Source organism: Impatiens glandulifera, chromosome 1 (assembly GCF_907164915.1).
Source record: "Impatiens glandulifera chromosome 1, dImpGla2.1, whole genome shotgun sequence".
NCBI classification, from domain to species: domain Eukaryota; kingdom Viridiplantae; phylum Streptophyta; class Magnoliopsida; order Ericales; family Balsaminaceae; genus Impatiens; species Impatiens glandulifera.
Window position 1 is genome coordinate 160,676,973 of NC_061862.1, and position 72,089 is coordinate 160,749,061.

The 72,089-nt window shown below is 31.9% G+C and overlaps 4 protein-coding genes, 1 long non-coding RNA gene and 1 pseudogene across 6 annotated transcripts; 1 reads left to right on the plus strand and 5 right to left on the minus strand.

Annotated features, from left to right (window-relative positions):
• The first annotated feature begins 15,631 nt into the window (after positions 1–15,631).
• On the plus strand, positions 15,632–17,966 carry LOC124913786 (annotated as a pseudogene).
• Positions 17,967–19,016: 1,050 nt separating this feature from the next.
• Positions 19,017–31,800, minus strand: LOC124920494 (N-terminal acetyltransferase A complex auxiliary subunit NAA15-like). 2 transcript variants are annotated; one of them, XM_047460991.1, is made up of 27 exons: positions 31,682–31,800; positions 31,510–31,572; positions 29,556–29,634; positions 28,524–28,606; positions 28,235–28,384; positions 27,632–27,747; positions 27,257–27,362; positions 25,820–25,891; positions 25,625–25,740; positions 24,627–24,759; positions 23,846–23,923; positions 23,724–23,777; positions 23,518–23,588; positions 23,330–23,384; positions 23,094–23,189; positions 22,809–22,937; positions 22,543–22,625; positions 22,224–22,454; positions 21,891–22,023; positions 21,358–21,465; positions 21,150–21,281; positions 20,944–21,000; positions 20,636–20,733; positions 20,502–20,560; positions 20,242–20,353; positions 20,040–20,140; positions 19,017–19,621 (listed from the first exon to the last, which is right to left on the minus strand). In XM_047460991.1, the coding sequence occupies exons 2-27, from the start codon at positions 31,558–31,560 to the stop codon at positions 19,428–19,430; spliced, it is 2,697 nt and encodes an 898-aa protein (XP_047316947.1). In that variant the 5' UTR covers positions 31,561–31,572; positions 31,682–31,800; the 3' UTR covers positions 19,017–19,427. The 2 variants fall into 2 exon arrangements, with proteins under 2 accessions (XP_047316947.1, XP_047316946.1); XM_047460990.1 differs by lacking the exon at positions 31,682–31,800 and having other exon boundaries at positions 31,510–31,663.
• A 657-nt stretch (positions 31,801–32,457) lies between these two features.
• LOC124918712 lies at positions 32,458–33,359 on the minus strand. Its single transcript, XR_007097506.1, has 3 exons — positions 33,075–33,359; positions 32,791–32,855; positions 32,458–32,697 (listed from the first exon to the last, which is right to left on the minus strand). It is a non-coding gene; the product is annotated as an uncharacterized LOC124918712 (long non-coding RNA).
• Positions 33,360–33,565: 206 nt separating this feature from the next.
• LOC124913798 (protein MLN51 homolog) lies at positions 33,566–37,150 on the minus strand. The gene is made up of 7 exons (XM_047454214.1): positions 36,480–37,150; positions 36,214–36,322; positions 35,918–36,112; positions 35,102–35,882; positions 34,781–34,895; positions 33,878–34,000; positions 33,566–33,774 (listed from the first exon to the last, which is right to left on the minus strand). The coding sequence occupies exons 1-7, from the start codon at positions 36,986–36,988 to the stop codon at positions 33,708–33,710; spliced, it is 1,899 nt and encodes a 632-aa protein (XP_047310170.1). The 5' UTR covers positions 36,989–37,150; the 3' UTR covers positions 33,566–33,707.
• Positions 37,151–51,113: 13,963 nt separating this feature from the next.
• LOC124920495 (cytochrome P450 CYP749A22-like) lies at positions 51,114–53,200 on the minus strand. Its single transcript, XM_047460992.1, has 4 exons — positions 52,594–53,200; positions 52,279–52,520; positions 51,826–52,207; positions 51,114–51,747 (listed from the first exon to the last, which is right to left on the minus strand). The coding sequence occupies exons 1-4, from the start codon at positions 53,098–53,100 to the stop codon at positions 51,307–51,309; spliced, it is 1,572 nt and encodes a 523-aa protein (XP_047316948.1). The 5' UTR covers positions 53,101–53,200; the 3' UTR covers positions 51,114–51,306.
• A 15,638-nt stretch (positions 53,201–68,838) lies between these two features.
• LOC124918715 lies at positions 68,839–71,415 on the minus strand. The gene is made up of 4 exons (XM_047458763.1): positions 71,255–71,415; positions 70,142–70,264; positions 69,464–69,566; positions 68,839–69,344 (listed from the first exon to the last, which is right to left on the minus strand). The coding sequence occupies exons 1-4, from the start codon at positions 71,347–71,349 to the stop codon at positions 69,093–69,095; spliced, it is 573 nt and encodes a 190-aa protein (XP_047314719.1). The 5' UTR covers positions 71,350–71,415; the 3' UTR covers positions 68,839–69,092.
• Between the last annotated feature and the right edge of the window lie 674 nt (positions 71,416–72,089).

Consider the following 72,089-nt stretch of genomic DNA (forward strand, 5'->3'; position numbering starts at 1 on the left):
AATGCAAGAAATGCATACCTCAGTATTGTGTTCCCCATCTTGAACTGTCTTCTCCATTTCCAACAACGGCCCATCCTACAAAAACCAGAAAAACCCTTCAATTAGTCCAAATGCAAGAAATAGGCAAAGTGCGCGAATTGCACCAAATGCAAGAAATGCATACCTCAGTATTGTGTTCCCCATCTTGAACTGTCTTCTCCATTTCCAACAACGGCCCATCCTACAAAAACCAGAAAAACCCTTCAATTAGTCCAAATGCAAGAAATAGGCAAAGTGCGCGAATTGCACCAAATGCAAGAAATGCATACCTCAGTATTGTGTTCCCCATCTTCAACTGTCTTCTCCATTTCCAACAACGGCCCATCCTACAAAAACCAGAAAAACCCTTCAATTAGTCCAAATGCAAGAAATAGGCAAAGTGCGCGAATTGCACCAAATGCAAGAAATGCATACCTCAGTATTGTGTTCCCCATCTTGAACTGTCTTCTCCATTTCCAAATTCCCAACATTCTTCATTTCCTACAAAAACCAGAAAAGCCCTTCAATTAGTCCAAAAGCAAGAAATAGGCAAAGTGCGCGAATTGCACCAAATGCAAGAAATGCATACCTCGAAATTTTTTTCCCCATCTTCAACTGTCTTCTCCATCTCCATCAAAAGCCCATCCTACAAAAACCAGAAAAGCACTTCAATTAGTCCAAATGCAAGAAATAGGAAAAGTGCGCGAATTGCACCAAATGCAAGAAATGCATACCTCGAAATTTTTTTGCCCATCTTCAACTGTCTTCTCCTCCAAATTCCCAACATTCTCCATCTCCAACAACGGCCCATCCTACAAAAACCATAAAAACCCTTCAATTAGTCCAAATGCAAGAAATAGGCAAAGTGCGCGAATTGCACCAAATGCAAGAAATGCATACCTCGAAATTTTTTTCCCCATCTTCAACTGTCTGCTCTTCATTTTCATTGTCCTCCCCAACAGTGGTTTTCTCCAAGAGCCCAACAATGTCTTTTTCCTGTCCATCCTACAATAAACAGAAAAGCCCTTCAATTAGTCCAAATGCAAGAATTAGGAAAAGTGCGCGAAATGCAAGAAATGCAAGAAATGCTTACCTCAGTATTTTTAACACCATCTTCAACTGTCTTCTCTTCATTTTCATTGTCCTCCTCAACATTATTTTTCTCCACAAGCCCAACATTGTCTTCCTCCTGTCCATCCTACAATAAACAGAAAAGCCTTCAATAAGTCGAAATGCAAGAAATGCACCAATTATACAAATGCAAGGAAATGCAAGAAATACATACCTCAACTTCATTATCCTCCACAACCACAAGCCCAACATTGTCTTTCTCCAAAATCAGCACATCATTGTCTTCCTCTTGTCCATCCTACAATAAACAGAAAAGCCTTCAATTAGTCGAAATGCAAGAAATGCACCAATTATCCAAATTCAAGGAAATACAAGAAATACATACCTCAACTTCATTCTCCTCCACAAGCACAGCATTGTCTTTCTCCAAAATCACCACATCATTGTCCTCAGTGTTCACCTCAAAATCCCCCTCGTCCTTTTCTTCTTCATTCTCCTTCTTTTTCTCCCCTTGCTGTAGTTGCTTTAACATCCGTTTAATGAGAATTATGTCATCTCTCATTTCGGTTTTGATGAGACTTATTTCATTTCTCATTTCAGTTTTGAAGAGAGTCATTTCGTTTCTCATTACAGTTTTGAATTCTTTTAGCTCCTTCGAAAGTTGATCCAATCTACATCTATCGTGGGGAGTTGTTGCTGTTGGAGTTGGGGGAGAGGATTCTTCGTCTTCGTCTTCTTCTTCTTCGTCTTTTCTACTCGTGGCGCTCTCGACAGAATAAGAGCTGCTGGTGCTGGTGCTGGTGCTGGGGGTAGGGTTGCGGGTTCTTCTTCTTGTGGAAGGTTTGGCTTTGGCTGGAGTAATTTGTCTTTTCTTCCTCATGACAGTTTTTTTATGAGGAACTCCATCGTCAATATCTCCAAATTTCCTCTTTCTGCAGTCAAGATCAAAAAAGACATCATAAACATTACCTCCCATATCTTCAAAGTCATCCCCAGCATATAAGATCTTCTCTTCTTCAGACAATTCCATTTTCTTAACAATCGTGCCTTGCAGGGCAGTTTGAAGATCAGAGGCAGTGCTCTTCCTCTTTGATTTGTACTGTATTATTCTTGGGCAGACAGGCTCTTCAGTTTGAAGCGTCGTTTTAATTGCAAGATTGGGGACAAACGTTTGGATCACCTCATAAGTCCACACTTGTAAGGCTAGTGCGAACCCATATACGGTATAAGAAACATCGACATCTTTGTCTTTGTCTTTGTTCTTCTTCCCCGAGGCGGCATCCTTCTTCTGCAGATACAGCTTCCTGTAGCGATCAAGGTCTCTGGTCAAACCCTTCATGGTTGCTCTAAAGGCCACCTTTCCCCATGGAAAATTGAGGAAGGTGTCGATGTCATCGACCATGCTGAAGAGTTTCATATTTATTATCCTCCTCGGGTCAAGGGCAAAGAGATAATGGGAAACAAGGTATACCAGCCCCAATTTCCATGCATCTTCCCTATCAGAGCAGGACAGGAATTTTGAATGAAGGTCTCCTATTCTAATAAGTGGAATACGTTTAAAATATTTAAGAACCAAAGTTGGAGATTCTTCAACCTGGTTGAAAATTGTTTGCTCAGTAGGGAATCTCCCAAAATTGAGACCTGTAACCAATGCAAACTCCCTCATCCCGAAGCACAGCTCTTCTCCATTCACAAGGAACTTCATCTCCATAGAATTTGAGCTGGACTTCCTGAGGAGCATGTGGTGTATAATCATTCCTGAGAAACGCAGTAACGGGTGCCCTTTGAATAAGAATCTGAATTGGGTTTCCTCTACCCTTTCAGTTAGATTCATCTTGGCAAACTTGGCAGCAATATTTCCCATATTGGTTTTTCAGGATACCCTCCCAGCAAACTCGGGTATTGTAGTGGACTCCATCTACAAAACAATGAACAAGATGGGAATAAGCAAATCGAATTAACCATTGAGAGATGCTTGCAAATTTCTTAATACATTAAGGTGCAGTAAAGGTGCAGTAATACATTAAGGTGCAGTAATGGACAGTTCTAAATACATTAAGCATATGATGTGTCATTTCTTAAATCAACAACTCATCCTGTCTCATTGGCATTCTATTAAACGTAAAGCAGTAAAGCAGAATAAGAACAGACGAAAATTAAGCAGTGTATTATGCAGTAAAGCAGCAAAAGTTAAACCCTAAGCCTACACAGTCAAAGAAAACACAAAAAAACCATTTCTTCACAAGAACATAACAAACACGAAAATGCCATTTCTTAAACGAGAAATGAATGAATAAACGTGAAATGCATGCATGCAGAATAAGAACATTGATACAATACTCGTCATATACACTAAAAGCATTTACACACATAAACGAAACCAGAACCAAACCCTAAACCCTAAATACATCAATATAAATCAATATAAACGGCATAATGCACTTCCAAAACCTAACCCTAACCCTTAAAGCCCTAAACTTACCGGAATATGTCGAATAGACGGCGGAAAAAGACGATGATGTCGAATAGAGTGGAAAGTCGATGACGTTGAAAGAGGAACGATGTTGAGTGAACGATGATCTTGATCGATGTTGAAGGAAGTCGGCAGTTGAGAAGACGTGGTTTTGGAAGTCGGAGTGGGAGGGAGAATCGGGGTGGTTTTGTTTAAAATTAGGGCCGAAAAATTATATATAAGACTAAAGACGCGATTTACCATGCACGCGATTTAATCTAAATCGCGTGAGTTCATCACCGCGATTTAGATTAAATCGCGTGCATGGTAAATCGCGTACATTTAAAAACGCGAATTACGAATCACGCGTTTCATCTAAATCGCGGTGATGAACTCACGCGATTTAGATTAAATCGCGTGATTGGTAATTCGCGTCTTTGAGCGTAAGAAATGGCGCCGAAGGGGTATTTCCGACATTTCGCAGGGCAAAAGGGCCCTTTTTGCCAACTTTAGTAGGCGGGGGCCCTTTTTGGAATTTCCCCTGTTATGGGGGCCATTTCATCAAATTTCCCGTTTAGACATCCTAAACCCGAACCACAGAACCCAACACACTCAAACTCATTCAATTTTAAATACCATTATTATTATTATTATTATTATTATTATTATTATTATTATTATTATTATTATTATTATTATTATTAACGACAGAGAACGAGAATTTTGTGTAAGGAATGGTGTCGGGAATGATGTATCAATACGTGATTGAACTTAAAAAATTTAATTTTTCTCTTTTATTATATTTTGTTTAATTACTTGTTCTCACATCATTCCCGACATCATTCATAATATTAAACTAGTAAAATACCCTACGTTGTACGGGAAAAAATATAAATGAAGTTTTTATATGATATTTAATTCAATATGTTTATATAAAATAAAAAAATATTTATATAAAATTAATATATATTTATATTAAAAGAAAATATATATGAACTTACAATATTTTAATTTTTTATAAACGAACTTATATGAACTAAATATTCTTATATAAATATAAACATGAACTTACACTATTTTAATTTCTTTATTAATTTTATAAGTTTTGTTCTTTTTAATGTTAAAGAATGAAATTTTTTAATGTAAATTTATTGGTGTTCTGCAAAATGTGTTCATAATAATCATTAAGAAATACTAAATCGTTGGAATAAGCTAAATTTAACATCTTCAACAAAAACGGTGTCACCCTCCATTACACCAAGTTTAGACAAAGACTTCTATACCAACTTGCTTCTAAGATGTGCTAAAATCTTCTTTTTAAATCTATGTAATTGTAATGAAAAGTGATCAGTTATGTTTACATGTTGTGTAGATGAAAGTTAAGATTTTAATTCTATTTAGGTCATCTGGTCCATTAGAGTCATTCCATGTCATCTCCATCTACAAAATGTGTTTTCATAACTCAATCATTAAGAAGATACAAAATCGTTGGAAGAAGAAAAACCTAAATTTAACATCTCCAACAAAAACGGTGTCACCTCCTTTACACCAAAATTTAGACAAAGACTTGTATACTCCACATACTTCCAACACGTGCTGAAATCTGATACAACTAAAATCATTTCATAACACATTCTTCACAATTAACTACATTATAACTGTCACTTTATTCTCGTCACTATATTTAACCATAATATTTTTCTCTCTTGTATCAAAATCTTCTTTCTGAATCTATGCAACTGTAATGAAAAGTGGTCAGTTATACAATTATCAATTCAAGTTTAGTAATAAAAAGAGAATCCAACATAAAAAATAAAGGGTTTATGTTTTGTATCATCATCACAACCAAAAATATGTTTATAGGTTCATTCATAAACACTTTTGCATTATATTTCTGAAAAAACGTTAATAAATTTATGGATACAAAAAGATGTATTTGGCTGAGATACAATGAAATAGAAATCTCCCACTCTGAAAGAGAGTAATATTTGAAAACAAATTTGTATCTAAACATTAATATGATACTTCAAATATTTTAGAGACATTAAGATTTCTTTTTAAAAAAGGTAAGATCTTGATTTATATTGTTTCTCTTTGAGCCAATATGAGTTTATAAGCTGCATATATCACTTCTAGTGTACCATTTCTCGTGACAACACTCATACAAAAACATTTAATACCACGCCCTTCAAAATTTCCTTGAATGATACCCATTTTTCATGTGCTTCTGGATGATCCATTTTGTTATAAACTACCAAACATCTTTCTGAATCTATATAACTGAAATGAAAAGTTGTCAGTTATATAATTATCAATTCATGTTTAGTAATGAAAAGAGAATCTAACATAAAAAATAAAGAGTTTATGCTTTGTATCATCATCACAAACAAAAATATGTTTATAGGTTCATTCATAAACACGTGTGTAATATACTTCTGTAAAACTGTTAATAAATTTATAGATAGAGAAAGATGTCCATAGTTGAGATACAATGAAAATTGAGACATCCCACTCTAAAAGAGAGCAATATTTGGAAATAATTTTGTATCTAAACATTAATATAAGATTTTAAATATTCTAGAGATATTAAGATTTCTTTTAAATAAAGAGTAAGAACTTTATTTATACTGTCTTCTCTTTGAGCCAGTATGAGTTCATAAGCTACAAGTATCACTTTGTGGGTACCCTTTCCAGTGGCAGCACTAATACAAAAAACATATAATGTCACGTCCTTTAATATTTTCCTTGAATGATGCCCATTTCTCATATGCTTCGGGAAGATCAATTTATTTATAATCTACGCAACATGGTTTTTCAGAAAGCTCTAGAATAAACAATTATATTTTAAGCCGAACTGAATCATATTCGTATTCTGGCTGTTCATATGAACCATCAATAACTTGTACCTGATTTTCATAATGGTTATAAATAAGCAGCAACACAGTATGATGACATTAATGAATATATAGTTTCATTTTACCAAAACAAAACATCTTTCTATGTGACTAAGAAATTCATGGATTAAACCAAAACCTTGCTGAGCTCCCTCGAGTAAACCAGACAAATCTGTGACAACAATTGTTATGTCATAATCGAATTAAACAATGCCTAGAGTTGGAAGTAAAGTGATGATTTTTTATATAATCTCATAATTAACCCTAGATTCAATTATAAAAAAGTTTAAAATTGGCTCAAACTTTAAGCAATTAGGAAGAATAAAATTTATTTAGACAACTTTTAGAAATCAAAAGTTGAGAAAATGGTGGAAGGTGGACTCTCCTCTGAAAATTATATAAAAGTTTTATTTATTAAAGGAGATGAGAAAGTAAGAATCTCTCTTTGTCATTTCGTCGAACACTTGGTATCCTACAACTATCACGTCACTCCTCCGATTCTTCTCATCTCTCCTCTTCCTCGTCGTCTTCATCGCCATCGTCGTCTCATCAGGGGAAGAAGACGATGCACTCACCATTTACGATGTCCTGCAACAAAACAATTTTCTGGTATGTCGTCTACCAAAAAGTGTAACAGAATACAAGATCAATCGAAACTCAGAAAAATCAATGTGTAACTTAAAGATATATGTAGTTACAGCGTGGAAGGTTAGTAGAAGACGACGCGATGAACGTCACATCCTCTTGTGCATCAATCTCATCTGGATTGAATTAAACATTAAAAATAATTGGAGCCCCGAGAAATCTATCCAATAAAATAAAGAGAAAATAAAATATAAATTAATTATTAAAGTTATAAAAAGAAAATAAAAAATATTAATTAGGAAGAAAAAATTAATATATATAAAAATAATTATGATAATAATAATAATTCTCAAATTTTCTCTTATATAATTACTAATTTAGTATATATATATATATATATATATATATATATATATATATATATATATATATATATATATATATATATAAATATAAAGATGAGAGAGAAAAAAAATTAGGAAAGTAAATTAATATATATAAATTATAGGTGAGAGAAATGTTATTTGTTTTTAAAATATTTAATTTTTAAATAAATAAAAAACACATATAATTTTTTATTTTATTAAAACAAAATATAAAATTTATTTGTGTGAAAATATAAAAAAATTAAGGTTTTTATTGGATAACAGGTAGTTTTGAATTTCAGGATTTATTCGAAATATTCAATATTTTGAATAATGAGGTTGATGTTTTATTGGTTATTTTGTGTGTTGTTCTATTATTTGTCGGTGCAGTTGCTAAATCTGCACAATTCCCTCTTCATGTGTGGTTACTCGATGCTATGGAGGGATCTACTCCTATTTCAACGCTTATCCATGCTGCTAGCAGCGGGCATTTTTCTTGTAGCTCGTATTCTTCCTCTTTTCATAACCATACCTTATATAATGAATTTAATCTCGTTAATTGGTATAATAACATTATTTTTAGGAGTCACTTTAGCTCTGGCTCAAAAAGACATTAAGAGGGGTTTAGCATATTCTACAATGTCTCAATTGGGTTATATGATGTTTACTTTAGGTATGGGATCCTATCGAATTGCTTTATTTCATTTAATTACTTATGCTTATTCGAAAGCATTATTGTTTTTAGCATCTGGTTCGGTTATTCATTCAATGGAAGCTATTGTTGGATATTCGTTAGATAAAAGTCAGAATATGATTCTTATTGGGGGGGTTTAACAAAACACGTGTCAATTATAAAAAAAACGGTTTTTTTAGGTACACCCTCTCTTTGTGGTATTCTACCCCTTGCTTGTTTTTGGTCTAAAGATGAAATTCTTAATGATAGTTGGTTGTATTCACATATTTTTGCAATAATAACTCTGTTCACAACAGGATTAACTGCTCATTTTTCTACTTCTTTTTCCAAGTGCAGATAACCCCAAGGGGTTGTGGGTTTTTTTTCTACCAATTGGGGCTCTCCCTTCCCACCCCCATGGGAATGGTCTACAGGGTTCATAACTACTCCTCTTACTACGGGACGCTTTCCTAGCCAACGCTTAGATCCGACTCTACCCAAATGTAGGTGTTCTATGAAGTTATTATATATATATCCCAAATTTTAAAAAAAAATTATAATAATAATATAGTTGTTTGGGTTCAATTCTTTCTAATACATATTTATATAAAATAAATTAGACCAACTTAAGTCCCTTAACAATAATTTGGTTTTTTTTACATTAAATACAAACTCCATAATTTTAATTATTTATTTTATACCCAACAAATAATTATATGAAAATCAAAATACCATTAATTAATCACTCCACATAATCCACAATCAATAGGATAATAAAAGCATTATTGACTTTTTTTTTTAAACGGATAAAGATTGTTGTTAATTTTTCATTAAAACAATTATGTTAAAAGTTATGGTTATTGATTTGTACTTTATAATCTCAATAAAAATTATCCTTATTAATCTGTTTTAAGAAATATATAATTTTTCTAAATAAGACTGTCATAAAATAAAAAGTGAATTTTATTAATAAAAATATATTTCATCATAATTATCGTTAATTACATTTAAGAATTATTGAAAATATGATTGAAATGTTAAAAAAAACAACTTTTTTTTTACATTTAAAAAGTAATCCTTCAATTTTTATTTCTTAAAAATCATTTTAGAAATAGTCTTAATGACTGTTTAAAATAATAATAATTTTTTTTAAAATTAATACACAAAATAACTATATATCAACAAAAACAACTTTGCATAACCATGATTGATAGCACCATAATCGCCAAAACCTAATAAAAAAAATTAAAGTTGTTTAATCTTGAATCCAATGAACCCATCATCTCCATCAAAACATCAATTGAAATATTAAACATCAATTGAAATATTAAAAATCAACATATTAAAGTGACGACTAAAAGGACTTGAAACCAACCAAACAAATCGAGAATTATTATATATATATATAGTCTCTAGATAACTTTGCTCTCATCTGTCTTTGAATAACAAAATAAGACTTAAAAGAGACGAAACATAATAGAGAAGAAAAGTTATATTTTAAGAACTAATAAAAATATATGATAAGAAGTTTAGACTTATCATTTATTATCAGTTAATTTTATTTATAATAATTAGTTATAAATTAGAATAAAACTGAATTAATTAGAGGTTATAATAATATTTATTATCCATTAGTGTGAACATATTCAATGTAATGTAAGTATATTTTTGTACAATTTAAATCTCCTAAATAGTTTTCATAATTAATATTAATATTTAATACAAATCTCAAATGACATTTTAGATGAGAAGGGTTTATTATATTTGAATTTTTTTATAAATAATCAAATTATTTAGATGAAATATTTAATAAAAAATACTAATATATATAGATGGTAGGTTATATTTATTGAGTTTATTTTTATTAACATTTTTTTTAATAAAAATAGTAGTATCAAAAACTAAAATATACCATAAAATTAGTAGTTGCACAATAAAATTAAATTCATAAAACACATTATTATTTCATTAAAATTATGAGTATTAAACAAATTATTCCAAGTTAGTGTATACATAATAAATCTAAAGCTAAACACAATTATTTAAAATTAAAATATTTTAAGTAAACAAACATTCAGACAATGGCTTACATCTAGAAGTATAATGGCATATAATGGCTGTGAAAGTACCTGAAATAAACCAAATAAATCAAGAATTAATGTAATAGAAAAATTAAAAAATCTTTTTACAAATAAATTTTATGATAAAATGATCTAAATTTCACTGACTTACTGCTCACACCTTCAGGCATGATAACACGATTATCACCAAAAACAACTTTGCATAACCATGATAGCACCATTATCGCCAAAACCTAATAAAAAAATCAAAATTGTTTAATCTTGAATCCAATGAACCCATCATCTCCATCAATATTCAATTGAAATATTAAAAATCAACATATTAAAGTGATGATTAAAAGGACTTAAAACCAACCAAACAAATCGGGAATTATTATATATATATATATATATATAGTCTCTAGATAATTTTGCTCTCATCTGTCTTTGAATAACAAAATAAGACTTAAGGAGAGACGAAACATATATAATAGAGAAGAAAAATTATATTTCAAGAACTAATAAAAATATATGATAGGAAGTTTAGACTTGAGCTCAAGAGTTCATACCACATTACACAAATATGGATCTTCTTTGAAATAATTGAAAGCTTCGTTTTCCCTATGAAAATGACAACATTACGTCTACAAAACTCAAGAAAAAAATAGCCATTGCATCAAAATAACAAATAAAGACATTTTCAGAAAATGTATAATCAACCACTTTCTATAACAAATAAAGAAAGAAGAGAGAGAAATATATATATATATTTAAGAAAGAAAAAATACCTATGATGATGATGTTGATCATTTTGGAGAGAGCCGTGATTAATATATATAATATTTTAGACGAGAATCATTAGGTTTAATTTTAAAATAATTAATAAAAAAATATTAATATATATATATATATAAAAGAGTAAAGACATAGAATAATTAATGATGAAAGTTAATACAATTGATGAAAAAATATATATTTTATATATTATTAGTGTGAATATATATATGGTAAGGGATAGAAAAACAATTAATTGATAAAGATAAATGAAGAGATAGAAATATATATATATATATCTAAGAAAGAGAAAATACTTTGATGATGTGAATAATTTTGGAGAGAGCGTGATGTACACCTCCAACCTTTTAAATTAAGCGTTATTAGATATATATAGATTCCGTCCCTCGTAAAATAATTCAGAAATCTGAGTTTGTTGTGTGGATTAAGTTTAATTTATAAAATAATATTTTTTTCAATTCATTTCAAGATTCAAAATGATTTTACAAGTTATATTTATAATATAGTTTGATTTAAATAATCTTAAATGATTTATTACTTAAATAATTCAACAAAATTATTTAAATCTAGTTATAAAAGAAAAAAATCCATACATAATGATCGTTCATCTCATCCGTCCATTGAGTTGAAACCGGTGGGGATCACACGAATGATAGGTATCTTTGTTGGGCTCAACAGTCATGTGTATGGCATGTGAAGATTGTTTGCCTGGCCCATCTATATTAATAATAAAAATCTAATTAAAATTGATAAGATCACTTAATTATTTACAATTTTATGATTTTCAATGTGTCTAATGATGAATTTTTACCATTTTAAATTTATAAAATTTTATTTATTATGAATTTATAAATTATTACAAAGTTTTGCAATTTTTTAAAATAAAATAAAATTATATTTATAAATTTAAAAAGAAATTATTATTTATTCAAATAAATAAACTCATTTAACTAATATTAGTTTACTTTCTTTTAATTTTAGTGTTTTATTTTTTATACCTAATTATATATAAAAAATAATAATAATATATTTTTTAAAATAATTTCCTATTATTTAAACTAAAATTCCAATTTTACTTTTATAAATATTTATTACTAATCAACTGTTTTAAATAAATAATAATTATCTAGATAAGTTCTGGATTGAAATAAATAGTGAGTAAAATGACTAACCTAAAATATAAAAAGGAAATTTGTATAAATTGGCCAAAGTAATTTAACACCTTTTTTTGTTTGGTTAAAAATGAATATGAAAACAATTAAAATGATAGAAAATTGGGTATTTGGCCACCTAGTGTGAATTTCATCATTTCGGATCCTCTGCTCCAACGGAGCTTTAGGATCGTATCATGTCTAAAAGGATCTAAATGATTGCCATCTTGCATTTCAATAGATATAGTTGCATCAATTACTTAGTTTTGCAACCCAATCTTGAATGCCGATGTGGATGACTTAACTAATACATAAAAGTGTGATTGAAGCGAAAATTTGATGAAACGTCAGTAAAGATCACGCTATAAGTGTCCGCGCATAAAATTAAATGCGCTGGTGACACTTTTCTTTTTTTCCGGACGATTTTGCCCATGTCGCGAGACGTTCACAATCGCGAGACGCAACCGACATTCGCGAGACGCAATCGGCATTCGCGAGACGTAAACCGACATTTGCGAGACGCAACCAACATTCGCGAGACGCAAATTTTTTTATTTTTAAAACCGTCTCGCGATTACCGGTTGCGTCTTGCGAATGCTGGTTGCGTCTCGCAACGGGTTATTTTCGTTCAAAAAAAAGAAAAATGTCACCAACGCATTTAATTTTAGCGTTGACACTTATAACAAATAAGGTAAAGTGATCTTTAGTGTCATTTCATCAAATTTCTCCATTGAAGAGCTATGGAGTCTAAGCCAGAATAAGGATAGTTTATCCATGTTGGGTTTTGCAATAATGATATACATATTTCTCTTGTTTGTGATAGGGTCGATAATGATCTTTATGGCCTCTTAGTCTAACGCTCACATCTGATTTTTATCATCATTTTTCTGCAATTAAAGATTAGTGTATCTTTAAGACTATTTTGACAATTAAATCTAGACATTGGGATGTATCTAAATAACCTCCGAAAAACCTTTCGTCTCGGAAAAGTTTGTGGATCGAAAAATTTCAACCTCAATTTGCGTGTAAAAAATCCTTTTAAATAAAACATTATATAAAATATTTATAAAAATATGTTCTGACATTTTAAAATTAATCATAATAATAATTAATTTTTGATCAAATTTCAAATAATTATTTAAATTAAAATAATCAAATTAAAATTTAATTATAAAAAATTTAAAAGATTATTTATCTGATAAAGAGTTGCTAATTAATTTTTAATTTAAAATCAATAAAAAGTATACGTATATAAACATATCTTAATTAGAGTTTTTTTTTTGTTCGTAGTTTGATGATACTTGAGAAATGATTTTACGCTATATCCATCGTACCCATTAAAAACGGTCTCTATTTTATAAAATCTTACTTTTAGAAAATTGATTGTATAACGTTTTATTTTAACTAATTATTCTTTCGATCCTAGACATGCACAAAATATATTTAAAATTGTAACAAAAATGCTTAAATACTAGTACATGTAGTTTGATGACGGTGACTATGGAGGAATATACCTGAAAAACATCAGTTTTAAATGTAGCAGAGTTTAAAAATAAATCTCAAACAAGCCCTTATCAAAATATTTTTTTGAAAGTATTATAAAAATATTTTAAAATATTTTTTTTTTCTGGGATTTTTAAAAAATGATTTGGAATCCTAAAATTACAAATATAATTTTAAAATATTAAAAATGAAACCAGACAGACCCTAGGACCGGTGCCTCAGTCATGTATGTGATTTTTATCGATTGGGGCTAAAACCCTCGGTCCTAGGTTAGAAATTCCTCGGCCGGGGTTATGGGATTCTCGTTTGGGGTGTTAGAGCCCCTCGGTCGAGGTGCTAAAATCCTCGGTTGGGTGTAAATGTCCCTCAGTTGGGGTGCTGAAATCCTCGGTCGGGGTGTTGAAGTCCTCGGTTGAGGTTTAGAAATTCTCGATCCTTGGTTAGCCTCAAGCTGATTTTGTTGGTCTTAAGTGCGAAGAACACTCAGTCTTAGGTTAGCCTTTAGCTAATTTTCCTCAGTCTTGGGCGCTGATGTCCATCGGTCCTGGGTTAGCCTTTGGCTAACTTTTGTCGGTCCAGGGCGTTGATGTTCCTTGGTCCTATCTAAACTAAAGCTAAGTTCACTAGTCCTCAAGAACATCAAAACTACAGGGTTTGATGTTTTTGTTTGAGGCATAGAGCCTTTGATACAAGGGCATGGGAAGCTTCCAATAGTTCCCAAGAACATTTTGAACATCATCCCGATGTATCATTCGTTCGGGAAGGGTTTCTATTCGTCACCTCATTATCATTTATTATCGGTCTCTTATCCCTTGGGAAACCACATTTCAATCATATTTTCACAAGTCTCTTATCCCTCAACAAACCAAGCATCAATCTCAATCACATTTTCACACACATTTTATCACTCGGTAAACCAATCACCGATTCTAATAATATTTCCACACGCCTCTTATCCCTCTGCAAATCAACCACCAATCTCAATCACATTTTCAAACATCTCTTATTAATCGGAAAATTAACCACCAATCTCAATTAGAGTTTCACACAGCTTTTATCATTCAGCAAACTAACCACGAAGGATGACAATTTGAAACCGTCCCACGGTAACCGAACCGAATTACCCTATTTAGGTAGTTTTCCCTGGTTTGACCAGTAGTTGACCGGAGATGGGGCGGGGATAGTAATTGTGCCCCCATCCCTACCCGCCCCGATCTCACCCCAAATATTATAAACACAATTAAATATATAAAATCACCTATATATTTATTTGGTCATTATATTTTAGAAGAGTTTTAAGTTTATTTATTTATATTATGATTAATTTTTAATATATTATAATATATATTATATTAAAAAAATCCGTTTATACAATTTTAATATATAAATATATTATTTTTTAGAGAATATGGTATAAGCGGTGCCCACGGGGATTTCTCAAAATTGAATGGGGCGGAGAATGACTTATATTGTTAGGAGGTTAATTCTCAAATTTGATGTTGAGTTTTAAATATTAATTTTTATCAGTTTAGGTGGTTAAATGATTGTACTTGTTTTTTTTTGTTAGGTTACAAATTCGAAACATACCTATATTATTTTTAATATTATTTTTAACCGTTTCAAGTTTATGAACGAATAACTTACAATCCAACTTAAGTATCCATTTACTCTATAATATATATATCCAAATTAATCATAGACTTCAGTAAACCAAACAAATTCAAATTAAACATATTATATATATATTAAATGATGTTGATTTTGAAAAGAGATATATTTTTTTTTTGTATTTAAAAGATATTAATATGTAAAGATTAAATAAATTTTATTTTATTTTATTTTAAATAATTGTTATTTAAATATTTTTTAATGGATAAGAGAAGAGATAAAATGATATTCCATAAAAAAAAAATCAAACAATCAAGCACCCAGCCTTATTAGGCGGCGGTCAGCCTCATGCATGACTTAGTTTAGAGACGTCTGTAAAGGCCATGAGGAACAAACCTCCAAAATCAACTCTAATATATAAAAATGATTTCTAGATAAAGAAGAAACAATACATACATGGGAGTTGGGATGGATGCATCGACAGTAGTAGTACTCATCTCTGTCTCAGTCTCTACTATCGCCCTTTGGTCTCTGGTCTCATTCCTGTATCGGACATGGTGGGTACCCAATCGAACGAAACAAAAGATGAAGTCTCAGGGCATCAACGGCCCTCCTTACAGCTTCCTCCATGGAAACTACAAGGAGGTCTTCCGTATGAAGATGGAAGCCCTGAGCAAGCCCTTGGATCATCTCTCACACCGGATCCTTCCACGTATCCAGCCTCATTTGCACGACTGGATCCAGCTCTACGGAAAGTGTGTGCTTACTTGGGTTGGCCCCATCCCTGAACTCATCGTCGCAGAAACAGAGCTCGCAAAGGAGATACTCCAGAACAGAGACAAGACTTTCCTAAAGCTCAAAATGGATGGGTTTTTGAAGAGATTACTGGGTAATGACGTCGCCACTTCTGAAGGAGAAAGATGGGTCAGAAAAAGGAAGGTCATTAATCCAGCATTCTCACCAAAGAGCTTAAAGGTACTTTGCACTTTGCATATATATATATATATATATGATTCTGATTTAAAAGTTATTGCATGCAAAAAAGTACAGAAGATGGTCCCTGTCATGATTGACTCTGTTGGAGTGATGCTAGAGAGGTGGAAAAGACACGATCACAACTTGGAGATTGAGGTTTCTGAAGAGTTCAGTTTGCTGACTTCAGATGTCATTTCCAGGACAGTTTTCGGATCAAACTATGAACAAGGAAAGAATGTTTTTGAGATGATAAAGAAGTTAAGCCACTCGGGTGCTCAACCAACCTATTTACTCTGGTTTCCACCCTTTCTTAGGTATATATATATATATTTATAATTTACTCCTTAATTTGTGTGTTTAATTAAATCGAAACCGAGAGAACTTAATGTCAGGAAGCTAATTAAGAAAAGCAAGCAGGAGATAGAAGAAGTTAAACTGGAACAAAGCATAGAAGCTTCCATTCTAGCGATTATCAAAAACAGAGAAGAAGAAGAAGAAGAAGAAGAAGAAGAAGAAGAAGAAGAAGAAGAAGAAGAAGAAGAAGAAGATGATGATGATGATGGTCATGCTATGGATCTACTGAGTTTGCTTGTGAGGGCAATGAAATGTGAGGATAGCAGCATCTATGTAGTCATCAGCTTACAAGACATCGTAGACGAGTGCAAGACATTCTACTTCGCAACACACCATGACGTTGTTGCTTTCGTGGGTAGTCTTTCTATTGGCCATTCATCAGGAATGGCAAGAGAAAGCAAGAACTGAGGTACTAAAGCTGTTCGGAAAAGACCCTCCAAACGCAGACAATCTTTCCAAAATGAAAACAGTAAGAAATATGATCTGAATGATGAAAATAGTTTCTTTTTTTTTTATCGAAAATTAAAATGGGTGGGTGCATAAATACAGATGAGCATGATCATCAACGAGACACTGAGACTGTACCCTGTGAGCGATGCGCTTGTTAGGCAGATTGAGAAAGATGTGAGGCTTGGAAATAATTTGATTATCCCCGGAAAAACTAAAGTGTCAATCCAGCTTCTGGCTATGCATCACGACCCGGAGACTTGGGGCGTGGACGTTTATAAGTTCAAGCCGGAGAGATTTGAGGAAGGAGCGGCGCATGTGGAGAATGGGGCGCTTAGATTCATTCCCTTTGGTTATGGACCCAGAATGTGCCTTGGAATGAACTTTGCACTTAACGAGACAAAGATTGCAATATCAATGATATTACAACGATATGCGTTTTCGCTATGTCCCAGCTACGTACATGCTCCTATGCAGAAATTGGTCATTTGTTCCCTACTATGTTGCACGGATACGGATACTCGTGTCGTATAATACGATACGGATACGGTGATACGGCAAGTTTTGAAAATATAGGATACGATACGTTTAGGATACGCATATTATTAAAAATTATTATAAAAATTATATAAAATAATAATTAAAAAAATTAAAAAATATTAATAGTTGGTTAATAACTTGATGTGAATCTTAAGTTTATCTAGTTTATCTAAGAAACATATAAGATAGAGAAAGTAAGATAAAAGAGAAGCTTGAGTCAAAAGAGGAAATGTTAGTTTAGGGTTAGTTTGTTTTAAACATTTCGGTCCTCCTAAAATTTTTACTTTTTAAAAATTACCCAAATCGTATCCAAGCCGTATCGGATTGGTCAACTCCATAAAAAGTCAACGACACTTCTTTTGCCGTATCCGATACCCGTTTTTCCGTATCCGATACTCCGAATTTTTTTTTTTTGGAGTATCCGTGCTACATAGGTCCCCAGCATGGAATTCAGGTGCTACTTCATCCTCTCTAGCAGTGTTATTCCCCATTGTCAATCAGATCCCACCAGCATGCATGGGAAATAGCTTTCTTTTGTTGTATTGTTTAATCATCGAATTCAGAAATGAAACGTATGCAAGTGTGGGATTTTATCCAATCGGTTTTCTGGGATTTTATCCAATCGGTTTTCTAATGTTTTGTTGTTAATTTGAAGCGTATTGAGAACATGTATGCAAGTGATCAAATCCATTTTCTAATGAGATCTTAATATCTATCTTTTGTAATTGTAATTGTTATTGAATCTTATTTGGAATGTCATCTTTAATAAAATTCAGTTTATACTTGCAAAATAAAATTTTACTCAACGCTATTTTTCGTATACTTTTTCGTATCCATCACTTCTTTGTCCTTTTCTATACTACTACCTTTTGGATTTTCTTAAAACTTTTCATCATTTTCTTAAAACTTAATTAATCAGGTGAATGCTTTTTCTTTTCCTTTCTCAAATTTATAATATGAACTTACTTCTAAACATTTGATGCCTTTGTTGCCTAACCAACCCCCAAAATGAACTGAACTGAAAAAAGGTCTTGCTTGTTGAATGCAGATGAGCATGATCATCAACGAGACAGTGAGATCGTTAGGCAGCTTCAAAATGATGTGAAGCTTGAAAATATGTTGATTATCAAAGCTAAAGTGACAATCCAGGTTCTGGCGATGCATCACCACCTGCAGGACTGGGGCGACATCGTTTATAAGTTCAAGCCAGAGATATTTGAGGAAGGAGCATGAATCTTATGGACCAAAATGTGGATGAAGATCGCAATATAAATGATCTATACATTCCTGCTCTACCCACTTTTTTGAATCAGAACATGTATGCTGGTGTGGGATTTGATCAAATCGATTTTCTAAAGAATTGAGAACATACATGCAAGTGATCACATCCATTTTCTAATAAGATCTTAATATCTATATTTTGTTATTGAATCGTATTTGGATAGTCATCTTTAATACAGTTCACTTTTTACTTTCATATTTAAATATTAATAAAAAACAGTACTCTGTCTGAACCAAGAAGATGAAGAAGAAGATAAAAATAATATTGATCTTAATGGTTCAGCACAGCCTAAAATTTCAGTTCCCAAAATTTCAAAATAACCATTTTACATAAACCAAAAGGAAACAAGACAAACTGTGTACAACATAATCTGGGTAAAGCCATGCCGTGCTTAATTGGTATATTTCCCAACCAAGAAACAAGACAATTGTGTGAATGAATGCCTCACAACTAATACCCTTTGTAAATTATACACATTTGTAATAAATTATGGATGAGGTTGAGATTGTCCATAATGAAATCTTGTTCTCAAAGCAACAAACAGTTGAATCTTTGTCATCATATGAAGAAAACCTCAATCTGGTCTTCAAAATTCGATCCAGCAAACGCAAGATAGATTGAAAAACTTTCCATACTCAGCCATGGCAACCGGTCTTAAACAACAAGTTCCTTCAACTTCTCTGTTGTGCATATGTTTCCATTTGAAGAAGCAGACCCGACATTGTGAGCAGCATCAATGGGACCGTTTAGGCTAATATGATTGTAAGTTGAGTTGGAAATGGCAGAGCTCCGGGTACCCTCAAAGTATGTTGAATATAAGAAGTAATCAGCACATCGACCCTTCCATCCTACAATAAGAAATCATTATCCTCCAAAACTGTACAGAAATCAGAGCAATAATACATGACTATTTCCTTTGAATGGGAATATTCCAAACCAAGGTACTTTGTCGTTTACAAATCTGCGTGGAGGAACAATGGAATATGCGTAATTATTGGTTCTCATAGAGTAACAACCAGATGAGTCCTGCAAAGACTGATGTTTCATTTCTAAGGCCCTTTTTCATTCTAACCTTCAGTACTTTGTGCATACCTTTACTAGATTAAAATTCTTTCATGTAATCTTTTAGGAAATTTGATTTATCTTTCTGGAAAATAAATCAAGATGCAGGGAATGGATACTTGTTCTTGAACAAAAGAATGCCAGCTTTATAGAGTGAATATTTCATGAGTGAACTTTGTTTTGGGAAAAGTAGAGCAGACTTACGAAGTGCAGCATCAGAATCATTGAATGTATCCCCTAGCAATTGGTGAACTGCAATACAGTCTTTGAGTTTCCATTCTTCAACCGACGCGAGTGCCAGATTTCTAATTCCATAAAAATAGTGATGGTTATTCACTTTTACAAAAGCAAATAGTAGGAAAAATGTTCCAAAACTATATAACTTCAAATCATGGAAGAAAAATACGTTGAGAGTAGGTTGTTAGAAGAATCTTGTATAAGTCTAATTGCATCCTCCTTCTTGCTTGGATCCAAAAGGTAGAGCATTTCTGCTACAGCAACTCTATGCATCAAGGAATCTGCCAAAGAAAACATTAAAAAGAATTGAATGAAATGCTAATTTTCAAATTTATTTAATTATTTAAAAGTCAAGCTTGTTTAAACAAAGTAAAAAAAAAAAAGTAAAAGTACAAGCATTGAAAAAATATTAAAAAGTGCGATTGTAACCTTTATGCTTCTCAAGGAAATTTGAATTTGCCTCAATTAGAGATTTTTCATGTAGCTGACTGCAAGCAAGTGTGACATAAGATGTCATATACGAGTATAAAACAAGAAATAAATGTAAAGCTTGCAAAAAGAACCTGAAACCAGGACGCTCTGCTTCTAAGACAGCCCAAATAAGTTTGTCGGAGTCGGCCACTGGAACAGGTAGAGATTCCATCTTGTGGAAAAATCTTATCTGCAAAAGAGAAAGAGTGATATTTATACTCAAGTATGAAGAATCAGGCAAAAAAATTTGCAGCCCTTTATGTTCCCTTTGTGGTGTGACCTTTTATTTTGTGGCAAGACCTGGTTTTTTGCACTATTTAAACAAATTTTGGTTCATCTTATGGCAAAATTGGCAGGTGTCATATTTCTATTAACTAAAGTAATGATTGAGAAAACAAACCAAGCAGCGATGGGAGTCTGGGTTATCAGCATCCAATCGTTGAAGCTGTTTAACAGCCTGGAGGAACAATAAGCGATTCATTATCAATCTATGAAGTCAATCTTCTAATAACTTGATAATACAAAATAGTATCTTAAAATTTACAAGCAAGCGATACAAAGAACAAAAGAATAGATATTTTGGGTGCAACGGAAAGAAATTAGAACCTGATATGAAAGCAAGATCTTTTGTTTTCGTATATTTAATTCAAACGACAATACATGAGTCTGTAAGCAGTCAGGTGAGTGCTTCTGGAGTAACTTCAAGTACTTTGTAGCTTCCAGCAATGGATCTTCAACCTACATTGACAGGTAGTAAAGTTACTCGTTCAAGGCTACATTCTCAAGAAAATTACTAAATAGGAGGCGAAGAAACCTGCAGCAGCTTTTCACCGTTTGGATCCAGATCTATCGGCTTCACATTTCGCTTTCCAGATTTTGATGCAGCAATCACATTTGACTCTTCACTTTTGGCTTCTGTCTCCTACAAAAATATGAAATAGTATACATAGTGAGCATATTTGGAAACTAATATTTTGTCACAATCATGATCTCATTGGATAATCGCCAAAGTTAAACTGTAAGTGATATTTTGATCTTGATCATTGAAGTTCTTCTAGAGTGATTTGTGTTCTATGCTTGTTTGAAGCAATTGGAATAGCTATTAAGTTTGGAATTCGATCCTAACATAATTTTATTTGCTTCATTTGGTATACAGAACTTTTGCTTGATGATGCTCGGATTATTTTTTGGATTCTGATTAATTGTTTTTAGATCATTATGACTTTTGGGGGGAAATGTAAATTTTTTCCAGATAGTGATGAACATGAAAAAAATTGAAATCAAAACCAGCCCATTCTATTCTAGGGAGAAAGTTTTCAACTACAAGAGGAGAAAATGAAATAGTACTTTCTTAGCTCGAGATTCTGCCTTCTTCTGCTTTTGCTTCAATTTCTTCTTCTGAGAAGGAGACAGCTTAGACATTTCATCTTCTTCTTCAGAAGTTGATTTTGATGGAAAATCATACAGCTGTATATAGCACCTAAACACCAGGTAGAACATCATAAATCAATTGGAGAGAGAATAGAACAAGTGCAAGTCACTAATGAAAACCAAAAGATAAAATGAGTTGTGTTGGACTAGCAAGAAAGGAGCAAATGATGAAATCAGTCATCTAAATTAGATTCCCAAACATGTTATGAGGAAAGAATCCCAAGTGTTTACCATGAATAACATCTTTACCTGATAGCTCCAATAGCTGCTTTCCTGAAATAAGCATAAGAGTGGAGCCTATCTTGAAATTTCAGCATTTCTACATATGTTCTTAGAGTCATCTTTCTCAAGCAGTACGAATGGAAATCAAATTGATCTTCATTTATATCTGCATAATGCTTCTCCACAGCCAAATATTTCTTCAAAGCTCGTCCCAAATCCTTTTGCCGGAAGTAACTATCTCCAGAGGCAAGTTCATACCTTGAGAAGAAGAGTGATACATTCACATGTCTAGCCGATAGGAAAGAACAAAATAACAAACAATCCTGATGACAGCACACAGACATACCACATGCATTGCATATCATAAAGACTATTATGTTGTTCTCCATCTTTTGTGAACAAGATAGCTGTCTTCTCAGCCATTGTAACCTTCAAAATGGTAAGAATAAGTTAGCAGATCAACAAATCTCAAGAAAACCTTCCCAACATTGAATAAGCAGGCCGATATGGGGAAAACATTAAAATGTGAGCTAAACGAAAACATCGTTAAGAATGTAAAGGTGATTCAACCAAAATATTGCCATGAAAAGCTGAAAGCGAAAAAGTGAGGACCTGATCAGCCTGAAGCATGCGTTTAACACATTCACTGTTTACATAGCGATCTGCAAGATCCATGCATCTTGCTTCATCTGCCAATGCCGACGCAGCCACCAAATCACCAGCATGCTTTAATATTCGACTCTGTAAACAATCATCAAGATGTAAGATATATAATATGTGTTTCTTGCATAGCGCAAACATTCAGATAAGCTGAAAACAGTTTAGCTTTATAATCAGGAAACCAAGTGACTGAATTTGAGAGAAAGAACCGAAAAGTAAAAGAAAGAATTCTCGAACCTTGACGGAATACAAATCAATCACTGTAGGTGTGTGTTCAATGGATTCATCGATCTTTCTGAGTGCAAGATCATATTGGCCACGCCTGTCATAATGCTGTTCAAATGCATGATATTAATACACTACAAAAGTCTAAATAACCAAAGTATGTCTCAACGCAGAAAAGAAAAATATGAAACTTTCATATTAGAACAAAGTAAAGACATTAATCAAATATATGAGTTGAAACACCAAACCTGAGCTAAATAGAACAAAGTCCAGAGAAGTGTAGAAGGAGGCTCATTCTCCATCCTATACATAAAATCAAGAAAAGGATGGAAGATAAAATTTAGTAGCATAGCACTTCCCAGTAATCAGGAGGGGGATCCAAATGATGCTTGTTCCAAATGACAACTTAATACATGATATGATACTAATAGCATACCTCCCAGGAAATCCACCCGTGGTCCTGATTGAATTCTCCAGCTCAAGCATCAATTGCTCCAGTATATCTGCCTGAAGATTCAGTAGAAATGTGATGAACATACACGAGAAAGATATTCAGCAATAGAAAACCAAAGATACAAGTAAAATTTTGAATGAGTTCATCTTCACAGTTTATTTTGATCATTAAAGTAGATCTGCACTAACCTTGCCAGGTTGATCATACAGAGGAGAGAGATCAGAAAACAACGAGGGAACGCCCTAGTAGAATCATGAAAAAAGATGAGTACTTCTTGTAACTAAAAAGGTAGCAAAAGAAAGTCATATACCTTTGTCAGGAGGGGCCTCACATAACTATCTGCCGCGTCCCGAAACTTTTTTCCCAACAAAAAATCAAGCGGTATTCTCTGGCATTGTATGTCAATTGTCAGAGCAAAATAAAACCAAGAATTCATAAGCTTAAAAGAATGACTATATTCATAGTAGGGTTAGTTATGATAAGAAATGCATCTACTCTGTATTGAAAACTTTGACTCAATTATTCTCACAAAGTTGCATATACTTCTTCATATCGAAACCTTTTTCCCAAATTCTTCTATCTTTTTCATAAGGAAGGACTAATCAGAAATGTCAGGCCTGTGATTCCACCACAATGCATGGAAATAAACTCTGGGTGGTTGTCTTTTTGCCTTTTGTCTTTCTTTGATTGTAAAATGAAGGCACTTCGCGTTCAAAAATTGGAATTGTTTGTGGAAACCAACGCCATTCATTTTTGCATATTAAGGATGGTAATTAAACATTCCTACATCCTGTAATACTTCAGAAAGGAGAAAAAGTGCACCCTTGGAGAAGCATAAATAAATAACCATCTCTGACACTGGTTGAGAACTCCATCTTATGATAGATTATTTCATTTTGAAACTACATTCACCCTATATACTAACTATGCTTAGAATGGATAGGGGTCCTACATTGTTTGTGGTTAGTAAACCAAAATTGGTTGAGATCATGGTTAATTACTGTGTAACAACACGCTGCATGAAATCCATTTGCATCATCACATTAATCCACCAACCAATTAAGGAACAAAAGAAATTCTCGATGAATTACCTTAACAGCAGATGACCGTGTATATTGCCGCTCAAGCGATTTGTACAAGGATTCTAGCTGTTCAACTTCACTGGCTTGATACTGAGAATTTTCTGAATACAAACCAACACTCTTCTGTAGACCTTCATAATATCTACAAGACCAAAAATAAGTCAGAAAATATAGTATTTACCTCAATAAAAAAGCATAGCAATAGAAGCTGATGCACCAATAGAAAATGTTACATATTAAGATTAGTAGCTAGATAGGGTTAACTTGAGGATGAATAAGCATAGAATTGTCTGAGTGAACATACACACAATGTTACTAATGAGAAATCATGTGCAAAGTATCACCTGATACTGAACCCATCACCAGAAATAAGGACAAGGGAGGAGAGGGGAAAGAAACATCAAGTCACAACAAAACAAGCATGTGAAATTAATAACAATTGATCAACCAACCATCATAACATGCATTTATAAGTTTGAATCAACAGTCTAAGTAGTGTACTCAAGACTTCCCAGTTTTATATAATAAAATATCCTAATCAAATATTGCCTCTGAATGGAGGAGAGAAGTAAAAGTTACTTGTGTTAAAGTGAGAAATTAATTCAAGCTGTATAAGATCATATTATCCTAGATTGAAACCTAAGAAAGCCGCATGAATTCCTGAATTAAAATCTACATGGAAAAAAAACTATTCTGAAGGAAAAAGCATAAATGAGCATGAAACATCAAGTTAATTGCTGTGTAGCACTCAATTTTTGCCCCCCTAGGGGTGATTTTAATGTTACACCCTGTGTACTGAAAACACGCAAAAAAAAACATTTAAAACATCATCAACCGCATAAAGTGCAACTTTCTACAAGATCAGTTTGCATCAGCCAACAAGCAAAAAGACAACATAAAATAGTACTCACATAATTGTTGCATTGAACAACCAATAGTGTTCAATCAGAAAATTGAAGTTTAGGGATTTTCACAATCTAATTCTTATAAAAGACCACTTCTTATACCTGTAATTGTCAGGATTCATGGACAGCAGCGTCATATATAACTTTTCAGCTTCTTCTCTGTGATCTAGCTTAACAAGAAGAGAAACTTGGTGTTCCTTGTATGATAGTTTATCAACCTAGCCAAGAAAAGGTCAACATGTTGAGTTACTACATGAAAGACCTCACCTTGTATTAGATATTGTAGAATATACTTACAATTTTAGACTCGTTCTTCTTCAACTCTTCCAGAGCTTTCGCAAGATAATTACATTCCTCCAACAGTGAAATCTGAAGGAGAATAGCACAGAAAACTCATCAACAGACAAGCAATCTTCATTTTGTACAATTTTCAGGATGGTGGGCTGGGCAAAGAAGACATGATACATGTATATCAAAGCCACTAGATGATAAAGTTGACTTATTATGTGTATCCATAGACATGGATGTGCATAGAATTCAACCCTATCACTTTAAAATAGTAAAATGCATTATACAAGTATATAAGAGGAACCAAATTCTGCATTTTTGCTCAAACAACCAGAACTCACTAATTCATATGTAAGCACACCAAAACTAGCTCAGGGTGGACATTACTTTTGTTGAACGGTTGAAGGAAAGAAATGTCACAGGTGAAAGAATTCGCGTGTCAAATGATAAAGCCAATAATAGAGGTAAGGAGGCCAGGGATCACCCTCGAAGGAGGGTAAGACTTCTAATAAAGTCAACTTTACAAAAGTTTATGTTACGACTTGTTTCGTAAGTTGTGTTTATGGGTTCTTGATTTCAAGAATCAAGTTCTTGATCTCTAGGACCGGGTGGAAATGTATAATCAAAGGGAAGTGGAAGGTTTTGTAATAGAGAATTTGGGATTAGGGGATAGAAGAACCAAGGGTGAGAAGAGAAATACTGTTGGTCTATACCAAACAGTCCAAAATAAATAATCAAAACATAATAGACAAATGGGGGGTTGAAGAAGTGAAGAACTTTCACAAGTAATTTCATATATTCATTATTCCATTTATGGGTCCTTGGGGAAGAGTGATCAGCCTTTTATAGGTGATGTCTTGCCCCAGAATATTCGGTTACAACTACTTAGAAAATAACAGAATTCGGTTTGTAAAATAGAAAGGGAAAGCAAAACAAAATATTAAAACAACAAACAGAAATCTAGCCCAAGTGCACACTAGGACCGATGGAGGGTGCTGAAATTATTCTAGGACCGATGCATTAATTTGGAGACCCTAACATTTTACTCCACATATGTTGAGACCTCTCTTAACTGCATACTTAATGCATATGGAAAGGGAATTCAAGGAAACCCAGAAATTATATGGCATGTAGAAGTGGGATTATCCAGAAATTGCAGATAAACTTCTTAATTGAGTAGATGCTTTAGGTTCCCACTTCTCTATGCATCAAATGGAACTACTGAAGAATTTACTTATGACATGGAGTAAAATATCAGCTATCTGCTTCTCATTGTGAACTGGTTATGTAATATCTTGTCATAAACTAGGTAATTTAGCAATTTGTTTTTTGAATGGAGGATGCTAGCATGACATCCACTTCAACATAAGAGGTAATTTAGCAATATTACAACACTTATCAGTCATATCTCTGCAAAGATAACTCTCCAACAAATGGAAGTCTTACCTTATACAATAGCATTTCTCCATGCTCACAACGTTCACCATCTGGAGGATAATCATCCTCAACGGTCCCTTCATACGCTTCAAGTATGTCAACTGCTTTTGAAGCACTAAAAAAGCAGCCCAAGAAAGAGTCATTAGAGTTCTGAATCAAGACTAACTTCCATGATTCATAGGTTAAAAGTATCACAAGACAAATGTCAAATTTTCCCAGCCTGTATAAGCTTAGCATATCATAAAATTTACTTAAATTAGAGAGTGATAACACAAGGCATGTCCACTAAACTCCATCCTCTCACATGTCTCTCAAATAGAGATATGAAGAAGAGGAACGGGCAGTGCAAATAGGTCCCAATTTGAATCAGAATAGAGGTCATACTTAGAATTTAGGTGATGAGCAACTGCAAAACCAATCCAGTTCATACGATGGTTTGGCTTCAGAGTCAGCAATTGTTGTCTGGTTTCAACGAAACCCATCAAATCACGCATTTGAGCCTGTGAAATAATGAACAAGTTATGGATCACGTCACGCACTATGAAACACAAAGATTAACTAATTCCATATGAAAAATAATGAAATTAAATGGATAACTCAAAGCTTCTGTGAGCAACGGCCTTAATAAAATTTCCTTAGACTGCACATATTCACAACTGACATAAAGCTTAAGTGCAATACAAGGAATATATTGTCATGCAGTAAACTATATGGGGAGCAAATTAATACATAAAGGATACAACATGGTATATTGTTCCTAATGGTTTACAACTACCATTCAATTGATAATATGAAACTTAACTAAATCTGCATATTAATCGTCAAACAGCGATAACCCCATGCCCCAAGGAAATAAATAGGAGAAAAGGAAATGCTAATTTCATGTTCCATCTATCTCATAATGCAAAGACCACTATTTTTTGTTAGTTGAGGACAGTATTCAAGGAAAGAGAAAGGGAGCTAGAAAAGGTAATCAATTAATTTCACCTGTAAGAGTGATAAGTCCCTTAGAATTTCAATGTTGTCTGGATCAATCCGTAAAGCATTTCTGTAGCACTTAATTGCCTCTCTGTATTCTCTGTCTGACCGATATAGGAGACCATAAACATGCCAGCAAACATGACTTTTGAGATCATTCTGTGTCAAAGAAAATGTTGGAACAAATATTACTCAATAATTTTATCCTATAATATGGTGCAAAAGCAAAACCAGCACTTACAACAAAGTGGAAGGACAAAACAGGCATAAATACAAGGCATGGAAAATTTATTCTAACCTTCAGTCCAAGCCGTACAAGTTCATAAGCTTCTGCTTTGCGGTCCATGCAGTTCAATGTCAAACCCTTCATTGATAAGGTTTCTGGAAACCAAGAAAAATAACATATAAATGAAGAACCCTCAAAGAGAATCACGACACGTACCAAATTGGTGCAAGAACCATAAAACAACATGCTAAACAATTTTTGGGCCACACACACCACATCATCAACAGTGGCTGCAGAAATCTATCACTTCCAAATTGTCATAATTCCTATAATCAAACAAATACTATGCCAGATCTATTACCTTTCCATTTTATTTCACAAATACATATAGAACTAGATAGACATTCATATGCATGTTACATGGACTATTTGGAAACACTTTATGTTTCTGGATCTATCTTACTAAGTTCTGATTTTAGACGTGATCTCATCTAGATCATATCCACTGACATAAAAAGTGTTTCCAAATGAAGCCACAATTTAACTCCCCCCAATTTTGAGCTACAGTTGAGGAGAAGATAAAGAGGAATAGGAAGGTGGCAGCACATCCTAAAACCCAGAGAAGAAAGGAGAATAAGTCGTGTGCAATAAAGAGGAAAGACAGTATAAGAGAACATTCAATTAAGGAGGATAGATGGCAAAGAACTAATCAAAGGACAAATTGTGCCAGGGTTAATGAAGAGAATGATTTTCCAATAAAAAAAAGAATGATGAGGTGTTGCAAGTATATATAATGTCCTTAGAGTGTTCTAAGGTCAATGTGGTTTAATTCTTATTTGAAGCAAACTACAACTACATATAATGTCAACCTATACTACATACGACTGCGACAATATTCACATTAATGTATGCATATTAGCAAGAACACACTTTCAACTGAATCATAAATCTTTTAATTTGACGCTCTTTGGATTCATGCACATAAAACAAAAATTCATTAAGAAATATATTTCATAGTCAAGAAGTGAATAGCCCACATAATAACATATAATATGCATCGTAACACAAATCCAATGAAATAATAGGCCATGTAATATTGCTTACCTCCATGGTTTGGAAACTTCTTCAATATGGCATCTGCTGCCTTCAAACCCTTCTTATACTGCTTTGTTTCATATGATTTCTGCAAGTATGACATTCATTAGGGCACGTATCCACTGTAACTATCACATACAGATATCTAAACAGTGTTGGTCATTATTGGAACTTAACCATAAAAGAAATTCCCATACAACATCGTTAACAGTTGGAACTTTTCACAACCATGATTCCGAAACTAAACAAAAAATAAATCAGGTTCGATTGCCACTAAGAACGCTCTGAATTCAAAGGGGGGCATTATAGCCACCACCCAAGGAAAAAATCCGGGTCACAAAAAAAAAGAACTAAACTGAAAAAGAATAGTATGTCACCTAAAATCACTCTTAGAAACTTGTGATTACATTGAAATGAACTCTGATTTGCTGTCCATGTATCACCAAAGATTCAAAATATTATGTTACCAGGAAAGTCTCAAACCACAAAAATAATTCAGAGAAAAGAAAATGGCCTATCTTTCAGGTCACTTATCTCCACTTTTTCCAGTGGAACAAAGGTTTCCATAGGGAGTGTTCTTCTTTAGAGTCATAAGGAGAAACGGAGAAAAGAAAACTTGGTTTTATGGCCATGTTTTATTGGATGCTCAGAATGTGAAACTTGGAACTGATTTTGATGAAATTTCAGTATGTTGTTTCCAGCAAGAATAGCTGTACATGGCCCAGTGTGATACATGACATGTTCATTATTATAATTTGTGAAACCTGCCATATTCTTGTCGATTCTTCTTGGAGTTCAACTTAGAGAAGAAATATTCTTAAAGCTAACCAACATTGAGACTTTTGTTCATTCTGTACCTCTAATGGAGACAACATGATTCCATCCAATGGGTTTCCTGATATAATCTGATATGTCAAAGTATGTATTTTCTCAATTAAGTACGAAATACTTCTAATTACCCAACCATGTGTCATTGCCCGATTGTCCCTTCGAAACCCTAATATCTAATTTGTATCACACTATGATTATTTTGGAACTATGTTTTTTTTCTGTTAATATTAGCTGGTGAAGGGAGATGAGTTTGTTTCTTGGGTAGCTCTCTTGTTCTGTTGGCTCCTTTGATCAGTATTCTTTCCTAAGGTTATGAGGACATCTATTCATGAATATTTACAAAACATGTCCTTCAAGCTATCAACCCATGTATAATTCAGGGTCTTATGGTAGTTCAAAACACTTTATTAGCAAGCACGGAGTACCTTATTGCTTATGTGGTTTGCAAGCCCTTGAAGGCTTACACTTTTCCTCCCTAGCATAATTAGGTTTTATGCTCTAAAGAAAAAATGATGCTTGCTCAGTAAGAAGAGGTAATAACTATGGTTACAAATGTGTTTCAGATGTTCAGAATAGAAATGCTAACTCTCATACTCATTTAATCAAGTTTGTGATGAATAAAGTAAAGAACCTTGTGCGTCTAAAATTATGATGACATAGCACTACAAAATCTAATGGTACAAGACCTAGCAATGTGCTACACTAATGTAGCATAAGATAATATTAAACTTGGTAAATCTAACTGATAAATCAAAACACCCTTTCCATTAAAGCATATTACAATAGTAACTAGTTGTTCAATACTTTCTATTATTGTATTCGCATATGATTCCACCAATAGGGTCATTACCCATTGTTGTAGACGGAAACTTAGCTTTAGTGATAGAAACAACTATGTTACAATCACTGTCAACCAAATATAAGAATGAAAAGATTATAAAACCCATGAAGCTCAATGAATACCAAAATGCACAAGATGAAGGAAAGAACACTGGGAATATTATAAAGCTACAAACTTTGAATGAATACGTCCATAAAATCTAAAACAACAAACTTTAAATAAGAGTTAAAATAACAAAAATTTCAGCTAAACCTCGATATTAAAGTAATAAGATTGAAATTAAACTCTTACAACAATGAGCTTGAAGAGGTTAGCCTCTTTGGGAGGAAGAGAAGCGCCCATTGTTGCAGAAAGCTGCAAAGGTAGAATCGAGTTGAGATACGAGTTTATTGGAGATTCCGCGATATCCCACAATCGATAAAGAGTGTGTGTGAGAGAGAGAGAGAAAGAGAAAGAGAGATACTTGGGTAGAGCGAGAAAAGAAAGTGGCGTTTATCTGCTGCTGCTGAAAGTGCAACCCTACAGCGAAGACGAGCAACTGGTAGCACAGAACTTAGAAGAGAAGACCCTCCGAAAATCTGAATGCTCGAAAGGGTAAATATGTCTTTTTATAATACTTATAGCTGCCAAATCTTTTTCTTTTATCTTCTTAAATTTATAATATATAATAATATATATATTTCCTTTTAAATAAAAAGATCCAATAATATTTTATTAAAATATTTTACTTATTTTAAATATATAAGTTATTCTTATATAATCTATATTTCTCTTTTTAATAGATGACAAATATCTAGAAAGTAACTTTTTAGACCATATTTTTTTTTTCGATATTTATTACAAAATATTTCACAAATTATATAAAATATTCACATAAATAATTATTGAAATTTTTTTTAACATATGAGATGGTTTAACAAAAATTGAACTATTTTCGTCCGAAAAATAAGAAATTATAATTTGCGCAATTTTTATTATGCACGGTCATTTTCCGATTAAAAATTTTATTAGGATCATTTAATCAAATTTCCCAATCATATTATTTAAAAATTTATTTTATTATTTTAAGAGTAATATTATGGTAAAATTGTTGTCTTTGCATTAATATTGTAAAATTTGTATATATTTTTCTTAGAACGTTAAGTTCCGCATTTCTTTTAGAGTGCGACTAATCTCCAGGTCTCGAACTATGACACTAAAAAAGAGGATAATTGAACAATATAATATTAGCAATAAAAATGACTTTCAATAAATAAATAAAATGACTTATTTTATGGATAGCCAAAACTAGACCACAATTCACAACGTCCAGAAAATCCAAACAAAAAAACACTGAAATACCATAAACACTAACTAGACTACTAAATCAAATAATTAGCAACAATTTCTAAAGAAATTCAGAAAATCGTCGACTTTTTATTTTGTTTTTGTTGATTAATAATGCATTCCAAATTTGCGAACAATGTTCTCAGAAAAGCACTGCACATAACACAAGTAAACATCATTAGTACTAATAATAATCAATGATGATAAATGGCATCAAACTTACCTTCAAAAATAATCAAAAATTACCTTGTCTTTTTGCAAATATTACGACTACAGCTGCAGCAGATAATGATATTATATATACCTAATACCTGCATGTATGTAAGAAAGACAAGATGGCTTCATTAAACTTAGTTAGACCCAAATCCAGATTCAGAAAGATAAATTGTTTCCAAGTGAGCCAAATCATGTCATGCCTTTGAAAAAACATCTTAAGACCGCAAAAGTATAGTACAGATGTATTAAATGGGCATGCAAAGTAACACAAACTATACTAGTATATATGTAGGGCGTGAGGGGAAGGCTCTTACCTAAGCTATATATCCGGACACTGGGCCTGGATTAAAGGTCCCATATCGACAAACCAAATCACAGATTTTTGCTAATAACCAAATATTCTGAGAAGTTCCACTTGCACACTATGGAATACTCTGATTATTCAAACATCCACACCCAATGACCCCAAGTTCCTCACTGGCCAAAACTCATACTCATCTCCGTATATCTGCACAAATCAAAATAAAATATGATCATTCGAAAAATAGTTTGTCCCACACAGACTTTAAAATGGTGATAAAAGGACTGATCAAGGAAACAATTCAACCAGGGGGTCAAGAGCTTGTTTGATCTGGAGTTATTTAGAAAAAAAAAATCTAGATTATGAAATCAAAATCTTAGTTAGATGAAAAGGTAGATTTTTGGGGTTAAAATATTACTTGGAATTTTTTGGGATTATTTTGAAACAATTTTAAATAATCCAAGATCAAACAAGCTCCAACAGACATTTAGACCAAAGTAGAAAGATAAAAGTTTCTTGATTTCTAACTTACCTGCGAGTATTCTTTTGTCGTTGACCTATTTCATCACTTGTAATCTCTGCATCCAAATGTGAAATTTTCAGCTTAAATAGTGAAATGGAAGAAACCAATATCCAAAGACAAGAATTAAGCCTGACCTTGTCTTTGTGAAGGCTTCCGTTCAACACTTGACTTATCCACACCGTTTTCTATGCTGAAAAATAACCAAAAAATTGTCATTAATATAATGTTAATGCAAACAGACATTATAAAGAAACAGAGCATTAACATGACAATATATGCCTCGTGCAACAAACCTGGGAGCCGATGAGGATGATGACTGCCCAGATTGACGGACATGATAAGAACCATCCACAGAAATATAGGGAGAACAATAAGTTGCTCCTAAAGATCCAGCAGCACCGGCTAGAACAGGTAGCCTGCATATCACATATAAATGTATCATTATTCAATAAGAACAAGCATATATGTGAAATCAAAATAATAATTTGCAATAAAGGATTAGAAAGAAATACACCCTATAAAAGAATTGGCAAATAAAAAAGGCTGGTATTGGTGAAGTATTACTCTATAGGCAATTCCAGAAACAATCACTTGGCATAAGGATTTGGAATGCATGTTTATAGAGTGCTCTAGAACATTAATTAAGCTGCATTTCAGAGAAAGACCAAAGGGGAGTGATTGGAAACATCAAGGAGCCCAAAAGAACAAACAAAAGGAGATGATCAATCATCAAGTGAAGGAAATAAAGGCATGATAATTTCTCTACTCACAACTTATGAGACAGCTTAAAGGATTAATTAGTTTCTCTTGTAAATGCAAGGGCATCTTATTCTTCTGGAGAGTCAATTTCAAATACTCAAGTTTACAATGCATAAATACTTCCAAAGTTAAAAGGGAAAGATGTTTATGTGGTCTTCTATAGTGTTGTCATTACTATTTTTTCTAGACCATGATTTTTCCGGAGTGTGAAGGGCAAACACAACATCCCACCTTCAAGCACTGGCTTCAATCAAGATGCCCTTAGTGAGAATTGTGCTTAAAACCTCAACCTCGTAAGTCTAAAACTCTTACCAGTTGAACTAACATGGGGGGTGTTTGTCATTACTTTCAACCAACAATTTGAAAGAAATGCTAATAATATACAAAAAAAATATATAACATACAAAACTATACAACCTAAGGACGGAATTTATTACCATGTCATCTCAGAGGTTCCCATTCCAAGTTGTTGCTGAGCAACATAACCAGGGAAAGCCATGCCTACAGCTGGAACTCCCATCCTACCAGGATGCTGACCGCCAAATGGCATAACTGCATATCAATTAGCAACAAATTAAGAGCATACTTACATTAAAATATGTGGAATCATCAGTAACAGAAAAGTGGATTAAATCTGATAAATAACAGGTTTGTATAATTTTCCTCTTCCTCACTGATTTTACTTTTTAAAAGGATGAAACTATTCCATTGATCCAAATTAGTGAACCTCTTCCTTACGGATTGAAAAGAAGCTTTACCTGGTAAGAAAGCTGGAGTAGCAGCAAAGTTCTGATCACCATGACTAGTCATATTCCCAGATGTCCCAATTACATGGGCACCACCATAGAGAAATGAACCATTTCCACTAGCTTGGACATTGCCTATTCCTTTTGCAACCAAAGGAACTTTGGATATGATCAATTCTGGAGGAAGACCTTGTTCAAAAGATTTAAAAGATTCCACTGGCAAAGAGGTCCCAGGTGAAGATGAGTTTTGTGACCCCACACTAGAACTTCGACCTAAATCATGGGCAGAAACAGCCAATGAAGTTTGAACTTTGTCATGAACTGCACTTTGATGCATGCCATGGGCTTGTGTCAAAGGAGGTCTAATCATTTGGTTATGAGATATTCTTGTAGAAGAATCCACGTGTCTTTGTGATGCCACCCCCCTTCCGTGGACCTGGGAACCATATGATACAGATGGAGAACTAGTTGATGGCTTCCCAGAAGCTGAAGAAACTGACTCGTGGATGTAAGGCTTTTCCATGCTAACAGGTCGTAGGTTCCTATTAGATGGTCCAGTATGCAGATCTCTTTTTTGTGCTAAAGGGATCTCCTTGTTTGAAGAACTAGATGGATAAAATGGAGGTGATGCGGAATTCAGGCTTGACGCAAAATTTTGCTTCCTATGAGGAATCGAATCTGTTTCTACATTTGGTAGAGCCCCCGAGGAAGTATTTGAAGCTTTCTCAACTGATCTCCTAGATGTATATACAAAACAAAAAGACATTAACTCACATAAACCAATAGTGACAAATAAAAAGAAGACTTCAAATTATTTACTTACTTCACGTTTTGTGTTGAAGGTACTTCGATGTGAGTCTTCACAGCATTCCCATATCTTCTTGGACCTCTACCCCGCACAGTTTTTGGTCCATTGATTTGATTATCATTGTTAAACTTAGCCTTGTTTCCTCTAGGATATCCACGATTCTCACCTTGATATTTTCTTCCAGCCCCATTTTGTCCCCCATTATTCCTCCTCTCCTAGGAAGCATAAACCAGTCAATACTAGCATAATGTTTCTATATATAAAAATATTTAGCAAATAAATTTTAGTCAAATGGGTTGAGGTAGATGATTGAAACCTTGGAATTATCATAATGCCTTTCATGCAGAGTCATCTCTTCAAATTTATCATGTCCCCATTTTCCATCCTCTTTTGACTCCCACAATTTCTTTCCTCCAAGCATCCGCCTAAGCAAGAAAACATGAACAATATTGCTATCATGAAGGTGAAATAAACAAAGAATCTATGAAACAGAGAAAGGAAGATTTCACTGTATTCACATAACACCATACAAAAAGTAACATGTTCCAATTCTAAGCCATGTTCTAGATAGATAACACCTACCTATGTTTACCACCAGCATTGTCACGAAACCTATCATCATGCATGTAAAATGCACCACTAGTTGGAATAGCAAAAGGTTCAGACACTTTCTTCTCATCTTCCAATTGATCCACACCTTCCCCATCTCCTTCCTTATCTACCACTCTCTCTCCTTCCACCTCCACCTGCTGAACTCCTCCCTTAACATCATTGATTCCTCTCTCAACATATTCATCCTCCTCAGCAATCTCCTCAACTCCATTCACCTCTTCATACTCCTCAATCTCAGATTCCTCATAATCATATTGTTCCACCGCGCCTTCATCGTCCCATTCCCTCGTCCCACCTCGAGAACCCATTCTCATCAAACTCTTTTCGCTCTTCTCTGTATCCTCAATTCCTCCTTCCTCATCGTCGCTAGCCTCTCTCCTTCTCATTGCAAGCGACATCGAGACTTCCTCCGGATCACTCTCGTACTCAACAACCCCATCTTCTCCTGCCGGCACTATATGCTCATATTTCCCGTCCATCGAAATTCCAAAATCAAGAAACGAACTTTAAGAACAAAACTTCACACCCAATATAAAGGGAATCAATTGAAGTCCAATGGAAAACTGATAGTTGATCCTCCAGTCGCAATCTGTCAGGAATTGGTTTTAGCTACAGAGAGAAACCCTAGATTTTAAGGAATACTTGAGACTTGGCCTCCAATCAAGAGCAAGTTCATCCTTATATATCTGCCAAACTGTTCAATTCCAATAACCCAGTCAATTTTTTAGATTTTAAATCTTATTTATATACCTTAAATAATTTTATTTGGTATAATTTTAGAAAATAATATGAAATATAAATAATGTTTTGATTTATTATTTAATTGATATAATTAATAAAAGAATATATGATTGGATAGTCATTAAAATTGAAATTAAATTCAACTAAATTTGAGGATACAAGATATAGTCTTTATAATTTGCTATGATTATGAAACTAATACAATTATTTTATTTTATTCATTTGAAAATTTTATTGATTTTTTCTAAAAACAAATCTTGTGAAGTATTTGAATTTTGAGTTGTTTGTTTATAAATATAAAATAGAAATAGTTGAATTATTTAATTGTTGAAATAAAATATTTTTGAAGTATTTGAATTTTGAATCGGTAGTTTATAAATATAAAATACAAATATTTGAATTATTTAATTGTTGAAATAAAATAAAAATATTTTAATTATTTAATTGCTGAAAAGAAATAAGATTTTACATATATTTTTGGTAATTTTCATTGGAAGACTGAAGATATTTTTTTAAAAAAAATAAATATATATATTTTTTTAGTGTTTTTCACAGAAAGTCTCAAGATTTTTTTTAAATAAGTAAATATATTTTTGGTATTTTTCAATAAATGATCAAATATAAACTTTTTTTTAAATAAGATGGAAAATAATTAAAAATAATATTTATACTAAAATTGTAATTCAATTTCACTATAATTTTTTTTTTTTAATGAAGAATAATAGAAAGACACTTGTATTTATCATATTCACTTCAAATTGAGGCGTGTCAAATATAATTTTGAAACCCGGCCCGACTAGCTGATCGGCAAACCCAGTAAACTAGGTGTCAAATAGGGATTGATGGATGAAAAAATAAAAAATGCAATCAATCTAGATAATTTTTTTAGTTTTTAAATCTTATTTTTATACCTTAAATAATTTTATTTGATATAATTTCAAAAATAATATATAATGGAATATAAATAAAAAAAATATTTTAATGTATTATTTAATTGATATAATTAATAGAAGAATATATGATTGGATGGTCCAATAATATATACCGACCAAATTGTTAACTTCCAATAACCTAGACAATTTTTTAGTTTTTAAATTTTATTTGTATACCTTAAATAATTTTATGAGGAGGGATAGAGTGAGGGAATTTAGTGAGGGAATTTGGTGAGGGAATGACGTGGCATCACCTTAATGTAAAAGTGAGAGGAAAGAGAGAAAAGAGAGAAATTATTTAATTTTTTCAGCGAATAAAATTATGCCACGTCATTCCCTCACCAAATTCCCTCACCGAATTCCCTCACCTAATCATTTCTCTAATTTTATTTGGTATAATTTTAGAAAATAATATTTTATAATATATAATGAAATATAAATAAATAATATTTTAATTTATTATTTAATTAATATAATTAATAAAAGAATATATGATTGGATGATCAGTAAAATTGAAATTAAATTCAACCTAAACTTGAGGGTCCAAGATATAGTCTCTATAATTTGCTATGATTATGAAACTAATTACAATTATTTTATTTTATTCGTTTGAAAATTTTATTGATTTTTTCTAAAAACAAATCTTGTGAAGTATTTAAATTTTGAGTTGGTTGTTTATAAATATAAAATAGAAATACTTGAATTATTTAATTGTTGAAATAAAATATTTTTGAAGTATTTGAATTTTGAGTCGGTTGTTTATAAATATAAAATACAAATATTTAGATTATTTTTCATTAGAAGTCTGGAGATATATTTTTATTTTAAATAAGTATATATATTTTTGGTGTTTTTCACCGAAAGTTCAATTTTTTTTTTAAAATAAGTATATATATTTTTGGTATTTTGTAATAGATGTTCAAAGATAAACTTTTTTTTAAATAAGATGAAAAGTAATTAAAAATAATATTTAGACTAAAATTGGAATTAGAATTTACATTAAAATTGTAATTCAATTTCAATATAATTATTTTTTTAATGAAGAATAATAGAATGACACTTATATTTATCATATTTACTTCAACTTGAGGCGTGTCAAATATAATTTTGAAACAGGGATCCTCGTCAAACAGGGATGAGTTGATGAAAAAATCGGAAATGCAATCAACCTAAATAATTTTTTTAGTTTTAAAATCTTATTTTTATACTTTAAATAATTTTATTTGGTATACTATCAAAAATAATATATAATGGAATATAAATAAAAAAAATTTTAATTTATTATTTAATTATATAATTAATAAAAGAATATATGATTATAGTATATACTTGCCAAACTGTTCAGTTCAAATAACCCAGACATTTTTGTAGTTTTTAAATCTGATTCGTATACCTTAAATTAGAAAATAATATATATTTATAATATATAATGAAATATAAATAAATAATATTTTAATTTATCATTTAATTGATATAATTAATAAAAGAATATATGATTGGATTGTCATTAAATTGAAATTAAATTGAACTAAACTTGAGTATACCAGATATAGTCTATATAATTTGTTGTGATTACGAAACTAATTACAATTATTTTATTTTATTCATTTGAGAATTTTATTGATTTTTTCTAAAATCAAATCTGGTGAAGTTTTTGAATTTTGAGTTGGTTGTTTATAAATATAAAATAGAAATACTTGAATTATTTAATTGTTGAAATAAAATTTGGTTGAAGTATTTGAATTTTGAGTCGGTTGTTTATAAATATAAAATACAAATATTTGAATTATTTAATTGTTGAAATAAAATAAAAATATATGAATTATTTAATAGTTGAAATGAAGAAAGATTTTACATATGTTTTTGGTATTTTTCATTGGAAGTCCGAAAATAATATATTTTTTATAAATAATTATATATATTTTGGTGTTTTCATACAAAGTTGAAAGATAAATTTTTTAAATAAGTATATATTTTGGTATTTTTCACTAGGGGTGGCAATTTAGATAAATTTTATGTTGGCGTGTTCGGGTTGACAGGTTAACCGGTTGAACGATTCTAACATAAACCTAACATGTTTAATAATTCGGGTCAAAAATCTCTAATCTGGACCTGATATTTTTATTTGTGTTTGACCTAAACCTGATTTGTTTGACCCGTTTGACCAAATTTACATAACTCAACTCGAACCAAACCCGATGTAATTAATTCACATCTCTATATTTCAAATTAAAATGACATCAATACAAAATAAAAATGAAGTTAAATCACAAATTCATTTATACAATATTTTACCAAAGAAAATGAGTGAGTGAATAAGAAAGAATAACACAAAACTCAACAAAAAAAACTTGTAAACAGGTTATTGGATCTACTTTAGGTTATGTCAAGTCGATCTAATTTTGACATGTTTATTAAGCAGGTTAAATATGTCGACATGATTTTGACCCAAAAATACATGACCCTAACCTGATTTTTTTTGTGTTCGGTCTGGGTCGTATTTTCGTGTCGTGTCCAAAATTGTCGGCCCTATTTTTCATTGAGTCCAAAGATAAACTTATTTTTAAATAAGTTGAAAGTAATTAAAATTAATATCTTTATTCGTGAAATTGAAATTAAAATTAGAATTATATTAAAATTAAAATTCAATTTCACCGTAATTATTTCCTAAATGAAAAAAAATATAATGACACATATAATTATGACATTTATTTCAACTTAAAGCGTTTCAAACATAGTTTTGAAACCTGGCTCGGTCTGTCGGTTGAATTGGCAAAACCCGGTGAACTGGTCGTCAAACTGAGTTGTATTGATGAAAAAATCGAAAATGCAATCTACCCACTTAATCCGGTCAACCCGTTAGATGGACCGGAAATCTGACCGCCCAAGTTAACCCAACTGATTTATCATATATTTAAAAAAAAAAAACACTCATTTTTTCTCACGTATCACTCCTTTAGTTTCTCTCCGATTTTTTTTTCTCATTGGGTTTACATATTTCAAGTTCCAATGAAGTGACTGATAATATTGTTGATAATTTTGGTAGGACTGGTTTTGGTGAATACGAATAATTAGTAGTTGATGTTTATTTTAATTGTATTAATCAATTACTTAAGAGTTTGTGTTTATTTTAATTGTGTTGTTCCAAATAGAGGTAATGTACACATTATAATTGCGAAATAATATTTTGACTCAACAATTTACCCACCAGTTGAAACTGTGATTTATTCTCATTTGTGATGAGGATTTTTTTTTTTCCTCTTTCAAGACTTCTCTAGATATCTTAGACCGACATAGTCTCTATTCTAGATTAATGAGTCTTTGATTATCTTAAGCAACAAGGAAATATCAACTTTTTTTATTAACCTTAATTGAAAAATTAAGAAAATTGAATCTCAAATGTGCTTAAATATTTTTTTTTATCTATTCTAGTGCTTATAAAAGTATTGTTAACTCCTATAATTAAAAATTATTTAATTATCAAAAATAGAAATACATCCTTTTTATCAACATTTATTTTTCAAGATCAGAAATACATCACAATGTTTAGATTTAATTGTCAAAATAGTCTTAAAGATACATATGAGATCTTTTTAATTGCATAAAAAATTAAAAATGATGAATAAAATCAGATGTGAGTGTGTGAAATTAAAGTAGATAGATATTTTATTATAGAATAAAGTTTAGGGATCAATTTAAATAATTTAGAATGTCTAAGAACTTAAATAATATTTCATTAATTTAAGTAAATAGTAGTTATATCCTTGAGGGTTATCTATATTTGTTATTTTTTCATTTCCTTTTAACTTGGTTTATTAATATTGATCTTGAGAGCAAGACAATAATTATTTAAGTTTCATCAAATCAAATAATCGGACACTTACTTCAAAGAATTTTATTTGCAAATAAAGCAGTGAAGACAAACATAAAATCCATATATGAAAACGAAATAGTGAAGATTCTTCAAATTAGGAAGAAAACAATTTCTTGGTAAAATTTCTTAAAGTAAGGAAGAAAAAAAGAAGAAAGCAAAGACAAACTAGAAAGAAAGAAAGTGGATGTTCTATGTTCTGACTTGGATGATTCAACAAAACTACACCCAAAGATAGATATTTTCCATGCTGGTGGTGGGATTTGATCGACAATGACGAATAACGCACCCCATTCTCCTTCTTCACTTGGGCCACTCCTTCCTCAAATTTCTCTGGCTTGAACTTATTGTTAGATATCTTGTCTTGAAAAATAACAGAAAAATATATATACATACAATGTTACAAATAAATAAAAATAAAATAAGATATACGAAGAACAATATCACCGTATTTGATGGTTGATTCGAGGCATGTGTTAGACACATTTCCCTTAAAACAGTTCCACCGTCTCCCCATGTGCTAGAGCTTATCACAGATGGCTGTCTCCCAGGGTACAACGAATCTAGTAGTGATTCAGCACCGGAATCACTACACAACGAGCTTGATAAAGTACCTGAACTATCACCGGGTTTCAACGGAAAATATCGAGCGAAGAACTCGAAGAACACTCACAAAACAAGAAAATGGCTTTTGGAATTCTAGAGTGAGAAAGAATGAAAAATGAAGAGGTTGTTTTTTATTAGAGATGAGAGGTCTTATATTGTTTAAAGTTAAACCATTAAATAAAATCATCATTTGATCCAACGGTTGGCATTGTCTGCCTCTTCATTACCTTAACGTTTTTCTCTTCATTATAGAGTAATTGTTTGCCAAAACAATTAAGGCATTTACAATTCAATACTAACATTACATGGTTTTCCAATTTGTTAAGAATAATATAAATTATCATAACAAATAATAATAATAATAACAAACTCATGCAAATTACACTACAAATTAACAACATTTTGTTAATTGGTCATCAAGGCATTTTAGATCAATTAATTTAAATTAATTGATTTAAATTATACATTTGGATCAAATTTCACCCTTTAATTCACGTTTGAATTTCATGTGAATTTGATTTGATTTTATTATCCATATTCTAATTTCCATTCATTAATGGAATTTATAGAACTAGTTTAAAAATTCCAACAATCCCCCACATTAATGGAAATTGAAAGATTAACCCGGTGAAGGTTCAACAGTTGAATTCTACATAGGATAGGTAGGTGTAACCCTTTGAACCTTCCCTTGTGAAAGCATATAACTTTACTAGCTGATTAGTAGACTCGATGTCCTTGAACTATTCTGCATTTTGTGTAAACGATTACACACTTTCACATAGAATTCTCCCTGATACATGTCAAGCTCTCATGGATGTGTCCATTTTGGCCATGGAACACGCGCCTGGTTCTGTGAGAGGGTCTAGAATTGAGCCGTGCAATTCTTTCGAAGCGGCCCCACTTCTCCCTCACATAGGTGATCTCTTTGCTCACAAAGAATCATTAAAAACGATATGCTTATCCTCGTCAAAATATATATTGTTTCGTTATAGGATTAATCCTCAACAATAACTTTCCAAGTTAGTACAATTAGGTTGTTCCATTGAACCTAGTTCTTGGGATCTCCAGTCTGCATAGGTTGGGTTTTCCTTCATACCAACTTATTGTAGGCTAATGTCTCACAAGACTTCAAACTATCTCTCTATTCAATAATCTGATTAGTGGATCCACAATGTTATCTTTGACTTACATAGTCAAATTTGATAACTTCATTAGAGAGTATAGTCTAATGACATTATGTCTAAGACGTGTATGTCTAGACTTGTCACTGACTCTAAACTTGTCCAATTTCTAATTACTATCACAATAATTAGAAAATTATGTTGGTACATTCTTAGTTAACCCTGGAACATCTTCTAATAAGAAGCATAATCATCCGTACATGCTTATCATTTAATTTTTTATGGAAATATTGTTTACTTGGCTAACTAATAGACAAAATGTCTTTGAACTATTATGCCTTCGTGTAAACGATTATATATTTTACATAAAAATATTTTATTTTTCGACATAAGTCAAAAATATAGATTATAACGTTTAATCTATCCATCATAAATTTCTTAGAAGATTTCCATACGTAGATTGCACTTCTAAGTGTAAACATATTCACTTTAAGACGTAAAGTCTTTCATTTAATAATATCAATATATCATTTGATAATAACATGATATTTCGTTTAGTGCAATTCATATCCTTTATGGATTTAATCATTTTTATCGTAATTTTCAACGATAAAAATATCGTACAAAAGACACGTAATGAAATAATTTTCATTATCTTCATGATATATATAATTGTCACATCCAATTTTTAATAAAATTATGATCAAATTTTCATATCATTATTATAAAATTTGTTATAAGTCATATCAAGACTTTATAAACTTTCTTTTTTATTTATTTCATAAAATCCTTTTGAAGACATTGGTTCTTCAAAGTTTTATGAAAATAATGTCAAAATATGACACGTTACTTGATTTCAAAATCCTCAAATCTAAAATATCGATTTGAACACCAACTCAGCAAATATAAACAAGACATTTTCTTGTTATTTTCTTTCTTTTTGTAAAGTTGCGCAACTTTATCTTTTATAGAGAACATATTTCTCTAACAATAAATTATCTTTTTATTTATCATAATATACACCATTATTTTTGTGTTATAATCAATAAAAATATTTGCCCCCACATTCGTGTTGGTACCCTTTTTTAAATCACACACTTATATGATTTAAATCAATGATTTTCTAATCAAGAAATTGTCACACAATTCTTTTACAAATTTCTTTTTGTTATACTTATCATACAATGAATAAGATAACTATATCATAAATGTTTAATTGAATAAAATATAATTTCTATACAAGAGATTAGAATGTTTATTCATATATAAATCATTCTTCACATAATTTCTACATAAGAAATTAAAATATTTAATCAATTAAAATATTTATTTCAACACTTAATTTCTATAAAAGAAATTAAAATATTTAATCAAATAAATATTCACCATATCACATGATTTCTACAAAAGAAATCATAATGTTTCAAGCATCTTTGACCGAAGTCGCTTAAACATTTATTTTCGGTTGCACGTTTGCATACCGCAATATCGGCACGTTTGCCACATTATTCTCAAATCAAACAAGACTTTCCTTGTAATTATTTGATTTCAAGATTATCAAATTAAGTAAGTTTTAATGATGCAATTGAACAATGTATATAAAATATATTATATTAAACCAAAATTAATATATCCATATATATGAAATTATATATTATTGCTTCTTTCATTTTAGTCACCACAATGACAAAATAACTATAATATATATAGTCAATAACATAGAAATGTAATCAGATAAATAATATGTCATATATATTATTAAATAAATATATATATACAACTTCATTTATCATTAAACATACATGATAAATAATTAAAATATTAATTATTACACTTAATTAGAATGTTGATCATTTATCTTTAATCAAATATAAAACTACCTAATTATATAAATAAATATTCATGTCATCAATTATTCGTTTCTTAATTAATTAGGTGACCTTTAATATTCTATAACAAATCTTTGTCAATCAAAAAACTCATGTGACAGATTTCAAAATTATCTATTAAAATAAAAATAGATAGAAAATAAATCTTAATTTTTATATATATAAATTTCTAGATAATCATACTTATTATGAATAATATGAATCATCATATTATTAGCTAATATACATGATATATATAAATAATCACTTAACAATATAATCAAATAAAACATAACTACAAACGTACCTCATGTCTTAATCGAAGTAATTACATTATCGTGTTATGAACGATAATCCACGTGAAGCGACAATGCTTAAAACAAATCTAGGTGGATCATTCTCACCGAGATAATTTTTGCAAAAATATTTCGACTTACATAATTGTCTCTTTCAATGCATGATTAGAATAAGTTCTAAAGCAAATAACTTATTTAATCTCATTATATATATGACCTTCATTTTCTGTCATTATGAATCACATAATTTCTATAAAAGAAATCATTAGGATACCCAATTCATTTCATAATTTCTATATAAGAAATTATAATGATTTCAACATTCATTGATTAATGTCATTTAGACAAATCATATTATATATTTATATATATATTTTATAAAAATCATTATGAACTCATTAATCTCATAATTTTACACAAGAAAATTATAATGATTTTCACACCAAGACTCATGTCTGATTTCTACCAAGAAATCATTGACTACCCATTCATCTCATAATTTATACACAAGAAATTGGAATGATTTAACATAAATGACTAGTGTCATTTGCTAAATGGGATTCGAACTAGGGACCTTTCGCCTCCTCACACCCTTGCGTTTGAACTTTAAACCACTATGCCAATGCACCCTTTTATTGTTGTATTACTGTTTACTACCTATTGTCTTTTCTTTAGATAAACTTATTTTTCTCTTATTTTTGACTTAAACTCTGTCAAACAAAATTGATAACTTAGTATCATAATCAAACGGTAAATATATAAGACAATATATATACTTATATAAATAAATATATTATCTCTTCTTAGTTATTAATTTTAATATCACATTCTTTTAATTATCAAACTTAATTAATTTAAGAATGTATATATATAATAATTAATTATTTTAAAACTGAAACCATATGTTTCAATTATAATTAATTTTAACACCATTAATTTTCTGAAAATTGAAAGCTAACATATTAGTTACTTTCTTATTTTTATTCCTTATTATTAATAATTTTAATAAGCAACAAATATTTATTTAAAAATAAAATAAATTATTGTTTTCTAATTTATTTTCTATAAAACGTTTGTATAATAAATATACATCATTTTTCTTTAGAATATTAGCTTATAAATGTAAGCTTTCATACAAATAATATTAATAATAATTAACATTATATATATATACAATAAAAACTTATTTTTATTTGTAGATTCTTTTATTCCTTTAGATGAACAACTTTATCTTATCAAAATAAGCCATCATCTCCTTTGCAACATCGCGACTCATATTTCTGAAACATCAAAGACAAAGATTTTCGACGGCAAAAGCTGCAAAATAACTTAGCACACAAAACTGTTTTAAGATTGTTAGATATCTTGTCTTGAAAAATAACAGAAAAATATATATACATACAATGTTACAAATAAATAAAAATAAAATAAGATATACGAAGAACAATATCACCGTATTTGATGGTTGATTCGAGGCATGTGTTAGACACATTTCCCTTAAAACAGTTCCACCGTCTCCCCATGTGCTAGAGCTTATCACAGATGGCTGTCTCCCAGGGTACAACGAATCTAGTAGTGATTCAGCACCGGAATCACTACACAACGAGCTTGATAAAGTACCTGAACTATCACCGGGTTTCAACGGAAAATATCGAGCGAAGAACTCGAAGAACACTCACAAAACAAGAAAATGGCTTTTGGAATTCTAGAGTGAGAAAGAATGAAAAATGAAGATGTTGTTTTTTATTAGAGATGAGAGGTCTTATATTGTTGAAAGTTAAACCATTAAATAAAATCATCATTTGATCCAACGGTTGGCATTGTCTGCCTCTTCATTACCTTAACGTTTTTCTCTTCATTATAGAGTAATTGTTTGCCAAAACAATTAAAGCATTTACAATTCAATACTAACATTACATGGTTTTCCAATTTGTTAAGAATAATATAAATTATCATAACAAATAATAATAATAATAACAAACTCATGTAAGTTACACTACAAATTAACAACATTTTGTTAATTGGTCATCAAGACATTTTAGATCAATTAATTTAAATTAATTGATTTAAATTATACATTTGGATCAAATTTCACCCTTTAATTCACGTTTGAATTTCATGTGAATTTGATTTGATTTTATTATCCATATTCTAATTTCCATTCATTAATGGAATTTATAGAACTAGTTTAAAAATTCCAACACTTATAAAGTCCTCGCCCCAAGTCTCCGGGTCGTGATGCATCGAAAGAAGCTGTATTGTCACTTTAGCTTTTCCGGGATAATTAAATTGTTTTCAAGCCTCACATCTTTCTCAATCTGCCTAACAAGCACATCGGTCCCATGGTAACTCAGTGCCTTCGTTGATGATCATGCTCATCTGCATTCATGCATGCACCCACCCAGGGATGGAACCTGATTTATAGTTTGGGTGGACTTTAATTTTTTTACGAGTGAGTTTAAAATATAACAAGAAAAATTTGGATAAAACGAGTAGATAAAAATAAGTTTTATAATTTTTTATAATAATTAAATAAAAAATAGTGAATTATATTGAACATTTTTTAGAAATTAAAGGGGATATTATATTTATACCTTAAATTTTTTTTTTCGGGATAGGTTTAGCTCACCCAAACTCCTACATAGATCCGTCCCTACACCCCCATTTTAATTTTAAATAAAAAAAAAACTATTTTCATCATTCTAATACGCAATGATCCATCTTTGACATAACGACCAACTGCTCATTCATACGTGAGTGCGTTACTATTGAAAATGATTTTCTCCAAACTTGCTCCACATCACTTCGAACTTTTGTAAGAACTCGTACATTTCGCTCCATCCAAATGTGATACACAACTGGAGTACATAAATACTTGAATACCGAGTGCCCTCTGTTTTATTGAGCGCCAATTTATTGTTTTATACTTGTATGTGACATCTTATGTCACACTTGCTTGCAGTCAGATACATGAAAATTCTCTAATTGAGGCAAATTCAATTTTCTTTGAGAAGCATAAAGGTAACAATCACACTTTTTAATATTTTTTCAATGCTTGTACTTTTTCCTTTTTTTCCTTTGTTTAAACAAGCTTGACTTTTAAATAATAAAATAAATTTGAAAATTAGCATTCCATTCAATTCTTTTTAATGTTTTCTTTGGCAGATTCCTTGACGCAGAGAGTTGTTGTAGCAGAAATGCTCTACCTTTTTGGATCCAAACAAGGAGGAGGCAATTAGACTTATACAAGATTCTTCTAACATTTTTCCTCCTATTGCTTTTGTAAAAGTGAATAACCATCACTTCTTTTATGGAATTAGAAATCTTGCACTTGAGTCGGTTGAAGAATGGAAACTCAAAGATTGTATTGCATTTCACCAATTGCAAAATATTATAGCAAAGTAAAAATTTATATAATTTGATTCGTAATTTGATTTAAAATTTAATATTTGATGATTTTTTTTATAAACTATTTTTCTTCCATCTTTCTTTTAAATGTTTTTCAAACTTTATATATACTCGATAAATTTAAAAATATAAGTAAACATTAAATTTAGATTTAATTTAATTTTATAAAATTAAAACAAATTCAAAGATTTGAATAATATTATTATTTTTTAAATATTTATATATAAATAATATTTTATTTATATCTGTTACCCGTATATTTATTAGTTGTTATTGTAACTACAAAATACTTATTGATAACTAAAAAAGCAAGTAAAGATATCCATTGGATAAATTGATGATGGATTGGTGACCATTAAATTAAAAATTGATTAATAATTTAGGATTTAATTTTCAATTATATATATTCTTTCATATTGTATTTTTTTCACATCATTTTATCATTTCTTACTTTGAATTTCAAAAGTCTTTCATTTTCTTTGTGAGCGTTCTTCTAGTTCTTGATTCGACTAGTTCTTTTAAAACCCGGTGATTGTAATTTAGGTAATTTGTCTAGTTCGATAATGTAGTGATTAATATGTGCTAAACCATTGTAGGTTCTGTTGTACCCTGGATGCAGTCACCGACGAAACTCTCCAGCACAAACGAGAGAAAGTGAAACTGTTTTAAGGGAATTGTGTGATATAATTTAACTAGAAGACGGACTTTCATTCAATACTTCCCCGGCCCGAGAAACTCTACAAGAATTGGTTTAATCGATCGGTCTGAGGTTATTTGTTTCATTAAATAATCTATTTTATTTTTTTATCTATTATTTATGATGTAATTCTTACTAAATAAGATTACCCACACAAATTTTCAACATTGGTGAATAAGATTGTAGCATGTTCCTAACATTCCACGAATTGGAAGAAGATGTAAGTAAGCTTTCCAATATTGGTGAAGAAGATTGCAGCATGTTCCTAACATTCCACGAATTGGAAGAAGACGTAAGTAAGCTCTAATTACAGCTTATTTAATTGGTTCTTGTAAGTATTTGTCTGTCTGTTTAGGCAATTGGATGTCGTGTTAACGGTTGGGCCGACTATACCTTCTTATTACCTCGACAAAAGGATTGAAGCAGACACCAGCTATGGAATCAATTCATTCAAGCCAAATGAAGAAATAGACTACGTGAAGTGGCTAGACATGAAGCAGTCTTGTTCACTTGTTTATGTTGCCTGCTGAAATTTCGGAGGGTCTGGAGAGAACCAAATGCCAATTCTTGTGGGTTGGGCGAGAAGCAGAGCTGAACAAGTTGAATAAAGGATATTTAGCAGGGAATGGACTTATCATACCCTGGTGTTCACAATTGGAGGTACTAAACCACCCTGCGATTGGATGTTTCATGACACACTGCGGTTTGAACTCGATGTTGGAGGCAATTAACTGTGGGGTGCCTGTGGTTCCAATCCCTCAGGTTTTTGACCAGACGGTGGCTGCATATTTTGCAGAGAAAATTTGGGGGTTGGAGTTGTTCCAAGAGAATTAGATGGTGAAGAAGGCTTGGTTCGTGCAAGTGAGATTGATAGGTGCATTAGGGAAGTGATGATGATGAATGGGGAAAATGCAGACAAGATTAAGAAGAATGTCATCAAGTGGAAAGAGTTGGCAAAAAAGGCTTGGAGTGAAGGAGGAAGTTCAGATAAGAATATTGATGAAATTATTGCTCATCTTCTTCTGGACATCAGGACTCACCTCTAACAAGTCTCTAATTTCTACTTAATTAATGTTGAACATTATTATTAATCATACATACTATGTCTTGTCTTCAACAAGCTCAATATTTGAGAAAGCAAAAAAAGAACACACGCATACATGTTCTGAATTTGATTATTCAACAAAAACAACAACAAAAGATAGAGATATTTCACATGCTGTGGTGGGATCTGATTGACAATGGGGAATAACACTGCTAGAGAGGGTGAAGAAGCACCTGAATTCCATGCTGGGGACAAATGACCAATTTCCGCATAGGAGCATGTACGTAGCTAGGAGATAGCGAAAATGCATATTGTTGTAATATCATCGATATTGCAATCTTCATCTCGTTAAGTGCAAAGTTCATCCCAAGGCATATTCTGGGTCCAAAACCAAAGGGCATGAATCCAAGCGCCTCATTCTCCTTCTTCACTTGCGCTGCTCCTTCCTCAAATCTCTCCGGCTTGAACTTATAAACGTCCTCGCCCCAAGTTTCCGGGTCGTGATGCATAGCCAGAAGCTGAAGCTGGATTGTCACTTTAGGTTTTCCGGGGATAATCAAATTATTTCCAAGCCTCACATCTTTCTCAATCTGCCTAACAAGCACATCGCTCACAGGGTACAGTCTCAGTGTCTCGTTGATGATCATGCTCATCTGCATTCACCAATGACACATCCATTTTAACTTTTGATAAAAAGAAACTATTTTCATCATTCAGATCATATTTCTTACTGTTTTCATTTTGGAAAGATTGTCTGCGTTTGGAGGGTCTTTTCCAAACAGCATTAAGACCTCATTTCTTGCTTTCTCTTGCCATTCCTGATGAATGGCCAATAGAAAGACTACCCACGAAAGCAACGACGTCGTAGTGTGTTGCCCGGCGAAGTAGAATGTCTTGCACTCGTCTACGATGTCTTTTAAGCTGATGTCTCCATTGATGCTGCTATCCTCGCATTTCATTGCCCTCACAAGCAAACTCAGTAGATCCATAGCATGACCATCATCATGTTCTTCTTTTTCTTCTCTGTTTTTGATCATCAAAAGAATGGAAGCTTCCATACTTTGTTCCAGTTTATCTGCTTCAATCTCCTGCTTGCTTTTCTTAATTAGCTTCCTGAAATTAAGTTCTCTCGGTTCGATTTAATTGAACACACAAATAAAGGAGTAAAATATAAATATATATACCCAAGAAAGGGTGGAAGCCAGAGTGAATAGGTTGGTTGAGCACCCGCCGAGAGACTTAGCTTGTTTATCATCTCAAAAATATTCTTTCCTTGTTCATAGTTGGATCCAAAAGCTGTCCTGGAAATGACATCTGAAGTCAGCAATCTGAACTCTTCATAAACCTCAATCTCCAAGTTGTGATCGTGTCTTTTCCACCTCTCTAGCATCACTCCAACAGAGTCAGCCATGACAGGGACCATCTTCTGCACTCATTTGCATGCAATAACTTTTAATTAATCAGAATCATACATAAATATGCAAGTGTAAAGTGAGCACCTTTAAGCTCTGTGGCGAGAATGCTTGATTAATGAGGTTCCTTTTTTTGACCCATCTTTCTCCTTCAGAGGTGAAGACGCCATTACCCAGCAATCTCTTCATTAACCCATCCATTTTGAGCTTTAGGAAAGTCTTGTCTCTGTTCTGGAGTATCTCCTTTGCGAGCTCTGTTTCTGCTACGATGAGTTCAGGGATGGGGCCAGCCCAAGTAAGCACACACTTTCCGTAGTGCTGGATCCAGTCTTGCAAATGAGGCTGGACACGTGGAAGGATCCGGTGGGAGAGATGATCCAAGGGTTTGCTCAGGGCTTCCATCTTCATACGGAAGACCTCCTTGGAGTTTCCATGGGGGAAGCTGTAAGGAGGGCCGTTGATGCCCTGAGACTGCATCTTTTGTTTCGTTCGATTGGGTACCCACCATGTCCGATACAGGAATGAGACCAGAGACCAAAGGGCGATAGTAGAGACTGAGACAGAGATGAGAACTACTACTGTGGATGCATCCATTCCATGTAAGTATAGTATTGTTTCTTCTTCTTCCTAGAGCTGAAAGCTAGAAATCATTTTTATATGTTAGAGTCGATTTTGGAGGTTTGTTCCTCGTGGCTTTACAAACGAGACGTGTACGCAGGACCCTGTAACACTTGGCCTTTACAGGCGGTTTTGAAGAAATGACCTAAACCTAATACATTTTAAAAAATCACATCTTGTGCCTATCTAAAGTAGATAGGTTAGACCCTAACCAATTAGGTAGTGAACTATTATTCCTGAACTTGGTTTTTATTTTATTACCCAACCTCGAATTCGACATGTATCTCTAGTTGTATCATCATCCTCGATTTGTCGGTTACTCGATTCCGATGGGTACCCCATTACCGATAAAAATATGAATTTATATTTATTTTTTCTAAATATTAAAAACACAAATAAAAATATTACTTACTTACATCGTTATATTGTAAAAGTTTAACAAAATATAACAACTTTATTGTTATTATTACTTGAAGTTCAAGTAAAACTAAAAAGAAATGGAAGAAAATTGAATTAATGAAGGTTAAACTTGAAAACAAAAACTAGAGCGAAGTTGAAAAAAATTGAATGAATATTCAAGTTGAAAATAAGAAATGAAGAGGAAGTAAGGAGATAAAATATTTTGTTATTAAATAAATTAAATATTAAAAGTCACGATGAAAAGAAATTGAAATGATAATGGCGTGGTGGATAATAAATAATATATCTATTTTAATTTATAATGATGTAAATTTTGAAAAGAAATTTTAAATATTAACAAATATAAATATACATATTAATATATATATATATATATATTATTTTGGGTATCGGGTTAGAGTTTTACACACTCCTCATTTTCGACTTCGAACCCGATCGGGTAATTATTTTCACTCCCCATCTTCGACCCCGATTTTAAATACACGAACCTAAACCCGACCATTGGGTATCCACATGTATCCGGTATACAGATACCCATTGTCATTCATAGTCTAAAGTTCAAAATGACGAACACATATTAACTCACAACTTCTTCGAACTTCTCCCTCTTCTCGATCCCCTATCTCGATGGAGTCTTTTCCAGATTCGGTGAGCGACAGAGAGTTTAAAGTCTCATTGTTTGCTTTGTTAAAGTCCTATATCTAAAGTTTTTGTTTATTTTGTTGAGCTTGAACTTGGATTTATTAATGACATATTATATTTTGGTATGATATTTGATATTATATGTTTGATTTATTAAATTTATGTTTATCATCTCTTTGAATCCTAAACGACTCAAGCAGAAGAACATGTCTCTCTTTGAATCCTAAACGACTCAAACAAAAGAACATAACACGACGTAAAAGACTTTTTCAAACTTTATATATATTATATATGAAAAAAATAGAAATTATATAATCTCCTCCCGTCACGAGATCCCACATATTAAAAACTTATTCAAACTTTTAAAAACTTATTCAAATATTATAAAATCTAATTTTAGACCTATTAAAAACTTATTCAAACTTTTATATAATCTAAACTAAAAACTTATTTAAAATATTATAAAACACAATCCGACCCAAGTATCCATTTACTCTCACATATATATCAAAATTAACCACAACTCTTGACCCGTCAATCCGGACACTTTAAAAATTAAGCATCATTATATATATATATATATATATATATATATATATATATATATATATATATATATATATATATATATATATATATATATATATATATATATATATATATATATATATATATAGATTTGTTAGTTAAAAAGTTGAACTTATATGGTTAAAATGTCCCGCATTCATCAAATTTGGTGTTAAATTTAAAATGTGAAGTTTTATTAGTTTAGTTGGTTAAAGGGTTGTACTTGTTTTGTTAGGTTGCAAGTTCGAATCATACCTATAGCATTTTTAATTTTATTTTTAACCGTTTTAACTTTATGGGCAGGTCAACCCACAATCCGACCCAAATATCCATTTACTCTCATATATATATATCCAAATTAACCACAACTCTCGACCTGACAATCCGGACACTTTAAAAATTAAACATCATTATATATATATATATATATATATATATATATATATATATATATATATATATATATATATATATATATATATATATAGATTTGAAATAAGTTTTTCATTATATATTATATATATTATATAAGTCATATATATATATATATATAAAGTTTGAAAAAGTCATTTGCGTCGTTCCCCTCGTCACAGATTCCCTCGCATCACAAATTCTCTCTCGTCATAGATTCCCTGCGTCACAGATCCCATCATGTCATAGATCCTAGATTTCTCCTCGTCACAGATTCCCTCGCATCACAAATTCTCTCTCGTCATAGATTCCCTGCGTCACAGATCCCATCATGTCATAGATCCTAGATTCCCGCGTCATAAATTGAATGAAATATGTCCTTTAATTTAATGTGCAATGACTAAACCTGAATAGGACAATTAATGGTAATAATTTAATCCGATTATGTTAGGAGTCGCAGTGCTTTTCTAGAAGCCAACTACGATTAATGGGGTTAAACTCATAGCTATTATAATTGTGTCTTATGAGGTCACATACACTTAGAGCTGGCATAATAGATTAATGAGAATGAAATTCAATTATTAATAATATATTAGATATTATTATTAATTAGAAATAATATTTTATTTATGAAATAAAATAATTAATCAGTGTAAATGAGAAATTTGAGGAGATGACCCCAATAATAAGCTTAAATGCGGAAAGTGTGAGGGCATAAATTAAATAGCGTTGGTGTCCCTCTTTTTTTTTGAAGAAAATGCCCATATTGCGCCACGCAACCCGAGGTTGCGTGACGCAATTTTTTATTTTTTTATTTTTCAAAAATTTTAATTATGAATTTTTTTTGGAAGAAAATGGCCCAGTTGCGTCACGCAACCCCAGTTGTGTCACGCAATCGCGAGACGAAAAAAAATTCATCTCGCAATTCCGGTTGCGTCACGCAACCTCCGACATGAGCAAAATCGTCCCAAAACAGTAAAAGCGGTCACCAGCGTTTTTTTAAAACTCTGCACTTTCCGCATTTAAGAACTTTTTGAGGGTCATCTCCTCAAATTTTCCGATTATGGAAACATGATAGAAATAATAATTTATTTATGAAATAAAATAATTAACAATGGTAAATTGATTATGGAAATATGATATATCAAATTAATTATGAATATAATGATTTAAAATAGATTTTATTTAGGAAATAAAACGTTTATCATGAATATTAATTGCAAAATGGAGGAATGCCAAAAGATGGTCTTTTGGTTCTTTTTTGCCCTAACTCTCTAATTTAACAGCTTAAAATAGGGATTTGGGAGATGGTGAATGAGTGATTGAAAAACTCATTTTTTCCCATAAGCAATTAGATTGCTTCTGTTGTTCTTTTGTCCTAGCAGTTGAAGTCAACTGAATCTTGACGAGCTCGTGTGGACCAACTAGAGGAGCAACACGTGGGGTTCTCATTCTTTATACTACAAGATATACCGAATTCACACATCAAAGGTAACACCTTTTTGATAATGCTTTTAATCGCTAAATGCATGAACATCCTGAATAGATGTTAAGATAGAATCTTATTTTCCGTAACATCTAATGAATATGAAAACACAGATCCCCTAGCATCACAAATCCCTTGCATCACAAATCCCCTTTCGTCACAGATCCCCTGCATCACAGATCCCCCCGCGTCATAGATCCCCGCATCACAGATCCTAGATCCCCGCGTCACAGATCTCATATCCCCCGCGTCACAGATCCCAGATCGCCCCGCGTCACAGATCCCCTCGGTCACGATATCCCCTCGGTCATAAGATCGTTGTGTTCTTCTACTTGAGTCGTTTAAGGTTTAAAGAGAAGAGAGACGGTGAACATCAATTTAAGAACATCAAATATCATAAATATGTTAAGAACATCAAATATCATACCAACATATCAATAAACAAAATTCAAGCTCAACAAAGCAAACAAAAACTTCAGATATATGACTTTAAAACAAAGCACACAAATTAAGACTCCATCGCTCAAAGTCTTCATCGCTCACCGAATTTGTGAAGTTTGGCGAAATGAGCACCAAAGACTCCATCGCTCATGGTTGTCTTCGCCATTGTATGACATTTTGTCCTTTTTTGTGTCTGACGTTGTGCTCGTCGAACGAGAAAGAAGACGGGAAGAAAAAAATGGGACAAAATATATATAATAAATATTAAGGGCATTTTGGACATTTTACGTACCACCTAATCACGTTACGCGATGCATACTTTGTATGACGCGAAGGAATATTTTCGTCCGAAATGATCATTTTTTCAAACTGTCATTTCCCAAAATGATGTCATTAATAGAGTCATTTCCTCAAATTTCACTCTTATCAATAAAAAAAAATATATTAAAATATCAATTATTTAAAATAAAAAATCATCATTATATATTAATATTCTTCTAAGATTTTTTTCTCTTCCAATCAACTCAATCAATCAATATATAAATAAAAAAATATTAATATTTTGACACATGTATAACTATTATTATTATTGAAAAAATAAATTTAGAAAGAATATAGAGAGACACAGTAGATTTTACCATAATCATTGTAATTTTAAATATATATAAATGAATAATTGGACTTAATGATATTTTTAAATATATATATATATATATATATAATTGGGCTTAATGAATATATAGAAGGATTCGGCTTGCATTCAAGATCAATCGAGGCAAGCTCTCCAAGTCGTTTATTGTTCATGGCTTACGAATTTAGAACTTTATGCTTGAGTTAGGGCTGTCTTGAACTCTTAGGCAAATCACATAAATTCTTAAACTATTATATTTTTCATGTAATTTGGGTCAATCTTCGAAACACCAATGATGAATGAAAACATCGTTTGATCGTTTTGTATTATGACTGGTTTCTATATGTGATGAGCCTTATAAGACTAGTCTGGATGTCTGTGATCTTGTTCTTAACCCATTTTTGTATTTCTGTTTGTTCTAATGAACTATCCATGTTCTAGATAAATTTTAAGAGTATTTAGAAAACGTGTTAAACTCCTAGTTTTTTTTTTTTAAAAAAAAATGATTAATTGTATTTCAGCTTGTTTACAAAAATTGTTCTTAACCCAAATATGTTCTATGATTGATTCGGCCATGATATTTGATTTGAATGTTGTATGTGTTTCATATTATATATATTGAGAATGCAGATACTTGATTCTAAGCTAAAAATAGCTGTGAATTGATTTATCTGGGCATGGTATTTGATTTGAATGTGGTTATAGATTTATGAATTTATAATAAAAATAATTGAGATAGAATGAATATAATATTTATCTCAAATTATTTTATTTATTTTTTTTGGACTTTATTTTAGTTAATTGAGATTTAATTATTACAATAATTATTTATTTAATCATGTTTTAGCCTTAATTTTAATTATCTTAAATTTATTTATTCAAAAATAATTATTTCAAAATTTATAAATTAGGTAGATAAAATTTTAATGCTTACAATATTTATTAACCTCACTTGCATTGCATTGAAAAAGTTTACGGATAAAAATATATATGAAAATGATGATAACAATATCAACAAAATTAAAACCTTAGTTTTTTACAGTAAGACACTTCAAAATAAAAATGAATGATAAAAAACAAAATAAAAAAACAAAATCACCAAAATAAATACATGAGACTAATGGTTCTTCTAATAAAATAATATTTGAGTTCATACACTAAGACATCATTAAGAAAAAAAAATAATAAAAATGAAAACATAAAGGAAAGAAATATTCTATTGACTTACTACGTCATGAACTGTTTCTTTGTCAAAAAATACGTATGTTGTCTATTCACTGGACCAGTCATAATCATCGTTTTAAAAAATAGAAAAAAATCTATAGGTCAAGACTAGGGCATTCTTCAGAAAATACGAATAAAATATCCAATCTTAAAAACAAAAAAAGCAATGACAAAGAAAATTGATTTGAAATGAAGCTCTCTTTTAGCGTTCTAACCAACCATCAAGTTTCTTTGTTGGACAAAGAACCTAGAGTTCGTACACCAAAGGTTTTTGTACGCAAAGAGAGTTTCTCTCATCCTCTTAATTCTGAACGAGAATGTTGGTACAAGAGGTTCCCTATATCTGACTGTTAGAGTCTGATCAAACTGTTTATTTCATTTTCATATGCGTTCAAACGCAATCGGTCCGTCGAGAAGACGGCACAATGCTCAAGGCATTGACCAAACAACAAGGTCAATCCGATCCATTTTGGCAAAATCTTGAATTTGTAAAACCAAATGAGAAGAACTATGAGTTTAAATCTCGTAATGTGAGATAACAAAGCTAACACAACCAACTAGATTGGCATATGCATAATTTTCATATACAATCCTTCAAAGCTAAAAGAGACAAAATGAAAATGATTGGTCATTTTCCTATTCAAGAAAGGATGGTGTGTAAGACATTTATCCTTAATGACGCGTTGTAAGCCATCTTGAATAAAAACAAAATAACGATGCGATTTAAGATGTTTATCCTCGATAACGCATTATAAGCCGTTCAAAAAATAAATAATAAATAATAATTAAAAAAATCAATAAACAATGTAAGCCGGCTATCCACAATAGCGCAATGCTGAATCTTCAAACGCATGAATCAAAGGCTATCCAAGTATTGCACTAAAAGATGACATTGTTTGTTTGAAAAAACAAATTAGTAGATGTAGAATCTACAGATGCAACCCTCTACGGTGAAAGAGAATAACAACAAAAATGAGTGATTGTCTTTTAGATACAAATTACTTCAATCTCTATTTGATGTAAGACGTCTATTATCGATAGCGCATTCTAAGTCATCAAAAAAAGGATGTGATGTAAGATGTGTATCCCCGATAACGCGTTGTAAATCAACTTAAACAAAAAAAAAATAATGGTAATGAAAAGTAAGCCGGCTATCACAAGTAGCGCATTCTAAACCATTAAAAAAAACTAAAAAAAAAAACCTAGGCATTCTAAAAAAATTAAAAAAGAAGAAAAGAATAACAACAAAAAAGAGAATAAAACTCTAAATCACACTAAGGGCATTTTAAAATAAAATTGAGGCTTTCGCAACTTAAACTACGTTTCGACATGATTCCTCTCTCACGGGGATATGTAGATAGCCTCGTCTCGAGGTCCGATTATAATCCTTTCATTTTCCAAAAATCAATGTGAGAAAATATTGTTAAGATCTCTCTCTAAAAGTAAATAAAAAATAAAAAATAAATACAGATATTATAAAATAAGTACGAGTCGAGATGAGAATGTTCGATTGCATCTCTCTCGTGTGCTCGCGACTCATTTTTGTTTAAAAAAAGCTCGTGGAAAATATCAAAGTCTAAGCTTAAATCACGTGAATAAAGAAAATTGTTTCGCTATCTAAAAATTATTTCAATAAAAACGATAGTTGATTCGAAACTCGAGGCTTGAGAAAAAATAAGTTAAAGTTTTCATCAAAGTTGAGACATTAAAATCACCATTGCGTGTTTGTATAGACTGACAAGAACGCGAGTGTATCAACTCTTTTAGTTTATACCCATGCTGTTAAAAAAATAGAGAAAAAACAAAATTTCTCTTATGGTTGAGATATTAAACTCACCATATATTGATCACATTGACTCTCGTTCTGATTGCTCAAAATAAGAGCATAGGTGTACCGATACTATCATATATACTAGGTCGCCATAAAACCAAAAAATATATAATAATATTCAAAGTGGATGTGAGACATTGAAATCACCACTCGATGTCATTTAGACTCACGTCTTAATTTGACTTAAAAGTAACACAAGTGGTCCAGGACAGTCTGGAAAGTCAGGAACCCAACACTTATATTCATTCATGAATATAGTGACATGGAACATAAGGGGACTCAATGACCCTCTAAAATGTAAAGAAATTAGGAGGATCATTGAGAATCAGAAGATCACTATTATGGGTATTCTTGAGACAAAAGTCAAAAGTCGGAACGTTGAGAAGGTTAGCAAACTGTGTATTGATAGTAGCTGGGAAATCATTCATAACTCAAATGACAAAACGGGCAGAATCTGGGTTATTTGGGATAACAAAGTTGTTGAGGTGATGACTCTTTTTTCGAATGATCAAGCAATCCTGGTGGAGGTCAAAGACAGAATCACAAGAATCGTGTTTAATCTTGCTATTATCTATGGTAGCAACTCAAGCACGGAAAGAAGACTCCTCTGGAATTGTCTTAGAAACTGGATCGGTATTGATAAATCTTGGGCTGTCCTCGGTGATTACAACGTAACTAGAAACGAATCTGATCGTAGCCCAGAATCTGAAATTACTCGGGATATGATTGAATTTAATGACTGCATCAGAGATATGGGTTGTATCGAGCCTACCAATTCTGGGAACTTCTTCACTTGGTCTTCTACGAGAGGGAATGAACAAATTAGAAAAAGTAGAATTGACAGATGTCTGGTAAATGAGAACTGGATTAACCAATTTCCGAGAAGTCAACTTCATGTTTTGAATCCGGGTATATCTGATCACTGCCCGATTAAATTGTTCTGGGAAAAGGAAGAAAGGTTCAAAAGGCCCTTTAAATTTTTCAATTTTTGGATGGATAACGATAAATTCAAGGGTATCCTCGAAAGTGTATGGTCAACAGATGTCAGAGGTTCCAACATGTACAGGGTTTCTGAGAAGCTTAAGCTCCTGAAGAATCATCTCCAAAGCTTTGACAAGAAGAAGTTCAGCAATATCTCCAATAGAGTTCTGGCTGCTAGAGAAGAACTGGAAGAGGTTCAGAAAAAGTTATTAAGGGATGCTAGTGATGAACAACTCAATGAAACAGAAAGATATGCGCTTGAAAACTTCAGGAAGCTGAGTCTGCTTGAAGAGAATTTTGTTAGACAGAAATCAAGACAGAGCTGGCTTTCGTTGGGTGACAAAAACACAGCTTTCTTCTACAGAAAATGCAAGGCTAGAAACATGAGAAACAATGTGTACAGGCTGAAGAATGATGATGGTGAATATGTTCAGGGTCAAAAGGGTGTCCAAGATCTGGCTATTGATTTCTATAAGCAGCTTATGGGTACAAGAAAGCAGCATCAAAGTCACTTGAATACCTTGTATCAAATTATTGATAGGAAAATCTCTGCAGAAGATAGTCGCGAGTTGATAAGGGTGGTCACGAAGGTTGAGGTTAAAGAAGCTCTGTTTAGTATTGATGGGAATAAAAGTCCGGGTCCTGATGGGTTTAATGCACAGTTCTTCAAAGATAATTGGTCGGTTGTGGGTAAAGATGTTACTGATGGGGTTCTGGAGTTTTTCAAAAACAGGAAGATGTTAAAGCAATGGAATACAGCGGTCCTAACCTTGATCCCCAAAACTGCGGTACCTGAGAAAGTACAAGATTTCAGACCAATTTCCTGCTGCAATGTGATTTATAAAATAATTTCCAAAATCATTTCTAAACGTTTTAAAAATGTTATAGGAAAAATAATAAATCTTAATCAATCTGCATTCATCCCCGGTAGGACAATCTCTCATAATATTCTTCTCATGCAGAGCCTATTAAAAGGCTACGGGAAAAAGAAAATATCCCCGAGAGTGGCTTTCAAAATAGATATCAAGAAAGCTTTTGACTCTGTTAGATGGGAAGCCATTCGAGACTTTCTGGTTGTTTCTGCTTTTCCTATGATTTTTATCGATTGGATTATGCAATGCGTTTCATCATCCTGCTTTGTTGTTAGCGTCAATGGAGTCCACAGAGGCTATTTCAAAGGTGAAAACGGGGTAAGGCAAGGGGACCCCCTCTCTTCTTACCTTTTCGTAGCTATCATGGCGATCTTTGAGAGCATCTTCGCGATGTTCCGAAAGAATCGTCCATACATCTTTCACCCATTCTGTGAGGTAGAGGAGGTAACACATTTATGCTTTGCTGACGATTTGTTCATTCTAGCGCACGCGGACGTTGATTCCATTAAAACTATTAGGGCTGCACTAACGTTCTTTTCTGAGGTAACAGGTTTAACTATTAATGAAAGCAAAAGTGTGGCATTTTATGGAGGCGTGAAGGACGAAACAAAACAGGACATCTTCAACATCATGGGCATCAAGGAAGGCAGATTTCCCATAAGGTACTTAGGAATTCCGTTAACTGCAAAACAGATCGAGATCTCACACTGCAAGCCGCTGATTGAAAAGGTAAAAAACACGATATCTGGCTGGGCAGCGAAAAAACTTTCTTATGCAGGGAGGATCGAACTTATCAAAACCGTGGTTATGGGCATAGTTGGCTATTGGGCGCAGCAAATGGTCATTCCGAAGAAGGTAATGAAGGAACTCGACACACTGATGAGAAACTTTATCTGGGGAAATAGTGGAAGAGGAGGAAAGAAAGTCAAATGGACCGCTCTCTGCAAACCGAAGGACGAGGGAGGCATCGACTTAAAGAACTGTATCGAGTGGAACAAGGCTCTAACCTTCAAGCATCTGTGGGCTTTGGAGCGCAATCAGGAGTCACTATGGATCAAATGGGTGCATACGAGATTTATGAAACACGAAACCAGCATCTGGACCTGCAAAATTCACGAAGGTATGAGCTGGTCTCTAAAAAAGATTCTTAAACTAAGAAGCGATATTGCAGATCTTTATGACATCCGACTAGGGGACGGGAAAGGCACTCTATTCTGGCACGACCCTTGGTTTGAAAACCAGCCCATCATCGACAAGGAGCAGTTTCAAAATACTCGTATTAGAAGGGACTGCGCAAAAGCGAAAATCAGAGACATCAAATACGGGAATTGGAACTTGCTCTTGAGAAGAATTCCAGAAGGAAAGAGGATACTTGATCATATAAGTAACATACAACTACACGACAGACCGGATATTCATGAATGGAAAGCTGAGGACAATGGGAAGCTGGTATTGAAGAAAATATGGGAGGTAATCCGGGAAAAAGCGCAGAAAGTAGAATGGGCTCCTCTTGTATGGTCAACGAAGATTATCCCTCGACACCAGTTCATCCTATGGCTCGCCTTCTGGGAAAGACTCAACACACGTGATCGTATCAGTAAGTATATGAGCATCCCGGACGCGAGCTGTCTTCTATGCATAGGAAATGAAGAAACCATAGATCACCTATTCGGGAGCTGTTGTATTGCTTCGGAGCTTTGGGACAGATTCTATAAAAGCCTGGAGCTGATCAGTTTCCCGAGCGAATGGAATGAAATCAAAGAAGCGGCACTACTCAAAGCCAAGGGAAATAGATTTGCAACAAGCGTGTTCAAGTGCGGCTTTGGAGCAGTGGTGTATAACATTTGGCAAGAACGGAATGCAAGGGTATATGACAGAACCCGCAGGAGCATTGACGAGTTATGGAAAGATATTGTATCGGATTGCAGTGCCCTCGCGGGAACGTGGAGAGGAATTCCAAGCACGGAGCAGAACTGGAATATCTGCAGGAACTGGAATTTACCGTTTTTTAAACTCACTAGAATTAAAAGCATTGTAAACAGATAATTCATTTACGTTTTTAGCTTTTATTCAGAATGTTACGACTTCAAAATCATTCTAGGCCTGTCTAGAATGATCTCTTAAACTCGTGGTTTTTTTTTCCCGTTTTTGGGAATTTTTAATGAAATGACGCTAAGTCGTTTTCCCAAAAAAAAAAAAAAAAAAAAAAAAAAAAAAAAAAGTAACACAAGTGTATCAATTCTGTTAGATAGTACTCCGAGTACAATAAGAGCTCTTTCAATTTGAGAATGACGAAAAATCTATCCCATGATTTTTTTTAAAAGGAAAGTAGGACGAAATTCCAAATCACGTGGCACAAAGCGAAAGCTTGATTAAGACGTCAAAAATGTTGTTTGGAAAAAAAAAATCCCTTTCACAACAGAACTTTTCAAAATAATCACGAGAACACGAATTCGAATGTATTATTGATGTTTTTCGCGTCGAAATAAAAAGATGAGAAAATTGATCTCTTTTTGAAACAGTCAAAAAAGTGACCCTCTAAGTGAGTCTCTAAACAGTTTTTATCCAAGATTCATTCTGAAACGAGAGAGATCAATGCATGCCTAACTCGCAATAAAAAAAGTGAAAATCCTAGAAAAGTACTAGGGGCATTTTCCAAAAATGAAAAAAAGAGCCCTCAAGTCATACATTAGACGCATTTTCCAATATAAATGAAGTGTCAAAGTCTTAAAAAAAAAAACCTTGGATTTTTGATTAAAAAAAAGTGTTTTCTTGAAGAAAAAACCGTGGTCATGACACGAAAATAAAAACAAAATGATAAAACGATTTGAGACAATCTCCTTAGGATTATGTCCTTCGGGTTCCAATTTTTAGGCATTCGTAAAATCTTTACGCCAACAAAAATTGAAAGATGTCTTTGCACAGAAACGCCCCACCGAGGCATAAATTAGTTGCAAAGATTAAGTAGTAAGTAGCTCACTGTGCAAATAACGCAACCCAAATCACCCTTGTGTGATCAGACGCCTGGCTCCCTGAACTACGCAATCACAAGATCGATAAAATTATTCAGACGTCAATCTACCAAGTTTACGTTAACATATGACTATCTCACGAATTTTGTCACATAATTCAGACTAGATAGACATGTACAATTAGACTAATTAGATACGCACACGAGACTAGGATCGTGAGGTTAAGATGATATAGTCTCCCACATAAAGAAGGATGTCAACCCTTTAGTTATTTACGCAGATGGTCTACAGACTATAGTGACATAAGATTAATGTATTTGGTTTTCTGTTCGATTCGAAAGACGATGAAAATCCCCTTGGTTATTTCACGCAACTGATTTATGGACTATAGTAACGTAAGATTAATGTATATGTAAGACGTTTACCAGCACAATGACATAAAACTCTTCGATTATCTTACAAAGCTAGTCTTCGGACCATAAAAGCTTGAGATCAATACATCATGTTCATTGATCCACATAATAATGAAAACCTTTTGACTATCTCACATACATGGTTTTCAGACCGTAATAACTTGAGATTAATATATCGTTTTCACTAGTTCAAAAGATGACACGAACCTTATACAACGTTTCGTAATGTCTCAATATTCATGCCCAATGAGATACTCTCGTCACAAGAAAATATATTGGTTGAAGTTAAAAGTTAATCCTACTACTACGTTTAACATATGAATCTTTAACATTTCTTGATTTTGATAACACGCCAAAATATAAAAGCATTCACACGTTTTGAACTTAGGACCTACTTCCAAGGTCTGAGGGGTCAGTTTGATTTGTTCATTTTTGTTTTTCTTTTATTTAACCGCCTTAATTAAATCTATTTTTTCAAAAATAAAATATAAACATCAGAAAATACTCTTTTCAAAAAAAAAATTGTTTTGTTTAGGACCAGTTTGGCCGCTTCCTTATTTTTCTCATTTTATTTATATTCATTATTAACATTCAAAAATCCAAACACCATAAAAAAAAAAAAAAAAAAAACACTATTTTCAATAAAAACACAAAAATGATTTTTTAGGACCTTTTTGGTCATTTTCTTTATTCTCTAATTTCTTTTATTTTCTTAATTTATATAAAAAAATATATAAATCATTTATAATAGAATAATATATAAATAATAAAATTAAAGTTTTGTTTGGATTTTTTTTTAAATAGTACATGCAAAATGATATAAATGATAGTCGTTTAAGCTCAACTACAAAATCATTACAAAAATTGAAAAAAAAAAACATTTAAAAAAAGCACAACACAAAATAATTCACCAATGATCAAACAAAATGAATAAATTTTAACGAATACATATATCTTCAAGAACAACTGCCTCAACTGGTTTACCCAATGAAACTTTTCTGATTGTCATAATAATATAATTATGAATTAAACGCATTGATCGATAACGATCATTAAACGTTCTACGGGTTTTTTCAAGTCAAATGGTCCACCAGAAGTTTTGTTTGGATTATATTTAGTTTCATTCTAATTTTTCTATTTCCTTTACATTTATATTTTTATCAAGCCTTCGTTACTCGTCTACATGTACTAACAATTTTCATATTTTAGATTTAAGACTCATGACATAGTCGCATATATTATTAATAGAATGATACAAAACTAGACACATGTTTAAACTTATATTCACCTTTAGATGCATGTCCTATGATCGAATGAATAAATAAGGTGGAAAATAATATTTTTAAATAGTCAAAAGTTTAAATTAGAGACCAACAGTTAATTGGCACGTGAGACATAACGTCGATGTCATTTTTCACGTGTAACCAAGCACCGAACTAATAATAAAATCTCTAAAACGTGTTGAACATGCGGAATAATTTTTTCCCTTAATTTCTCGATAAGTAAATTAGGTGTTAACTCTAAAAAAGTCAAAGTTAATCTAAATCGACGTTTTTAAATGCACTCTAGTCAAGTCTGTCATTTTGGTTCCTCGTCTCACTTGAGACTCGAAAGGAATGTGAGTTATGGGGTGCGACTATCGAGTTTAAAAACCCCTTTACGGAAATGGTCGGTTTTTGGTGTTACATAATACCATATTACTCATTAACTTTATTAAAGGTGTCAAATATATGTATATTTTAAAAAAAAGTATTTTATTTATACTTACAAACTCTCCACAAAATATTTTAATTGTTAATCTTCACCTACAAATTTGACCTACCATGTTTTAATATTTTAATTATTAATCTTATTAAAAAAATTAAAATAAAATTATTGTCTACAAATATTGTTATTCTATATTATCACTAATAATTTGGTTTAATTCAATATTTATTATACTTTCAAATCTTTTAATAAGATTAATAATTTTAATTTATATGTAAAGTAAAATGTTATTTTATATAATATGATTATATTAATATTTCCGTAATTATTCAAAATTAAATTAATTATAAAAAAATCTTATTAAAAAGTTTAAAATAAAAACATTGTTTAAAAGTATTTTGTTTAAATTTATAATTAATTTTAATAATTAAAAAATAATTTATATAGAGTAATTTAGTGCTTATAGAGTAACTTTTAAATAATAAATAAATAAAATAACATATTTGTGGGTATATTTATACAAGCTACTAAGGAATTAATATCTTTATTTTAACTACAAATTCATTCACTAATTTTATTTTATTAAATCTAATAAAATAATATGAAAACAGTCCCACAAGTAATAAAAAAAAATTATTATCTAAGAAAAATAAGTTTTTTTCCAAAGCATTGCCGTTAACATTGCAAAACAATTTAATACTTTAATGCAAAAGGTTAACTTCCTAACTTTATATATATAATATAAATTAAAAAAAAAAGTATACACAGTATCAATTTAACATGTTAACCGTATTTAAATGATACCATAATTAGACCCATAATTTCAATATACCAAACACACTTTCTAAAGTGAAAATATTTTTGCTAAGGCATATCTATGTTCTAATATAAAATTTAAGGTTGATGCGCGGTTTGGCTCTGGAACCACTATATGTCTGTTTGGAGGTTCATTTAGCAATAAACACAATTTGACTATCACTTGGACTCAATATACAATGATTCAAATAACATGAAACTAGAGAAAAAAAAAATAGCGGGAAACGATGATAAAAGCTTTCACACACCGCAAAACTCCAATAATACTCACGATAACGAACCAATATAACACAAAGAATAACCTGTTATTGAATCCGCCAAAACTCAATTTTATTGATTATGAGTAATAATATCGAATATATGTCTTCACAAGTTGGAGCTCAGGAAGCATAAACCACTAGAACAACAAAATTCATATAAAAACTAACATGCAATACAAATGAAGTATGGCTTTCTAGTTTCAAATTTTCAGTCATGTTATTCATTTCTGAAATTTAATTCCGGGAAAATAAATAAAGTAATCAATCCCTCACAATGAGCAGAAGATGACTAAATCAGTCGAATTGGCCAGGACCCCTCATTCTCTCGCGCATAGCTGCTGCCTTGTCCTCTTTCATCTTAGTCAGTAATTGGCGGATCTCAGGTTTATAGAAACGGTCACGGACAAGTGGCTTCTCTTCTGCTTGTATCTCTTTGATTGCACTTGGATATGGGTTAGGAGGAGGACTCTTTCCTTGAAGCTGCGCAATTTCCTTTAACCTTAAATATGCCTTCTTTTTCCCCTTCTTTTCAGAACGGTATTCCATCTGTAATCGAAACAAAAAAGAAGCATTTCAATACGTTTGAACTTGACATATAACTCTCGACAATGGCCCCATTTGGATTCAAGCGTTGCTAAAGAAATGTTGCAAGATCAAATACATACATCAGCAACTGCTATTGATTCCTCCTCGTTCCCTCCTTGTTCCATCAACTCAAGCACACGACAACCAAAAACTCGAGCTGGATCAGGTTGAAATCCAGAGATCCTGTTGAAGAAGAGAATAAATGGAGCTAGTGATAATGTCAAAGTTCTGAATATTGATTACCCTCCTGAATGCATTTTAATCCAAGCAAATTCCTTTCATTGAAGTATAGAGATGAAATATAGGGGTCTTATTCGATGAAGTTTATCCTAATACCAATCGCTTCATCATTTAAATCATCGACCAAAATACCTTAATTTATTTTTTATAATATTAAATAAATAGAAAGGATATTTGAGCCATTTAACCTAAATAAATCACTTTTCATGAAACAAAATTTTTTCCAAAAAAATAAACCACATCAAAAACAAGTTTTTGTATTCACATAGGATTACTTAACCTCTAACAGTTAATCCAGAACTGGATGTCAGTAAGATACGGACTTCAATAGTCATGATGTCAAAATAGGATGCTTCTTAATTCTGACTATTTTCCGTTTACTATTCCTCTCCACGAGGTTAAACATATATTGTCAAAAAGAGACCTTTTTTTGCAGAAACCAAAGCACTTGTAACAGCTAAACATAAATACCAACTGAACCAATTATTGCGATAACATATCAATAAGCATTCCCTTACTTGATAGCATCTTCAAATGTAGACTCGGGATATTTTTTAGAGAACTTCTTTACATAAATATCCTCTGGGAGAGTGATCTGCTTAACCTTGCAATCTGCACGAGGAAAAGTTGCTGGTGGAGACCTGAATGAGATCATGAAATACAAAAGATTAGTTACACACTTCAAAAATAATAAAATAGCAAAATATTAGGATGGTGTTCACAATTCTTGATAAGGTTTATTCTTCTCATATCATCATTCTGTTTGGTGATACAAAAGTTTCCTACATGTATTTGTTGCTCAAGAAAGAACAAGGCCACATAGCATCAAATCATGATGCATTAGACTCTTGGTAGGTCTAAGTATGTTATGTTGATCTCATTACCCAGAAATAACTCATTACCAAAACAAATTGTTTCTTGGTGTTGAGTTCAATTGATGCAGAAAATATAAAAAATCATTATATGAACCCAGACAAGAATAACAATTCCTGAGATAATGGGCTGTTTAGTGATCAACTTCTTTTTCATGCTGTTCATAATTTAGAAAAATCTATATTTGTTATGTTTGTCAAAAACCGCAATGATATAGAAATAGAAATAATCGGATCATGATCCAAATTAATTTCATCACTGAGAACAAAAATCTCTATACCTAGTGAAGCAAAAAAATCTACACAATAATCTAGATTATGATCGAGAGAAAAATCTATTACCAAACAAACAAAAAAATAACTTTCAATTTTATCTTCATCGATTTTCATATCATGATTGTGACAAAATACTAGTTTCAAAATTGGCTAAATGTGATAAGCATGCCTGAACACAACCTAACGTCTGCAAGAACTGCTGATGGAGGCCTAAAATTAACAGAAGCACTAGTATTTAGATACATCTATCAATTTCTGAGATTATGAGCATAAGCAAGCATTAATAGAAAAAACCAGCCATCAATTAGATTTAACATCCCTTTTTGTCTGCAAGAACTGCAGTTATTTGAGCCTAAGATCTACAGAAGCACTAATGTTTAGATACATCTAGGAAGAGATCCAACTTTATTTTTTGCTACCATAGGAAGAGATCTTTGATATAAAGTATAAAAAAGATACTGTAACAATTCTGTAAGCACTTACTGCTCCATGGCTTTAAGCCATGCCGGTTCAGCTTTGGCCAAACCCTTAACAAGTTTTCTTGTCTTTGTAAGAAGATCTCCTCGCATGAATGACATGTCTCTTTGACTTACTCAAAGTAACTGCTACAAATAATGAAACTGAAAGTAGATAAAGAAATATAAGTTTCTCTACAGTTAGAGAAAATTACTCTAAGAACACAATTTAAAAAGCAATTGAAGATGGCAACTTTAAAGTTTCAGTTCTTCTAGAGCTCTATTTATCGAATATCAAAATATTTGACCAAACATATAATGGTTATGGAAGACAGAATCATTTTCTCATACAACTGAAAGAGATCACAAGAATGTACAGGAAAGTCTGGGAAAAGCAACAGAAAAGTAGCAATAAGGAAAAAGTGAAAACTCATAAGCCCAGTTTACTTGTTTAATTGGCTTAAATAAATCACTCTTCCAAAAACCCTTTTTTCCATTATCTTCCTCATTTTCCCCTCACACCAGGAAATAAGAAGATTGAAGCACTTAACATTAGTTCCCTGGAAATACACCTATAAACATCCAAGTCTAGTGAACTTGTTAAGGTATTCTCTTTTCATCCTTTCTTTAATTCTCTCATTTTCACTCCTACCCTAACTCATGTATTAGATTAACCCACCCCAATTCTTCATTTATAACTTTCATTAACCTCTTACATTATGCAAACTTCACAATCACCCAATTGTATGCCCCTTTTATCACTCTAAATGACTTGACATCCTCTAACTCTAGTATCAATCAGCCTCTAAATCAACATCAGAGCACTGCAAAAATGCATTAATCACCATTGCTTTTAAACCATC

What these genes read in the sequence shown, in the direction of transcription:
- LOC124920495 (XM_047460992.1), bottom strand. Translation starts at nt 53,100, where the DNA reads ATGGATGCATCCACAGTAGTAGTTCTCATCTCTGTCTCAGTCTCTACT. An exon ending in TCTCGCCACAGAGCTTAAAG is followed by an intron (nt 52,521 to 52,593) that starts GTGCTCACTTTA and finishes AAATGAGTGCAG; the next exon opens with AAGATGGTCCCTGTCATGGC. An exon ending in TGGCTTCCACCCTTTCTTGG is followed by an intron (nt 52,208 to 52,278) that starts GTATATATATTT and finishes ACTTAATTTCAG; the next exon opens with GAAGCTAATTAAGAAAAGCA.
- LOC124913798 (XM_047454214.1), bottom strand. Translation starts at nt 36,988, where the DNA reads ATGGACGGGAAATATGAGCATATAGTGCCGGCAGGAGAAGATGGGGTT. An exon ending in AATGCTGGTGGTAAACATAG is followed by an intron (nt 36,323 to 36,479) that starts GTAGGTGTTATC and finishes TTTCTTGCTTAG; the next exon opens with GCGGATGCTTGGAGGAAAGA. An exon ending in TCATCCTCATCGGCTCCCAG is followed by an intron (nt 33,775 to 33,877) that starts GTTTGTTGCACG and finishes GTTATTTTTCAG; the next exon opens with CATAGAAAACGGTGTGGATA.
- LOC124920494 (XM_047460991.1), bottom strand. Translation starts at nt 31,560, where the DNA reads ATGGGCGCTTCTCTTCCTCCCAAAGAGGCTAACCTCTTCAAGCTCATT. An exon ending in GCTCATCACCTAAATTCTAA is followed by an intron (nt 27,363 to 27,631) that starts GTATGACCTCTA and finishes CTGCTTTTTTAG; the next exon opens with TGCTTCAAAAGCAGTTGACA. An exon ending in TCTAACAACCTACTCTCAAC is followed by an intron (nt 20,141 to 20,241) that starts GTATTTTTCTTC and finishes TTATGGAATTAG; the next exon opens with AAATCTGGCACTCGCGTCGG.
- LOC124918715 (XM_047458763.1), bottom strand. Translation starts at nt 71,349, where the DNA reads ATGTCATTCATGCGAGGAGATCTTCTTACAAAGACAAGAAAACTTGTT. An exon ending in TGGCTTAAAGCCATGGAGCA is followed by an intron (nt 70,265 to 71,254) that starts GTAAGTGCTTAC and finishes GATCTCATTCAG; the next exon opens with GTCTCCACCAGCAACTTTTC. An exon ending in ACATTTGAAGATGCTATCAA is followed by an intron (nt 69,567 to 70,141) that starts GTAAGGGAATGC and finishes CTTCTTCAACAG; the next exon opens with GATCTCTGGATTTCAACCTG.